The 68,768-nt window shown below is 35.5% G+C and overlaps 2 protein-coding genes across 2 annotated transcripts; both read right to left on the reverse strand.

Annotated features, from left to right (window-relative positions):
- Positions 1-3,340: 3,340 nt before the first annotated feature.
- On the reverse strand, positions 3,341-8,228 carry LOC149780313 (testis-specific serine/threonine-protein kinase 4-like). Its single transcript, XM_089937156.1, has 2 exons — positions 7,449-8,228; positions 3,341-5,857 (listed from the first exon to the last, which is right to left on the reverse strand). Exons 1-2 carry the CDS (start codon positions 8,184-8,186, stop codon positions 5,534-5,536), a joined length of 1,062 nt encoding a protein of 353 aa, XP_089793282.1. The 5' UTR covers positions 8,187-8,228; the 3' UTR covers positions 3,341-5,533.
- An 11,487-nt stretch (positions 8,229-19,715) lies between these two features.
- LOC149780314 (uncharacterized) lies at positions 19,716-35,502 on the reverse strand. Its single transcript, XM_089937155.1, has 2 exons — positions 35,278-35,502; positions 19,716-24,376 (listed from the first exon to the last, which is right to left on the reverse strand). The coding sequence occupies exon 2, from the start codon at positions 23,887-23,889 to the stop codon at positions 22,633-22,635; it is 1,257 nt and encodes a 418-aa protein (XP_089793281.1). The 5' UTR covers positions 23,890-24,376; positions 35,278-35,502; the 3' UTR covers positions 19,716-22,632.
- Positions 35,503-68,768: the final 33,266 nt, after the last annotated feature.

Below are 68,768 nucleotides of genomic sequence, written 5' to 3' on the forward strand. Positions count from 1 at the left end.
GGGATTGCAACTTTTGATGGTGGGACTTCTATTTTTACCAAACTGGGAGCCCTGTACTCCTTGTTTTAAAATCCTAGCGAGATCTCTGCAGAAAGCTTGCAAATGGCTTCCCAATGGTCGATAGTTCTTCCTGGGGTCTTCTCTGGCTCTTCCTCAACCAAACACACTGCCAGCTATGTATAGTCGATCATATTATTTTTATGATGCTGAATCATTTAACAATTATTACGTTTTTTAACATATTCAGATACTTTTTAATTTTGTCTGTCTTATAATCTTTGTCTTCATGCCTTATTTATTTCATTTGCTCCATATCGGTTTCAGAGTGTATGTAAAGAAATGTTTTTATCCTTCAGTAATTTAGCAAGTGTAAGAATTGGTGTTTAAATAAAGTACATGAGTGACCAAATTACCAACATAAATACTTTAAAAAAATACATGTAAGTCATTTTTTGTTCCCAATTCAAATAAGCTGGTAATGTGAGGTATATGGGGGGGGGGGGAGGGCAAATATTTGGCTTGGAAGCAAATTATTTTTCTTGCTCTTCCAACTTTTGACTCAAAAATGAACTCTGGCATAATATAACATTAGATGTAAGAAAGAAACCTTTCATAGTAATTTGGAACATCTCTGTTTTCAATGTATATCTGGAGGTAATCATAGTGAGATTATGAATATCTGGTTGGGGTTTAATTTCAGTTGGTTTTTGAGCTCAACTGGTCATATACCAAAAAAAGCTTATAGGATGGTTTGTTGTCTGTTGTCCCTCAATCTATTTGCATTAAGATTGTTATTTCTACTGTTGCTAAACTACTTGGAACTTTACACATACATTCATCCCATGGTTTAGTTGGTCCTAAATGAAATTGGTGATAACGGACATACAGTATGGCTACTACACTGGCCATATTGAATATATTTTTATAACTACTGCTCCTAAATGGAAGTCATATGAACATGGTGTTTTCACTGGAGGCTTCTTATAATGTACAGTGAGCCCTAACTGAAAATAGTACTGATCTGATGCCCACTATAACATCAATCTTGAGTTTCGGGCTCGGCCAATGTGGATATGTGAGAAAGCTTGCCGGTAGCTTCTCGTGGGTCGGTGGTTCTTTTCGTGGTTTTCTCGAGTTCTACCTCCACCATTAATACTGGCCGCCATGTATAGCCTATCTTGTGCTGACAAATGGCGGTAAACCCTATAACAACAACAACGTATTGCATCAACTCCTTAATGGAAAGTCATAATGACATGGGGTTTTCTATAAACTTCTTCGTATGATATCCTACTTAAATATCGCAGCCACAATCGAATTTGGAGTTATTGCATAGTTCAGTTATTACTACACAGGTGGTATAAATTAATTTTGTATTTTCTCCAGGGTTTTGGATGAATTTATCAGTTGTGGACTTGTTGTTTAAGGCTTGCTATACCTAAATGGCAACCACGCTTTCATTGGGCTAGTGTTAATGTCACACAGGACTTAGCGCACAAATATAATCTTTTCCTACACCCTGTTAGTAACTGGTGTATAGTAACATTTTATTTACACACTGCATTACTATTTTATGTTAATTTTTTATTTTTTGTGTTGTTTGAGGCTTTATAAAGACCAAATGCAAGTTCAAGGCTGGCGAAGATACACCAGGAAAAACCAAGTACTGGTGATGTTTTCATACTGCTGGTACAAGACAGTAAGATGCCTTATGTACAAATGTCCCAACGTCAGAAACAAATCTGACAATAATACACATGTCCCCCCACCACCACAGTTCTAAAAAGTATGTTTACAACTACTTCAAAGCTAGCTAGGAATGTGGTTGCCACTTCCTGTATGCCTGATTTGGCATCATTGTCCATTTTCCGTCTTGCAGAAACATCAGGCAATGACCACACCTGGAAGGCGATGGCCCAAATTGCTAGGGTCATCAGTAGAGCGACGCATCAATCCATGGAACAAATGATGACCGCTTCCACCAATTTGGACTTTATCAGACATGACACATGTAAATGTTCCGCATCCCATAAGTTGCACCATAATCTGGCTTTAAGGACGATGCCATCAGGGTCACCTTTACTCTTTGGAGGAATGATTGAAGAAGTTTGAAGGTATGTAGCTAAGAAACTGCCCCTCCAACTTTATTCCACCCTGGGTTTTTGGAACATCCCAATACCAGAAGACAGCAGTCTAATCAGACTAGAACAAATTACCAAGAAAGCAAGAAACTTTCTTCACCTTCAAGCCTCATAGTGCCAAGCATTGACAATTTAACCCGATATATTTTTATGTATATGTAATTTGTATTCTTTATTGGCTTTTCGTAATGATTATATGTTATACACATATGTATTTAGTACTTGAACAAAATCAAATTCACTGTATACCTGACCAGGGCTAATAATTATCAATGAGTGTGAATTAAATATTCAGATCATTATCAATGGAGGTAAACATGTTAATTTGGGTCTGGGTCTAGGACATCAAATTTACACTAAGAAATTCCTGAACTTGATGAAAACTTGGAATGTTTTAGAGAGGATGCTGATCTACATATGGAATCAATTAACTCATTCGGCCCTGGAGGTTTTTTTCGTTTTCGCCTGAAATGCGAGTAGGAAAGATATTTTGGGGGCTATTTGTGAATACATCGTAATACATAGGCTTTCGACAGATTTTCCATGAGACTAATGCCTAGTTGTATTAGAAACATCGTTTTCCATTGGTTATTTTGCTTGCGCATGAGCAGAAGGGTAAAAGTGTATTCCAAATGCCCACCTTATCCTAGTTTTTGCAAAGGTTCACCTGTCTATATGCAGTTCAGATCGGTCTGCCTTAGATCTGAGGCCAAAAATTCTAAAATCCGGACACAAAATCGCATTCCGACCACGATCGAATTTTGGGTGAAGAAAAAAAACGGGTAAAAAAATGAGGTTTTTCCCTCTGTATTTTGTAGTGCAACTAGAACTTCCAGATTATTTGGTATCATTGTAGAGCTATATGTCTGATTTTTTTTGTAATACCACCCACTTTGGTGTATCTTAAATGACCTTGATGCTGCAGAGCTCGGAAATAGGGTACAGCCTTATCACGCCTACAGGCAGGATTGGGCCGAATTAGTTAATGTGCTTTAGTTTTTTATATATATATAATGGTGTTTACTTGAGAAATTACTCATTCTTGCTGTAACATCGTAAAGCGGAATACGTCTTATTGTTGTGTTTAGTTTTACATTTGGGTGAAATTATTTATTCAAACTATTATTCACTGGAAATACAAAGTGTTCATCAATAATATTCATGGACTGGAACAATAATTGAGAATTATAGCGAATAAGGACATTTTTGGATTTTATTATTGTGATACTTCAAAAGACTATAAGTATGTCATCTCAATTCAAACCATTGACACATTAACACATTTGAGAATAGGCACATAAACACATTCAGTATTGAAATCTAACTGGAATGCTACTGGAATTCAGTATGAACTTAATACATTTAGGACTCTTTGGGATTTAATTCACAATACTATCAGTTCTTTTTAAATTTTCACTTTGTATCATAAGGAAATAAATTATTTGTATTTTATAAAACTTGTTGGTTTTCGCTCTTTTCTGTTACTTAGTTTAAGACAAACGAGACCTTTTGAGATCTATTGTGTTTTCTCTGTTTTTGTATTAGTCCCCATTTGATTGCTTGCTATCTTTTCCATCTGTCTATCTGCAGAATATGTTGCGCAATAAAAAATGTTATATATACTACAGTAAACTTTACGTAGGTATTTCTAATGCGACGACAAAAATCCTTTTGCAATTATATTTTTTTTAAAACTTTTGTTTAATCTGGCAATTATATGATTTACCTGTTTATAATGATTTGTCTTCTAGTGGCTATGTCAAGTGTGGTAACATGTTAATGGTCATTGCAAACTTTGAATTATTTCATTTATGATGCTTAGCCAAAAAATGGCATTCAGAATAAATCCCACAGTACACTTGAAACGTCAAATCCTTTTTTAGATGGTAATGGATAGAGCGGAGGTCGAGAGAAGACAGAAAAAGGCAAAATCAAAGTTGGGCAAGAAATTCACGAAATCAAAAAGAGGAAGAAAATGGAAGTATTACATACATAAATAGAAGCTTCCAAAAAGCAGAATTAAGAAAAGGATGAAGAAAAACAATGAAGAGGATGCAAACTATTTTTAAAGAAAAAGAAAGAAACGGAAAACGCTGAACGAAATTAGTGATATCAAAATGAGAACAGAGATCACACAGAATACTACATTAAAATTTCTTTTCGGTTTCAAAAGGACATAGTGTCGGAGTAATGAAAAGTTATGACACTGCTGTAAAGAAAGCATATAGGAAGATAAATAGATAAATGTCCTGGAATGACAGGCTGAAACTTTGGAGAAACAAAATAAAAATGTCAGCAAAATGTTAGAACTTTACTAAATAAAACAAACAACTTTGCTATTCGTAGGATGGTATCACACGTCAAATGATAACTGAGATAAAACTAACACAAAGTACCATAAGACCGGCTACCGGGCTACGATAAGAAGAGTTAGGTATAGATGCTCCCGACAAGAAACATACGCAAGTTCACAAGCGTTTCCTTTTCTGCGAATGCCATAACATAGGAAATACATAAAAAAAGTATTACACATCGGCAAAAGAACAAACTTGCATCTCAGCTTTTTATTTCAGGGAAGATAATAAAGAAGTACAAAAGTACATATGAGTTTGAAAGGCAGGTGGGGGAACCACCATGATGACCATTTTAAACTCTAGCACTTTCAAAATTTAAATTCATTTGGAATACCACAGGAATTCATTCGAAATATTCTATACTTTGGGACTTGTGATAGAACTTTCAGGACTATTTGGAATTATATCACAATACTGTATTTTCTTTTAAATCTTTTACCTTGCATTCTATGGAAATAAAATATGTGTTGAATTGTTTGAAAAACAAAATATTGTTGGTGTTCGTTCTTTTCTGTTACTTAGTTTACCACCAAAGTTTCGTAAAATAGAAAATCGATAATTTCTAGGAGTAATTATTTACAGGTATTTATTGTGGGAAACTAATTTATAGCTGGTGCTTTCTGCAGTAACCTCCAGAACAGTATTGTTGATTATACTTACATCATATGTACCAAACTTTATGCAAAAAATAGACATCTCGAATAATCCGTATAGTTCTAGATCTCTCTGATTCTCCAATTGTGTCCCTTTGGTGATCGGCATGTAGATGTGTTTTTGTGCGTGCGTGTGTTACATGTGTATACGTGTCGGACATTGTAGTAAGTACAGTCTTAATTGAACTCATTGTATTGATATTATACTAAATTGCTTCATAACTTTATTGTTCTTACAAAATAAGCATTATTATTATTATTATTATTATTATTATTATTATTATTATACACCTAAGATGCTTTTAACGCTAGTATTGTTACAGAAAATATATTATTCAACATATATAAAACAAAATGAAAAGTTTTTTAAAAAATTAACAAAACTCTATAGGTTACTGGATTCAGTTTCAAGCTGTGCATCTTGCATTTGTGTTGACCCCACAAAGGAAGGATCCAAGATCATAGGTTTTGTAGGTGAAGGATATTCTGGTGGTGGACCATTTTCTCTGCGTTGGTACTGTTCCTTAAACCATTCATCTTCTGCTAACTTCTTCAGATGTACTCGGACTTTGTGTTTTGCAAGCATTCTGAGGATAATTTTTTGACACCTATTGCTTACAAAAGGTGTTGAGGGGAATTTTACTGTACTTTGAACTTGCTTAAGCAATGTCTTGTGGTCAGAGTCGTCAAAGGGAAGTAGACCATAAACCTGGAAAGATATTTATGGAATTAAGTTCTTTGCAATTAAAGTGTATGTCAATGTGGTCATTTGTACGCATTTATTCCAACTAATGTAAATATTACTTGTTGTTCTAAAATTGAATAATAAAATAGTTTAACCAACTCCTCATATTCAATCCTGATTGTTGAATGAGATGTACTTTAAATTTCATTTAAAACTTTCCAGTCGAACATTATTGATCGTTATGAACTTTTATAATTGTAGTCAGGTACTAAAATGGGTCAAGAAAACAGGTCGTCGGACTTATCGTAACAGATAACACGGTTGAACAAATTTTTAAACACACACGGCTTTCATTATAATCATTGTAACATCATAGCGCGACATTCCGTCCGATTTGTACTGTATCACACCTTTAGGTTGACCTCGTCCAAAAATGTCTGCATAGTTTAAAATTGATTTGGCCGTATGTTCTTCTCAGGGTTTGTAAATAATGATCTTCAAAGGTAATATGAATGTATGAAGGACCAAACAAAGTTAACAATTGTCATTTAAAGGTGTGTGTAAAAAAAAATGTTCAAATTGACAATCGTTACTGAAATAGTCGGTTTTGGACTCCTACATGACCCGAATGACTTTAACTATTCATTTGTTTTTGGCAGTAAACAACAGGTCTACATTTCAGCGTATCGAGTCATTACCATGTCAGGGAGTCATTTCCATGCTACCAAAGTTTCAGGTTTCCGATTTTGTGACGTTTACCTTGTGTTTCTTGCGAGCCTGTCCTTCCTTCATATAATAATAATAATAATAATAATAATAATAATAATAATAATAAGTAGTAGTAGTAGTAGTAGTAGTAGTAGTGATATCTAAAATTCCAATAAACTGTTTACTTCCAGCTAAAACATAATGTATTGCGTTATTACTGGTTAATAGTAGTAGTAGTAGTACCAATGGGGCAGTTACGCCATATTAACGTGTTACTACCTAGAAAACATCACACAAAGTTTTCACTGGAACTTTTTATTTTTATGGCATTGCATCAGTAATCAATGTGCTATGCATTTGGCACAGCGAATTATTTTAATTTCCGACCAACAGGACCGCCAAAAAGGTGGGTATTTTGAGATGGCCTCCAACAGGAACCGCCTTAAAGAGGGCGTTCTATTATCTCGGAAATCGAGAAATGCAGTGACCGTCAGTCGTACGCAACTTTTTTCTTCTAAAAAATCAGAAAATATTATGTAAAAGCAGAACTTTTAAAATAATATTTTCAACACTAAATTCACAAATTAATAAATATGTGTTTGCATAGATATTGACAGTAGTAGTTCACTTCACTCCCAGTACAAATGCATACAGGAAATTCATTGACAATAGCTGAAAAAGTCATGAAATTTGAACACAATCATATTTTCTTGGCAAATTTAGAACAATGAAAAGTAGGTTACAATGATCAGATTCCTGTACCGATATACTTCTATATTTAGATCATTTTATTTTTGTAATTCTTCCGGTGTATCTTTATGTTTAAGTTTTAGTTAGTGGAAAACCATTTTTCTTTTTCCGAAGAAAAGAAAAAGGAATGAAATGTTTTCGCATAGGAAAGACTGACCATGGTATAAAGGACGACTCCTATGCTCCAGACATCCGACAGAAAAACGTTATAAGCGATTCCCTTCAGCAGTTCTGGTGCCGCATAAGCATAGCTGCCGCAGTAAGTCTCGCTCAAAGCCACGGTACCGGATTTGGCTTTGGGAACTTGTTTTGAAAATCCAAAATCGGAGACTTTAAGAGTATAATGTTGGTCCAAAAGCAGGTTTTCGCATTTGATGTCCCGATGAGCAATGTTTCGCTCATGCAGATATGTGATGCCGTCGTGCAGCTGGGTGAACCATCGGCCAGCAAGAATTTCTTCGATGTATTTTTGCTGTTTAATTAGCTCCAAAAGATCGCCTTTTTCTGTGAATTCCATTATAAAGAAATGGCGAGAAGTTGTTTCTATTAGCTGGTAAACGGAGATTAGATTTGGATGGTTACACATTCTCATTGTGTCCATTTCTCGTGGCAAAAACTTGTTAAGGTATTCGTGGTTTGCCTCTTTCTTTGATATTATTTTCACGGCAACTTTAATCCTCCGATTTACGTCATACGCACATTTTACTACTGCAAAGGAGCCTTTGCCCAGTGTCTTTCCAATGATTATTCCTTGAGTTTCCAAAATATGATCATTCGATGGTCTTTTCGACTTTCGGAGACTAGAGTCTGCACGACTGGTTTCCTCAGTCCGTGATTCCTTTATCAACCTCTTCTTATTTTCATCCTCAGTGTTGTTGTCTTCATCGTCTTTCATTTTATACCTGCAGCATGGTTTTCAACTTCTCGAACAGCGACATTCTTGTCGCCACTTGTACGGTAGCTAGGAAACAAACGTCATTGTCTCTGACGTAATTCTATTTGTTTACGATTTCCTACGCTAGAACATCAAGACAACACGAGGATCCTATATCCTTTTCTGTGCACGTATAATGTTGGTAAAGTCATAAAACATGGTTACAATGATTGCATGTTTATTTTAATATTGTTGTTCAACTTCGTTAATTGTTCAAATTGACTTAAATCGCTTCCATAAAATTTTCCCTAGTTTTACATGACAAGTATGTTAACACCTAACGGAAAAGTGATGGCCACTTGTCTCCAACGTCAGAATAGCACATATAGAAAGAGATTTGATAATAACTACGTATAAGATCACACAAATTAAAAATTTCCAGAATCACTAACAACGGATATCACATAAGTGAAAAGAAAGTATACTTTAATGTCATCTTAATATGAATTATACATTTTCCACGCAGAACAGTTTATGTTTCAAAAATATGTAATCGTACATGAGCATAAATTATCAATTAAGAATCTTATGCATTTATTCAGTTCGATCTTATGTAGAAATCAATTGAGTTTAGCGGTCGACAAAGAATGGATATTACCTAATTAACTTTGTTTAAGCAAAAGGAGAAATTACAAGATCGTATTATTTGTAGTACAGTAGTACATTTCTTGGTGTGGCCGAGTGGTCTAAAGCGTTCGCCGTTACGGATCACTGCCATCTCACCTCTGTCTGCGCCGGTTCGAGTCCCAGATTCAACCAATGTAGATATGTGAGAAAGCATGCCAGTAGCTTCTCGTGGGTCGGTGGTTCTTTCCTGGGTTTTCCCGGGTTCTTCCTCCACCATTAATACTGGCCGCCATATATAGCCTATCGTGTGCTGAAAAATGGCGTTAAACCCCATAACAACAACAACAACAACAACAACAATTCTTGGTACGAATCCTTTGCCTTTTTAAAAAATACGTATTAAAGCTTTTGTAGGTAAGAGTATGGTAATAAGAGACATTTGAGGCGGCCATCATAGCGGTCAAATTGAATGTAATATTAGCACCATTTTCAGTTAGATCCAACTGGATATCAAATACGAATCGTTTGGTTAAAACTTCATGTCGTCTGTCGATATGGCTAAACCATTCAGAACTTGTTGCAATAAAAAGATTTTCAAGATGGTGACCGCACTTTTGATGTCCAGTCTGTACCACTTTTACTTAGAACCAAATAAACACCAGTCTTCGGATGGATTACCACGCCGATATGACATTCCGTTAAGAGTAGCGATATCAAAATTTGTCAAGATGGTCGCTGTGGAGGCCATATTGGATGTCAGATCATCATCATTTTCATTTGGGACCAACTATGGTGTTGCTTTACATTTTCGTCATTTTGCATAGGTTAGAATTTTAAAGAAAAAATGTCCCGGGTTTCCTCGCTGGCTATTTAAAAAAAAGACATTTATGTCGGGTTTTGTTCAAAGAACCGTTAATTCCCTTTATTTTGGTGTATGATTGATAGATGCAATATGGGTTATAGAATATACAGCTTGGTCTTACTTCAGATGTGCACCTCTCTAAGGACTGCTAGCTCCGCTTGGTCATTTTCACTTCCTGGACTTCAGAGGTAAATTGTTGTTTTTTTAAAAAAAGAACCGATACTTTTTTATAAATATTTTAGAATATTTGGTAATTCATTCATTGCACATTCAAAAAAGCTGGTATTGTCTGGTCCAGCAAAATTCGTGTATCCTATTTTAATAACTGCTATATGATATTGTATTTTAGACTAATTCAGGCTCATTATTTTAGCAGAAGGAAGCAGCCATTTTAGATGTCAGTGTGCTTAGTACATGTCTACAAGTATAATATCCAAAGAAATTTCAGCAATAGGAAATGTAAGTAACATAGAGGTATACCAACATTCTCTCCATTTTGCATGTTGCAAATGTAAACAACTTCAGCTTACACACGCCACTCTCTCAGAAGTTCCTAATATACAGAGCGCCCTCTATAGCTTTAATGTGTGTGTGTGTGTGTGTGTGTGTGTGTGTGTGTGTGTGCAAAGTTTCGTTTGCAATTACTCCAAATAGTCTTTGATCTTGATCTAGCGGAAGGATGGCAGACAACGCGCCATCCCATACGCTGTTTGGGTATATGACCAAAAGAGCTAATGATTGGAATAGGAATAACAAAAACACTCGTTCATACTTTACAATAAAATATGCTTAAAGTTCTGTTTAAAAGAAGTTACACTGTGCTAATATACTACATATAGCTTTTTTATGTTTATCAGCAGATCTTGAAGATCTTTAAATCTGAGTAGAAACATCTGTGATCTTATTGAATAAAACAGCAGTTTTCGACGCATTTGAGACTGGGCATCAGAAGAATAGCATGTCCGTGATATAGTTCGCTATACATTACTATTTTAAAACAATCCAACTTCTGTAAACTACAGAACTTTCCGCGCAATCTCTTTTTGCCTGACAAAAGATAGCCGACAATGTTTAATGTTTTAGAGAGATCATTGGGCGAGCTGAAGAGATCGTAGGGTGAGCTAGAGTGATATTTGGATGATCTGGAGAGGGTGAACATTATTGAGCGAGACAGAGAGGAGGAGCTGGAATAATCTACAGTCTGAAATGACTGGTAATTCTATCAGAAAGCTGTAAATTAAAGTGTGAAGAAATGAAAACTACCTTCGCTGAACCCTGCTGAAATTCACTGACTTAATTATTTCATAAAAGTTCATTGAGAAATCTTACAGGGGTGACCCGAAGCGGTGGAAAAAGGAAGCATTACATATATAATCTTAGGAAACAATATTTGATATGGACTTCGAAAATATATTTGTTCGTTTATTTCCTGTTTACTAGACAAAATCTGATGAGAGTAAACCTGTGCGAACATGATATGTAGATATTATATGACTAACCTAAGTATTTGAAGTTACTTTCCTCAAAGAGAGGATAGATATAAGACAAGCCATGTTAGAAACTTACTGATGTTATGAATCTATCACATCGAAATTAAAGAACCATACCTGACCAGGAAGTCATGCTGTTTTTCTGGGTAATATTATCTCCATTGTATTCTCTGGAGGTTGCATAAATAGAGTCAACCCGGAAGATGAAAATTCTAAGTCGGGGCGGGGGCGGCTGGATTTAAAATCGGAATTTTTCTTGTGGGATAGGGGTGGGGGTCGAATTAGTATGGAATATGTGAACATTCCAGATGGCACTAGTGGGTTCTAAGGACATTTTGGGTTATAGTAGTACACATATGGAGAGTTCTAGAGTACCTACCTTCACTTTGATTAATTTATTCAAATATTAAAAGTGGCACAGAGAAAACGTAGTGATCTCAAAATATGTAAAGATTTTTAACAGCTTTGTTGCTTTTCCTGATTTAAAAGGAAAAGTTAATAATAACAGAAAGTGATAACCTATAACCTGCCATCTCTCCAGTGCTAGACATCACTATAAACTGCCACACTGCAGACATCGTAGCGATATGACTGAAAAATTGTTAAAGCTACGTTAGATATTTCAGTCACACACACACTCATTCCACGTAGATTATGTGTGATATATTAAAGTTATCGTACTCTTGCGCAAATGGCTCATATTCTAAATACAAGGGATGGCGCAATGATTTTCAACTAATCCTACCATTCTACAAATTCCCCCATTCCACATATAATGTTTGGTGTAGTGATGTTCAAGTACTCGTATACGAGTTGTCTACGTAATAAAACTGCGTAGCATCTCTACGAGAACGTTGCCTCGCAAAAACTCTTGTACTGAAGGTGCAACCAGAATCTGGTATAAATCTGTCTGGCAGCAAGCCTGAACTAATTAGATAGTCCTTGGTTAACTCAGCATACATACACGTACAGTTAGTTTCATGAACTCCTCTTAAGTAAGTTTCTACGGTGGTCCAATTTTTATATATTTTTTGTTGTTATCACACTACTGCATGCGACGTTGTATCACTTACTTGGTGATTTAAATCGTTAAGTATGCCTTTCATCTGACACGTTTATTACAATAGTTGAACATTTCACAGTACCTCGGAGACGTTGCCATTATAAAATTTGACACAAGAAACTGTTTCTTTTGGTTGCATTGGGTTTACTCGTGGTTCTATTGATTGGTTTCTACTTACTTAGAAGATGTAATGGTAAGGAAGATCCTTAAAATTAGACAGATGTATGTTAGCCATAATATCGATTTAAAATCTTCCAGTATCCTCTCTATAATACCCTTTTATCATTCATCAATTCGTTTTCTGAAAGCTTTGCCTCTGCTAATTAATTATCGTATATCTCATCTAAAAACTATGTAATACATTTTTGTACAATACTGCTATCGTTTCATTCGAGATTACATTGTAAGTTTCCTCTCTCGAAATTGTTCGTCGCCGCATTTGTAGTAGTTATCTCAACAACATTTTAATTTCCCCCTCTTGCACGTTCCAAAGTGTTTTTGCTGTATTAATAATTGACATTTTTCTTCTTCGGCAACATTTGTTTAAGGCTTTTACATATAACTGAATTTCTCTACATTTTCAACGTGCTTGCTTTGTTCAATGTCTTGATGTGTAAGGACAATTTGGACATTGTTTAAGGCATTTGCATAGGACAAAAGAGTCTTATTTCTTACATCCAAGTGCTTATCAATCGGAATTCTTTTTAAATCGTTACAAATGTGTCAATTTGTTATAGCCAAATGATTACAAATATATCACTCTGTTACAGACAAATTCTTTAGAAAATCATTTTAATCCCAACAAACTTGTACTAGGCTGTATCAAATAGTTGCATGACTTTGTTGTGATTTTGTTCATTACAAAAAAGATCTAAAATGCGTGCAAAAACAATTATTTGACGAATTTCCAGTATAATAAATACATCATTTAGGATGAAAGAGGAGGTGCAGCATCAATTTTTGTTTCAAAGAACAATAATTATACCATTTTTTATTTCTCTCCCAAATGTTTTCAGGAAAGTAAAAGTACGGAACAACACGACTATCTTGAATAGACTCAAGCTATTGGTATTCGTCAAGAAAAAATTATGTGAAATTCAAAACAAATTAATTGTAGGAAATGCTACGAGATAAAATATCTTGATGAATGATAAAGTCTGATTTATGCCTGCTTGGATGAAATGCCCAAAATATGTACTTAATAGGCTGTGCAGTTTAGAATACCTTAAACTGGAGAAGAAAAAGAACGACAGGATGCGAATGTGAAGAAAAAAAAACTGTTTTAGTACTTGCTTAAACCCGCAGAATTAATTCACAAAAATCTTCATTGTTAAAAGCTCAAATATGTGACAAAAGAGAAAGAATCAGCAAAACGTAGCAAACAAATGTCAAAATGTTCAGTGTTATAATACAAGAAAAAAGAAATTAAACGTTTCAACAAGCAAATATTTAAATGTTCCTGCTAAAAATAAATAAATCAAATATGTGGGAAAATGTAAACAAAAAAAATAAAGACAAAGAATCAACAACTTTTAAGAGACAGATATATAATTCTAAAAATGAAACGAGGAATGTTTGGGTAGTCAAACTATCAAAGATTTACAAAATATTTGACGACCAGAAAAACTATTTAAAACATTTCAGCAAAGAAATACTATCAATTCATCAACTTTCATTGTTATAAAGTCTAAGTCAGATATGAGAGAGAAGGAGAACAAAAAAATCAACAAATTGTAGCGAACGAATGTCATAATATTTAATACAAAACAATTTTAGTGAATACATATTATTTTTAATCGTTCAAAAGAACAGATATGCGAGAAACAGAAAACAAAGACTCAACAAAATTCAAGCGACTAAAATTCAAATATTTCGAATGAATGTCAAATATCAAATTTACCTAAACGTTAGAATACATGAATCACCAATAAACAAATTTTAGTAAATAGGTCTTTGCAAATTCGTGACATTTTCCAGAAACTTAAAGTAAAATTCAGATTTTTCAATTAAAGGCATGCTCAAAGAAGTAACATAATCAGGATTCAGTATTGTACACTAAAGAGGGCTTTTCAGGCTACACTCAAAACGATTGAAAAGAGAATCGGCTACTGGCTCTTGCAGTTGTTGAGAAGGAAAATATACGGGGGAAAAGAAAATTACCGAGGGTAAGAAATGAAAGACGAAATAGAATAAGGAAACCAAGAACAAGAAGGAACTGAAACAACGAAGAGAATGCCGTAAAGAGAAATAATAAAAGGTTAAAAGAGAGCGCGCAGAGCAGAAGTCTCGTACATAATAGCTGCTTCAAGAAGTACAAGTAATGAAAGTAACTTCCATTTTTTGAAAGGGTAAATTCTTATGAATTTATTGGAAGTCATAACATAGAGCTGTACTTGTTCCTTTATCACCTGCGTGCTGACATTATCAAGACTGTACATATAAAAGTTTAAAAATATTAAATTCTGTAAAGATGTACCTTAAACTGAAGATTAGTAATAGGTTCAATATATGTCATATGTAAATTGAAGACATAAGCAAATTTGAAAATGACTGTGATATATGAGTATATAAATCAATGTTTATCAAAATTTGTCAGTGTTTAACTAGAATTGCTATTTCCGAGACTGCTTGAACGACATACGATGGACAAAGAAAAAAAACTAAACTAGAGTAATAGAAAAGGAAACGAATCAGTACGTTGACATGTTAACCATTGTTGACAAAATAACAAAGTTATCTATGCGGAAACCGAAGCTTCTATCAAGCATGACTGATACGCACACAAGTGGCAAATTCATACACAAGAATTGTCCAATTATGTCCCTACAATAGAAAAATTGAATCAATGCAAAAGTCTATGCTATATTGCAGAAAAGTTAATTGACATAATTCCTGAACAATGTTATCTTGTGAAAGTTAAACCTTCAATAGTCAGTTCAGTGTTACATTGGTGATACTTATGACTCTGAATTGTTTGGCCAAAACGTATAAAATCGGCATTAACTGAAAGTACTGGACTGTCAAAGTATTGCCATACATAAACGTGTTGATGCGTGTTATGCAAATATTTTCAATGAATTTCGAAATGTCTGCGTACAAAATTACAAACTTGACCCAGTGCACTACTAAAATACACGACGAGCAGGGCAAGAATAGAGTTGTTAATTGACTCTGACATATTACTAACGACTGGCTGTGGCATTACTATAATCGCTGAAAGATACGCAAAATGTATTTATTTTGAAGACGGTAAGACGTCAGAGACTGCTAAAGCAATCGAAGATAACAGTGAATATGATCTCAAGAGTGTAAATCATTCCTTACGAACCGATAACCAATGACTTGAATGTCCAGACTACGTTTCAACATTTACTGTCAAAGACTTCAGATGGGGAAAATAAGAAAGAAAGCACGTGAACAAAGTAAAATCCCAAAAGACTCCGGGTTTCTTGCCAGACCGATCGTATCATATTTTTGTTGCACCTTCGGTACAAAAATTGTTGCAAAACAGCATTATCGTTGTAGAAATGTTATGCAGTTTTGTATTATAGACAATTCGTATAGAAGTGATTTAATATCATAATGGTTGCAACAATTTGAATGTCAACAATTAATGTAGAAGTAATTTTTATTAAATCTTGAAGAGTCATGAGAATTCGGTCAGTTGAATTCATGTCTGCGTAGAAGCGGAACCGTTCGGATATCATTCTAACTTGAATTCACTATGTTTTCACTAGGTTACTTTTGAAACTTTAATAAATTAATCAAAATAAAAGGGAGTGGCGTATAATTTATACCTATGCTCTATTAAAGTCCATAATGACATAAAGGTAATCTTAAATTTCTATAGACCACCACAGTGACACTCATAATCTTCAATTTACATATCCCCCATAGATTTCGACCCACCTCCCAGCCCAATAACATTTCTCATGTGACCAACTCAGATTCCCACAATAAATCGACTCCACTTCACCCCTCCCAAAATTATAACTTATATCTTCTGCATTGAATCTAGCCATGCTATCTTCAGAGGTTGCTATGTAGATAGTGTAAACCAAATCTGATTACGTGAAAATCTGACGATGACCGCTTAGGGGTCATGTCCTGGTGATATTTGAATTAGCCAATGGAAATGCAGCTCTGAATCAAATAGTTTGGTACACACTGATGCTCTTAATCCACACTGCTCAGTCTCTAAACACGAAGATGCAATACTTCATCTGATTGGCTGATAAAATTTGCGATTATGTTGATAACATATGTTACCAGAACATGAATCCTAAGTGGTCGCTGTCAAATCTTCGTGTATGACAGTAGAAATGTGATTTTAATCAGATTGGTGTAAACCAAAAAAGTAGCCCAACTTCCTAAGCATACGGTTGTGAACACCACAAAGAGCTCCCCTATACTCATGGAGCTTGGGAAAAACGGGGGGAAAATGCAGAGGGATATATGTGTGTATATATATATATATATATATATATATATATATATATATATATATATATATATATATATATATATATATATATATATATTCCGTTTATAAGATAAATAAATTTCTAAGATATCTTGTTTTCTCTTGTCCTCGTGTTTGTTTTCCTTTTGATGACACGGAGGTTAGTCATTGTATATCTACATACACTGTTCTCATCGGCTGTTTGCCATTCGATTTTGTACCCATTCCGTCTAATAAACATGAAATGTACCATAACTTTGTGACCATAACATTGAAAATAAAGGTTAATTCGCCGGATTAGATTCATGCGATGTTCGTCCGAGAGTTATACGTTGGTACGTTACTGTATTTTGAATGGATATGTGTAGCTTTTGAGTCTTATGGCAATTCTGAAGCGATAAAAGACACGTGACAAAAGTCGAATCGAACGGATGGTTGGGGTCACGCTTGCACCCCTTGTGTTAATTTATAGTACCGATAAGAGATTTTTCAGAGATTTCATTTTACTTTATTGAAAAAACATCAGATTCATGTGTTAACACCAACTAACGCTGGTAAACAACGCATTTCGCGATAAGCGAAAGCGCTGCCGAGTGAGTACTAATTCGGTCACATGTTCGAGTATATTCGTATCCTATCAGAAAGAAACAAGGACGTTCCGAATGTGTAAGCACAAATTCCAAAGAATTGCATTGTCAATTGTGCAAACAATGTCCATTGTGCAAACAATACTCATATGGAATCACCTGCACCACGGTATTCATATCTGCATAATACATACACAACTACAAACAACGTAGACCCAGATCTGACGTTGCATTCTGCTTCTGAAGATCTTAATCTACGCTTTCCTATAGTACAGAATCTGATCTGTGGGCATATTATGCGTGGACTAATTACTGAAAAATCAGTTTTGAATAAAGCAAAGCAGTGTCTCTTCTTAGTTTAATACATTTTACTTGTTCCTAATTCGAACTGACTGACATAAATATGGTTGATAGACGTTTCTGGTAAATAACAATTTTTGTATGTATTCCAAGGTCGTTACCATGGCGATTGACAGCAGTGATTGCTGGTATACGGAATGAGAAGCAGCATCTAAAGAAATATTCACGTGGATCTTTAAATGCCGTTTATGAACAATACTAGATTGATAGTACGAAATAAAAACAGCAACTGTTGACGGACGCAAGCCTATACCATATGCATACTTGGACTTACAACCCAGTAAGAGGTTGAAGAAAACAGCAACTGTTGACGGACGCAGGGCCACACTATACGCATACTTAGCCTTATAGCCTGGTAAGAGGTTGGGGGAAAAAAACAGCAGCTGTTGACAAACTCAAGCCTATACCATATGCATACTTGGCCTTACAGCCTGATAAGTTAAAAAAAAAAAAACAGCAACTGTTGCAGGACGCAGGCCTAGACGATATCATATTTGGCCATAGAGCGGGGTAAGAGCTTGGAAAAAAACTAGTAACCGTTGATGGACACAAGACTATACCATATGCTCACTTGGTCTTACAGCCTTATAAGAGGTTGAGAGAAAAAAACAGCAACTGTTGACGGACGCAAGGCTTTACCATATACATACTTGGCCTCACAGCCTGGTAAGAGGTTGAAAACAAAAACAGCAACTTTTGACGGACGCGAGGCTATACCATATGCCAGGGGTCTCGAACTTAAACCACCCTGCGGGTCGCATGGGGGCATTTTCGGTGGGACAAGGACCGCACCACCTATGTTATCTCTAATGACACCTTGTAGGCCACATGATACGGCCTGGCGGGCCGCTTGTTTGAGACCCTTGCAATATGCTCACTCGGCCTTACAGCCTGGTAAACTAAAAATTCAAAGGACTTAAAAATATGCTACAAATCGAAGCACATTTCAAACATGGTCAAATTGATCCCTCGCTTTCTGAACAAAAATCTTTTATTTTTCAGATAATTATCGCCATTTTAAAAAGAAGTTCTGAGTAATTTCTATAAATGTTGAATTTGAGCATATTCTCAGTCGAAACTGGTTTGGTCATGCAGAAATCTACAAGATGTCGTTTGAAAGCAAGGCTGTTTTTAACTATAGTTTACATATTTCTCCGCAGTTCCGCGTTGTTTGAAGCAAGGAAAAAAAAATCGCTTGAAGGTAAAACTTTGAAGTTAAATTATTAGTGACAAGCAGCCTTCTATCAAAACTTTACGAAACTGGTACAGTTGTTTTTGATAAGATATTTTTGCATGCGATTTTTTGGGGTCATTGCGGCCATTTCTGATAGCTGATCCGCATCACTGATATAAAATCGAAAAGCCTCAACGCGGTTATGCTAATTTACCTGACAAGTTTAGCGTTTCTCGTCAGTGACATGTACATGGAGTAGTACTCGTGGGCTTACAGCTACGTGAGTTGGAATAGTACCTTTCTCAAGCAGACAATGTGGACATATATGGTCAATGAACACTGCATCAGTTTGTGTTTATAAACTATAACTGACTTCAGTGCAGCAAAATCTAGAAACGTGTCCATATGAGAGGTATGCCCCCGCAAATATGATGCAATTGTAGGGCAAAGTTTGAAGTAACAAAACAGATACCGTAACTCGGTAAAGTATTGTTGAAAAAGAGAGATACGCAATCTTGAAAAGCCTTGTATCAAATTTGGTTTGAATCCATTTGGTTTTGTTTAAATTGGTGAAAGTCAAAGTTGTCTAAGAGCTTCATACAAGATTCGGTTTGCATCCCTAAAGTTCTTCAAAAGTTATGGAGCGGAAACAAAATTATAATGCAAATGAAGAGAACAATTCAAAGTCACACGGGGATATAAATGAATTAAATTCTGTTTGAAAATGGTGATGATCGAACCTGTCCTAGATCATCTCAACGTAAAGCATCGTACAAAATTTGTTGGAATAAAAGAAGTCCTTCAAAAGTTACTGAGCGGAAAAGAAATTTGCGGAACGTGATGTGACTTAACAGACGGACATGGGCAACACAGCCTTCCCCCGGCATTGATGTGGTGGGAGTATAAAAAAAAACGTCAAAATGCAAAACGTTAAAAAGATTGATTATAAAATTAAAGTCGCTACATGTGCATAGAAACATTTACATACATCAAGCGGTTTTTGCTTAATCGTGTAAACAAGCTGGATGGAGCGCACAGACGTACTGACATAGGAATAGATGACGTTCTAACATAGAGACAAACGATTAGGAAAAATGCCCCTCTATTTCTATAGTTGGGAACACAAGAATCTACGTATAACTTGATCATCCGTTATACTGTTTGGAATAATCAAAGTCTACATGGACTAGCAGATGGTTCTGAATAAAACGCGACTGCTCTGCACTGCCAGATTTAAAATCCTCGTATAAGACCTTTCCATCCACCTATTTCTTGTATAGATAGATACTTGTAGGGTCACGTTCACATCAACATCCCCACCAAATATATAGAGCAAATGGCATATAATCCATGCCAAAAAAACAGTAATTATCATAAAATATTACGCCTGCAAAAGCAGACTGCTGTAATTTTACCATCACGAGTAAAACAATTGCTCGTTTTCAAGAATATTACTTTATTCTACCTCTCTTTCATCAATTTTTTGTATACATTTGGTGACAATGATTTTCTTATGCTCTACACTCAAAAATTATTCAAGAAGGACTGCAACCCTAACAATAATTACGTTGAAATATCAAAACTTATAAATGTACCATAAAAGTCCTTTTCAAGAATTAAGTTACAAATTTACTTAATAAAATATGACATAACGTCGTGTAAAAGTTGCTTCAGCTGTATGGTCTCTTGCAATTTTTGAAGTCATCTGATGTCCACATGGAATAAATGTTTCTTATCTTTAAATTTTAAATAAAACATTTAGAGATTATACATTACAAGCTATAATTGTTAAAGAACAAATTCCTGGTCGTGAAATGATTGTCTGTTGTTGGGGGTGGGGTGTCTTTTTATCCATATTTGCTCGTGTATTATGCGTATCTTATTATCCCAATTCGCCAAAATCGTAGGCCAAGGTTCTGCGATCGAATTATGCGCCGGGAGATCAGAGTCATAGAGATAATAAAACCGTTGAGTTTGAGTTTGTGTTTAAGCATGATGTTTTGCGTCAACCAGTCACAGATGACTTTATATTCATAAATGACTTTTAAGTGGCTAAGAATGAAAATTCAATCACCAACCCAATCTCAACCAGTTTTGAATGTCCCGGCCATGATACACATTGTTCGATTTCTTTATGACTGCAAGCGAACATCGTAGATCCTATTTAACCTGCGTATTATGCGATCACAGATTTGGCTCTATGTTATTCATACTTCAATGCGCGCTATCCTTGAGAATATACGGTAAAACATATCCCCTGGATATAATAATTAAAAAAATGACAGACATATGACTTTTCAGAAGTTTCTAAGACAGAAAAACAACGAGCTATACATTAGGAGACATTCTGAAGTAGACAATTGGCAATAATACCAGTTTGTCCATGAAGCAATCCCAGGAATACGAAAAACAATGTTGAAAAGACATGGAGTTCAAAATAAAAAGTCCTGAACACAGCTTTACATTTGAGCACCATGTATGATGAAAGACTGGCAGAGTCATTGTATGATATTAGGAACTTAACAAATGAGGAAATGAAAGACTTTACTTTTGCATTTAAGTTGGATTATTTTTCATTTAAAAAAGCAAAATAAAGGTTGTCCGTATATACACATATTCCAAATAAACTTAGGAAAACAAAGATCTGAGATCCCTCACTAGTGTCTCAGCTAGCACTCCATAGTTTAGCTGTTGTTTTTTTTGCGGGGTCGGGTGGGGGTCACAGTTTCTTGTTCAGAACGCACCGTATCACATGTGAACTCACCCATTGTCAGATCAAACATCAAACACCATCAACAAACACGTTCACGCTTGTCAGAGAACGGATAAAATCTGCCTGTAGAAGTACTTGCACAGCGAGCCTGCCGTTCCTAGCATATTTCACCAACAGGCAATAAATATCAACCCATCTCCAATGTGCACGAAAGTCTCTCAGATTCCCAATCGTCAATCCGCAAAAAAAGCAATGTATTGACCTTGAAGAGTTCAAGTAAAACCGATTTACATAGAATCAAATTGAAGAATATAACGCCCGAGATTATTGCTGTTCGTGGTCCGTTTAACTATTGCAACCAGTGTTCAAAATAATCTTTATAATATTTCTACATTTGCTTTTCTTTATGTCACGAGATAATGTATACAAACATTTAAAACATTATTTGAGAAAATACTGTGTTGACTTCTTGTTTCAGTGAACGCCATACAGGGAACCATAGCCAAGGGAGCTAAATACTATCAAGTCTAACCATTTACTTAAATTTGAGTTGCCTTCCTTGACACGAAACGCCAATGACTCTATATTGTCACAAATTTTTTAAGACATTACGTTTGTTACTATTATTTAGTACAATAGACTGGACACATTACTATATTGTATGCATGAAATCCATGTAGGCCAGAAAAAGAAAGAAAAAACGGGGGAAAAACCCAGACTGAACAAGACTGGGAACAGTCTGTTCTAAGGCTCAAACAAAGGTGTCCCAAAAGAATATTTTAATGGAGATAACATATATCACTGGTCCTTTTTCTAAGAAAATTTCTCACATTTAACCTTTCCGAAAACGGGCAGATAAGAATTAATATATTAATATATTATCAAACCAGGCCAGCGTAAAAATGTTTTTGAGCTAAAGTGGTCCTTGTGCACACGATCATTAATCATCAATTCTTGACAACACCATGAATGATAATGGCGATATATGGGGTTGACGAATATACACCTCTATAATCAAACAATTTACCGCTATGTCAATCTGACGAAACTATGGAGTGCTTTCTCAGTACACGGTTGTCCTAGGAAAAAATATTCTTTTGAATAAATACACCAGAAACATGGGGGTCCTTCACAAGTATCTCAGAGCAAAATCGTCCATAGATATAAATTCCTTTATGGATTTAGGTACTGGAAGATTTGGGATCCTGCTGACAATGGATGTGTCGCCAGCTGCAGTGTTCAAAGCACGACGCACAGCTGTTCTGCTCAGCTCGAACAAAGAGAACGGATTATGCGCCCTCTGTCGGAGAAACTCTAAGATTTCCAGGCAGCGAATACTTTTCCCATTCGCCAGTTCTGGAAATGCCAGGCGAAGAAAAGACCTCGAAAATGTTGGAATTCTTTTGGCACATTGTTCCACCTCCTCGGGATGTACCTGATAACCCGCCATAACTAGCATTTTGACCACATAGTCGTCACATCTGGTGAAAGTATCTACAAGGAGACTTCGACCACATCGCTGTTGCTGGTCAATCAAACAACCGTGGTACAGCAGCAGCGCAGCAATTTTCCCGTTGTAAACAGACACGGACGCCAACAAAGGCACCCACTGTCCATCTGATTGACTAAGATGACACCCGTTCTCTATCAGGCATCTCAGAATTGGTTCCAAGGTAGTATAAGTACATTTATGGGAAATTCGGTAGAAGAAAATGGCGGTTAAAAAGGGAGTTGCATTGCATCTTGAGACAGCATTGACGTCGGCTCCATAGCTGAGCAGCTTTCGGACAATGTTTTCATTTCCCGTACGGCTGGCTTCGTGTAATGGCGTCCAGTCGTTTTCCGTTTTATAATTAACGTTGGCACCTATGTCGCATAGCATGCAAGCGATTGTTTCCAAATCTGTATGAATGGCACGATGTAACGGGGTGTAACCATTAATGTCCGCCGTCTTTACGTTACATCCCAGCGCTATTAAACATGCAGCGACATCTTCTTTGTGATGATTGCAAGCTACGTGTAATGGGGTCTGTTTCTTATTATCAGTCAAGTTAATATCCCAATCGTGTTCCACAAGTGAATAGACAATTTTCAAATAACCATACTCAGCCGCCCAGTGTAATGCGGACCGGCCGCAAAAATCTAAAAAGTTTCTATGACAACCAAGAGAAAGATACCTTCGCACTTTAGCCTCTTTTCCTGCCTTAGTGACTTGTATAAGAAGTATATTTATATCGACTTCATCTTCGTTTTGCTCAGCAAATCGATCTTCCTGAAAGTTCATAAGCAGTTTCTTTCTGTTTGCAACTCGATTCAGTCTTGCCTTCGCGAAAAGTATTCTGTCAGAGATGGATAATCGTTTCTTCTCGAGCCCTTGATAATCCATGTTGGTCCTACAAAATGCCGCCTCAGGAGCAAAATGTTATTTGAAGATGTTGTTTGGTGCCTTGTATCCAGCTTTTTAATTTAATACAAAAAAAAAACAACAAACAAAACAACCACAATCCGAAAGGTTACAAAGTAGCGATTATTATATATTCCCATTTATTCTTCCGTCTGGTGCCATACGTCGAAAGTGTCTTAGTTATCTTTTTTTATTTCGTGCACAGTACGAAGCCCCCTGTCTGCATTATAATCTGCTGGTGTACGTTATCATTATTCCTTCTCAATCTGCCCTGTAGTCGGACGGTTAACCTAAAGATTTCGTGAGAATATTCTCACGTGGAGGCTTATCTGTAAGCTTTTCCTGCATGTGTTGAATCAGTCTGTGTATGCTGGGACTTCTTCGGTGTTATCCACTTATAGCATTGCTTCTAGACTTATCTTGTAGGCAACACCACACTCGTTGTCTGGTACTCAGTCGCCGGATTTACCTGTAAGAAAGGGATGGCAAAATTTCAGCATTATAATTAGACTGACGTCAAAAACAATATATCGTGACAACACATGAAAGGGCTGAGATTTGTTCCCGGATACTCACTCTGATTCATTGACCTTTTGAGAGTAATCTTTTTATTTAGCTGTGGATTTTTCCTTAAACATGAAACTCAATTGTACTAATATACTAATTGCAAATCCATACGTAAACACACACACACACACACATACACACACACAACAAACATATGAGTAGTTATGTTGGAATTCGATTTTTATTTCGTTGTACTCAAAAGTTCAAATATAAGAACCTTACACGTTTGTTCGCAAGTGGACTGGGGTAATTCAAACAAATTCTGGTTCTAAAGTAAAGTCCAGTGGATGACCCTATATGAAAACGAAAAAGAACAATTATGTTTGGCCATCCGTTTCCTCGTTTAGAGGCATCATGGTCGATTTACCATCTCTCTCTCTCTCTCTCTCTCTACACACACACACACACACACACACACACACACACACACACACATATATATATATATATATATATATATATATATATATATATATATATATATATATATATATATATATATATATATATATATATATATATATATATATATATATATATATATATTGAATATTTTGCAAATAAAGATAAACTCTCAAACAAGAGCCCCAGATGGGCCTGACATTTATCACCTGGCTGACCTAATAGTCAAGTGCAACATTTGTTAGTCAGGAAATCTGGGTTAGTAAATTTGTTCAAATTCTGTATATTGGGTACGAAAACTGAGGTTTAAGCAAATGTTTTAAAAATCTTTATCCATCATTGGTGCAAAACTGAAAAAACTCTGTGTCAAGACGATTTATGTCAACTTTGGTTCAATTCTTTTGAGCAATTAAACGCGCGCACACACACACACACACACACACACACACACACATAAATGGTAAGTACTTTGCTCACTAACACATACTCATTTGATAAGGCACTGATATTGTAATATAATGAAGAGTTTTGTTTCTGGTATTATCAATATGTGTTTTCTCAACTCATTTAAAAAGGAACATACAGTCAGAAGCATCTTGTATACCAAAGAAAATTAAGCAAAAGAATCTATCATGTGCTAAACATCTAGTATAAGAACTGATACAAAACTAAGAATCAGCTACAAGTAGGATGATCAAATCTAATTAAAATCGGAATCTACAACATAATGAAGATCTAGCTGACACCGATACGAGGCCATTCTCTGTTAATATTTCGCTTTACCAATCAAATGCCTTATCCATCTTCGCTAGCCAAGGTTCCGATGACTCTATCTACATAGTTATCGGAACCCTGGCTAGCGAAGATGCACTTTATCCTACGGGTTACTAAAAGTTGTTGTTATATGGTTTAAAGCCATTTTTCAGCACATGATAGGCTATACGTGGCGGCCAGTATAACTGGTGGAGGAAGAACCCTGGAAAACCCCAGGAAGAACCACCGACCTACGAGAAGCTACTGGCAAGCCTTCTCACGTACCCACGTTAGCCGAGCCTGAGACTCGAACCCACGCAGACAGAGGTGAGATGTTAGTGTTCCGGTACGGTGAACGCTTTAGGCCTCTCGGACACTCGGGGCCCCGTTACCAAAAGAAAGTGGACTACGAATTCCTAACGTCACCAGAACACGGGCCTTTATTAGTCCTACATCTAGAACCTTGACGCTGATATTTATGTTGTGGACGTCAATATCTTACGGCCTAACTAACGGCGATGTGTGGCGTGTTTTTATGTCGACTAACATCGTTACGAAAGTCAAATTTTCAGGAATATTTCATACAACTGACAACTAAGATAACGACGCTTTTCTGCAAAGTAAAGTCGTAATGTTTTAGTCAGACTTTAATTACTCTGATGTCTTTTCTCTAATAAATTCAAATTCTCACAAAAGAAATGGACCTGTTTTCAAGTTTCGTTTGCCTTCATTTCAGTTGGCTGGAAAGCGATGAAAGCTGGGAATGCCGAAATCAGGTTAAGTTGAAATATTATTCTTTAACGAAAAGAATAAAAATATATTATGCCTATTAGAACTGTAAGCAACTATTCGTTTCGTTCAAGAAGCATATGCACAACATGAACCTACTTGAACTTACTTCGGCATACGTCGACTACCGTCGCATTGCAACAAATTCAAATGTATGTTAACGGAGCGTGAAAATGCGTCCATTTGCTAGTATCATATTTTCATTCCACCAGGATAAAGACAGCACAGCAAGTATATTAATTACACAATTGCCAATTGTTTGATATGTTCCTGAAACTTTGATTGGGGGAAATCTGTCAATTCTTGGCAACTGGTTGTGGAAGACGAAGTCTGTAATGCATGTATGTATGTACGTAACTGCCTCGCGTAATTACTGCTTAACCTTCAATTCATCGACCAGAATGTACCTTTTCCTGATGAATGCTCGAACAAGCACAAAATCTTAGTAAATTGCCTGGTACTTACTTTCCAAGGTTTTGTTTAAGAACAGTTTTGGAGTTATAAACAAATCAAACATCAATTTCAGCAATAGTAAAGGGACAATGCGCAATTTTTGATATGATGATTTTAAAAATGCCAATCAAACGATTTTGGTCTCATTATTTGGTTTTGTGTGTAGACATAATCATGCGCAAATTCATAATTGTTTACTTTTTCTCTGAAGACGTTTATTTATAATCTAGAAAATGCGCCATGGATGCAGTGTCAGAGAGTTTAAGGAATCTTCTCCAAGCCTGACACATAATAATGGAACATGAATGCCTCGACAAAATCTACATGGTAAAAATTAATAAAAGTAACTGAAACCTGCAAAATAGGTCACACTGACCTGTAAGTGGAAAGGGGTTGCACTCATCAATAGCGTTCACACAAAATTGTCGTACCTAGCAAGCAATTGTGCACGAAAAACTGACTCAAACGAAAAACTAAACTGCAGCGGACGAACAAACAGAAAGAGAATAGTCCAACTGGTGCAACTGGTGCAAATCATCAGGGTACAACGTAGTTTATTTTTAAAAACTGTGTAAACACTGATTTCATTTACAAACGACAGTTAACAGTACAGCTGAAATGAGAAACGAAGACTGATAAGCATGAAGAATAATGCATTTAACAGAAGATGCAGTTAAAGAATACACATCATAACTGGAAATGCATGTTTAAAATAAAACTTTTTTCATGTAAACGAAAATGTTTCTAACACTTTGTGAAGTTTTCCAACAGAATATTTTGTTTAAAAAAATAGCATTATTTCTTTACTAATATATAAGAGCAGAGGATGGCCGAAAGGTCTTAGGTGCTCGCCTTTACAGATCACTGACATCGCTCGTCTGTCAGCGTGGTTTCGAGTCTCTTTTAGGTTAGAATGCTTTCCATTAGCTTCCCGTGGGCTGGTGGTTCTTCCCCGAGGTTTTGCCAGATTCTTCACGACAGCCTATCATCTGCCGCAGAATGGTGTTAAACCCATAAAACCATATCCACAATCAAACAGATAACAATAGTAACGTGTGCAACCTATATTATATGAGCCTGTTCATGCTTTAAGTTGTACACGTGGCAAATGAATTCTGGCACGCGCCGAGAATATTGGCTTGCACTTAAGTGTTGGATCTGCGTACTTTCTTGTACCAAGCACCGTGCCGCTTTTGAGAGGCCAAAATCTGTGCCGAACTACATGAAGAGAAGCTCTATTTATTTATGTTCAAATGAGTCAGTATTTGAGTGTACATTTGCTAGCACCAGCAGCGGCTGATAGACCCTACACAATTTTCAGTGTAATTATGGAGGAGGATTAATGCCATAATTCTTGTATTTATTTTCTATTATTATTCGTGGTATATTCTATGCTGGATTATTCTATTTGCATTTTCCATTAGTTTTATGTTGTATTTTCAATTTTGCATTGTTCTATTTTGCATTTCCTATGTGTGTATGATGCATATTCTAGACAGCTTTTATTACTGGGTTTGTTAGGTATGCTATTACAAAAGTTATTTTGTGTTATATGTGCATTTTTCATATAACATTAAGATTCTTAATTGTGTCTTTCCAGCTTTACATTTTCTCTTTTTGCAATTTACAGATTTCACAACACACTGTGAAGTATTACACAAGTAAAACGTTCATGTACTGACAGTTACAATGTAGCGCAATTGGTAAGTTCTGTTAACATGACGCAGGATGCAATAGATTAACGGGTTCATTCTGACGACAGGGCGCCCTGATAACCGAATGAAAATAATGACGAGTATAATGCACATCCAAACCATGGCGAACTGAACAACATATCCGACATCAACATAGTATTAGTTGGACAATAAGACAAATTAAATGACTCCTCCTTTAAGAGTATTTCTTTTATTTTGTTATATTTTATTTTAATGAATGCTTCATCTACAGGTAAACAACTGAGAAGAAAGCACTTTTCAGCTTCACCATACTTTAGCGGTTCCAGCCAATTGTCTAGTTTTAAAAGTTCAATGTTGTCCATGGCTTCCCCCCCCCCCACCTCTCTCTCTCTCTCTCTCTCTCTCTCACCGGTAAGTAACCGGTGTTTGTTTTTTTTTGAGGAATAGGGGCTTCGTGGCTATGTCTTCCATGCTTAGAATTAGCAATATACTGCGCCCAGGACAATTCTGTCTCTTCTGCAATTAACAGCTCCATCTGTTGTCATAATGGATTATCACAGTAATGTCCCATTATGACAACAGGTGGCGTTGATCATAATGTTCCAGTCTGGGTTATGTTAACATCTTTGTTGTAATTTTGGCTGTGCTACGTTGTAGCTTTTACGATGTTATTTTTTATTTTTTATTTATTTAATTTTACCGTTATGGAGATTAACACTGTAATCAAATAAACCGAGAGAATGCAACCAGGAGTCTTAGAAATGGAGTAATGTAATGTAGAACGTTGACCAATGTAATATCGAAAATATGTGCAGTATTGTAATATCTCGTATATCAAATTTAAAAAGAACTATCGGCATATGAAACGATGAAATCTTCAGGATACCTCTTACACACATAGAAAATGCAAAATATAATAACGTGAAATAGAATACACAGCATATGCTAATAGAAAATACATACTTAGAATTATGGTGTTAATCCCACTCCATACCCTATACACCTGCGGAGTTTATTTAGGAGTCGACTATTGTTTAGATTGCATGTCAGTAATAAAATGTTAATATAAATTACATCTAACTTTATTTTACTGTATATTGTCACATCAGGATATATTTTCTACATATACTGAAGATTTTTTGTATGTAGTAAAGCACAACAAAGGTACTGATAAACGCACCAGCTGGGAAAACATTGAGATGAATAGTTGTACGGAATAATAAGATGGGGGAGCATCATGATGATGATAATGACGATGATATAATGGCTAGGATAACAATGACAATGATAATACAAAAATACGGATAAATACTGAGGACAGACACTGCAAACACAAGAACAGTGATGAAAATGACGAAGACGTTTGTGATTATGATGATGACATTTTGAGTAGCCTCGAAGATATGATGCACTACTCTTCGAAAGGAATTTCCAACAATTCATGAATTCATGATAAGAGACCGATCATTTAATATTCCGGGTGGGTAGGGAATTAAATTAGGAGCATTGGGAATTTCGTCTGATATATATATATATATATATATATATATATATATATATATATATCATATGGCGAATAAGAATCCTTTCAAGGGTCTGGCAAGGTATCACGTGTGTAAGTGATTTATTAAGATAAATGCAATAAACTCCAGTCACTACTCCGGTCCTAGATGTCCTTAACCAACCGTGTAATCGGCTAGGACTCAGATCTCTTGCTAAATAAGGTATAAATAACATTCAATCTCTAAAAACATTAATAAATAAATAACTTAAAGAGGCAATATCTAAAAACTTATAAATAACATAACTTAGGAAGCACACCCTAAACACGTCGACTAGTAATACCATAATAACCTTGAAAAGCTCTCTTCATACATGATTTCTACTAGCAACCTCTATAAACAGTATAGACATCCCCCCCACCTTTTTAGAACATTTTGAAGAAGAAGAAAAAAAATTTAAACAAAAATAATATTAAAAAAATCGCAAGAAACACCAGGCAAATGCAACAAGAAACCAGCGATGTAAAGCAACCAGGAGCGTTCCCGAGCTCTCCTTCCCACTAATGACAGCCAACCATTCAACTGTAAGGGACCTTTATGGACCCACAGATTGAGGCCAAACTATCAGAGTTCCTTGAATCCATAAAAGCCTTGGGGAGGTGGCACCATTCCCTTCCCCAGGAACAATTAACAGGCTGCGGTGCAGTCAGAAAAAAGTGGCACATGCACAATTGTGCGCACGCAAAAATAATTAAACTCAACAACAACAACACCCTTGTCAGTCTGGCCCCTGTGGCGATAAAAGATGCAAAACCTGTCAACATATGATAGAGACCAGGACATTTTCTAGCACAGTGACTAGAGAAAAACTATATATATACATGTTCCAAACAAAACGTGCAAAACAGAATGTCATTTATCTCATCACATATAAGATCTGTAGCCTTCAGTATGTCGGAGAAACTGAAAAGCTACACAAAAGGATCAACCTTCATAGATCTGACTGGATGACAAATAAGTTGTACAGAAACCCGGTCGCAGAACACTTCTCTTCCCCTGTCCACACTTTCAGCGATATAGCACTTATTACAAATGCTCACAACCCCAGCTGGATTTACCAAACCAGGAAAGAAAAGGAATCTTACTGGATACGCCGCCTTAGAACATTGAAACCAAGCGGTTTAAACTAAGAACACTAGAGAAAGACAACCATGCATAAATAAAACTATCCTTTGCAGCCGACACATTTTCTTCTAAATAATTCTCTAAATTTGCTTAATAGCCCATAATGACTACTATAACAATAAAATATCCGGGATACAATTTGCGCTACATAAATTTACATAAAATAACAGATGTCGTTATGCTCATCCATTTCTATGTTAATACAAATATTTTTCAGTATTAGCAAGAAGTTAAAATAAACTAGTTGAAACATAATACATTTAAAGGCTTAATTCCTGTAGAAACCGCCGAGCAAAGTTTTGCAAACATAACCGTTTTTCTGTTTTATTTGTTTGTCTTGTCTATGTGTTGTATTTGCCTTTTAAAACGACCCATTAAAAAGTCAAGAGCGCTCATGCCAGCGAGCCTGGAATTTTTATTTAAATTTCATGCACTCCTTCACCCCAAAAGGTTAAATGCACGGTTCCTAAAGATTATTTCTTCTTAACTGCTGAGTGTTGAAACCATCTCTATATTCTTGAGCAATAAGATTTTCAAATTAGCCACTGTGACCGCCGCATTAGATATAAGTTCGGCACCATTTTAGTTTACAACAAACTTGATATTATAAGTATTTTGCTAAAAACCTTTGTCGATATGACCATCAATTCTGCTGGAGTAGTGATAACAATTTTGTCAAGATAACCGTCATGACGACCATATTAGATGTCAGATCGGCTTCGTTTACCTTCAGGCTCAACTAGACACAGTAAGAATTCTTTTGGTGCAAACTCCATGTCAATATAGCATTCCATTTAAAAGGAATAGCGAAAAAATATATTTTCTTAAAGATGGCTGCCATTACGGCCACATTTAAGATGAGATCGGAACCATTTCATTCAAGAAGAAATTCGATAGCATAATTAGTCTTCTGGAGGAAAAGCCATGTCAATATGACTTTCCTTTAAGAAGAAGTATCAATAACAAGATTTTGAAGATGGCTGACATGGTAGCCATACTGGATTTTATATGGGCACCATTTTTCATTTAGAACCAACCATACACCATAAGAAGTCTTCTTGTGAAAACACAATGTCGATATAACTTCACATCTGTGAGCAGCCGCTATAAGATTTTCAAGATAGTAAATGTGGCAGCCATACTGGATATCAGATCGGCACAAATTGATTTAAGACAACTAAACATCATAAAAAGTCTTCTGGTGAAAACCCCATGCTGATATGACGTTCTAGTAAGATTTAGTAGCAATAACAAGATTTTCAAGATGGCTGCTGTGGTGACTTCTGGATATCAGATCGGCACCTTTTTCATTTAGGACTAACTAGATACATAAAAAGTCTTTCACTGAAAACTCCATGTTGATATGACCATTCGTGTGAAGTGGCGATAACAAGATTTTCAAAATGGTTGCCGTGCCGGCAATATTGAACGTCAGATCTGAACTATTTTCATCTAGGATCAAGTAGAAGTAACAAGAAGAGTTTTAGTGAAAACATATGTTGATATGGCCGTCATTTCAGGAGGAGTATCGATGGCAAGATGGCGGCTATATTGGATATCCGAGTGGAAGCTTTTTCATTTAGGACCAACTAAAAATCATAAAAGGCCATAGTGAAAATACTATGTCGATATTACGTTCCGTCCAGGAGAAGTAGCGAAAACAATATTTTCAAGATAGCTACCGTGGTGGCAAATATCGGATGTTAGGTACCATTTTCAGAACCAACCGGACCTTGAGTTGAATTTGTGTGAAAAGTTTCATGGCAAACCTCAAATAACAGACCATTCCATAAGCTTTTCTGGTTTATAATCAGTAGAGTTATAAAACAAAAATCAAGAAAACCACCTGCGGGTGTAGAGTATTTTTAATGGCCCTCTCATCTTGTTTAACGGACAGACCAACGTGATAAAAACCTGATCTCCGCAGACCCCACTGTATTTGTAGGACTGCGGGTATCTAATTTTAATCAGACTGGCAGACAGGAACATACCATCAGCACCTAAAGGTACCTACGTCCCTGAGAATTTTCAGAAGCATTAAATGAAATATGTATGGCTTCTGGATGTCAGTAGGATACAACCCTGCCACCATCATACATACACCATGTGCCAGGAAGGTCAGAAAGTGGGGATTGTTGGAACTGACCTGTCTCTAGCTAGTCGGGTCTTTTGGAACGGGCCAAGCTCTGAAACTGGAACATTATGGACTGAAAGGGCAAAACGTTAGACTCCCACGCCCATTCTATTTTCTTAATGTCCATATTACAAAACAAGACTGGAGGAACTGAAGAAATTGGTTTAGGTCGCTTTAAACGAAATAGCAGAAACTTTTAAAAAAGGTTTAAATACTAGTATGCAAAAACATACACCGATGTTTGAATCGTATTAGAGATATCATGTTAGGCTTGCGGCACTGGCTCCAAATCTTTGTGCGCGAGTCTTAGTTTTTGACGTTTTGCTTTAGTCTTAAATTCGCATTTCAGAGATGGAAGTTAAATCGTACATTTATACTGAGAAATATTTGCGTTCGTTTTTAATTTGCGCTCAACAAATATAGTCGCAATAAATGGTGAACTTAGTTGTTATTGGTTGGTCTTTAACAGAACTTTCGACACATTACGGGCTATTTCATACGAAGGAGATGGGGGTTCAGGGCCCTTCACAAGGATGCACAAATGCACTCTGTTCGAGCTGGCATGGGCGAGAATTGAACCCGCGACCCTATGATTACGACTCAGACGCTCCACCCACAGTCGACAAAAGTTTTCCGGTATACGGTAAATGGATACAGAGTAAATGGTTATTGTGATTGTACAGTTGTGGAGGCAGCGGCCACAGCCGTTAAAATAGTAGTAGCAGCAGCCGGTAAAGTAGTAGTGGTAGTAGCAGCCGCGGAAGTAGTAGTAGTGGTAGTAGTAGAAGCAGCAGATGAAGCATTAAGTGTAATCAGTAGCAGTTATGGTGGTAATGATAACATCAATGATGAAGATTTTGCTTGTGTTGTAGATGGCGATGTTAAAATGTATGAAAACTGCTACAGATACTACAACTAATACAACCACTGACACTAATTCTGCTACTGCAAGTACGGCTACTTGCTTGCGGCATAACAAACCTCCCTAATCACGACAGTTCATCAAAAGAAATATCGCTAATAATTAAGATGAAACCCTTTTCATGTTTTTTTTTAACCACGGTCACTTCAAGTATGATCTAATCATCCAGAAAAATGAATGGAGATCCTGACATAAATATACTTCATCGAACATTTACGCATCAAGTTTTGTACACACACACACACACACACACACACAGTTGAAATGACGTCCCTGCCCTCCATCCTCGCGTTTCAAACCAAACGGAAGTTTTCAATGCAAACAACGAGCATGCTCATGACGAATTTTCCGGTTCCTGAAAAGTCTATTTTCAGTGAAGGGATGGGACGTTTGGACTACGCATACATGAAAGGTAAACACTGCATCGTCTGCATCCAATTTGTTTCTTTGTTTATTTGTTTGTTTATTGTTTAATTTCAAGTTCTAACATTTTCCAAAACTTTACAAAAAATTTAAAAGGAAAATATGCCATTAAATTTGAAATCTTTCACAGTAAGCAGTTTCAAGAATTGTTATTTTATTGCGTAAAATTCATCAACATAGACTTCACCATGCAAATATGGACGCCATGTTGGTATAGAAACTCCAATTCGGTTTGAAACACAAAAAGGTGGCAGTGCTGGGGTCCATCAGCAACAGTTAATTAGAAATCAGAAATAAATGATTGAAATGACTAAGTTTTGTCCATTTGCTGTATCCTTCTGACCTTTCGTTTTTAAAAATGAAAGAGGTGAACAAACTGCCATAGAGGCTGGCGAATAGTATAGTTCTGCATAGCTTCGAAGCAAGAAGAACCACGAAAACATGACTCTTAAAATTCTGAATCCAGATGTAAAGCAAAAAACTGAAGACAATGCTCGCTTAATCAAATTTAGAGAGAAAACATTAGCAAAGTAATATATTTAGAAACAATATATATATACCTACCTGTACAGTTTGTAAACAAAAGCTCGTGATCTGGCGACTTCGTGTAGATATATCCAAACTACGTCTTTATAAAAATGGAGTGATTTCAAGATGCAATGCAACTGCCAGCTAAAATTAGAAGAGAAGCTACACTTTCGGCCGTCGTGACTTGGCCAAGCTACATGATAGGAACTGCGCACGTTTTGGGCTCATCGCTTATAAATACCAAGCTCACCATCTAACTGCTACTGCAGCTGCTTCAACTAACGGTGGAAATAGCTTTGTATATTTGTTTTGATCCGTGAGATAGATGTACAGTTACCTGTAGGGTGCGGTTAACTATCAATTACAAGAATGTTAACCGCATTTTGTTGCTTTTTGCGTATGTTATATGTGAATCGCACGTATGTATGTATGTATGTATGTATGTATGTATGTATGTACGACTGACTGACTGACTGACTTTATTTCGTCTTCAACAGAGATTACATCAGGTTGATCAAATTCAGGATAATACAAGATCATGTATGTATGTATATATGTATGTATGTATGTATGGATGGATGGATGGATGGATGGATGTATTGTATGCTGATTTGGAGGTTAAATACATTCCATTTTCTTGACGGATATTTGGGTAGTCGTTGTTTAATCAGGACATTTTAAAGTCAAATATTTACTTATCAGACGTTAACTATATATATCCTGAAGACCCCAATGGCAATAAGTAATACAATTTTAGAAACTGTTATGGTTTATGCTTGGTGGACTACATGTATTTATATGTCATCACAACTGTTTTATGTAAGAACCGAGTCAATTTTATATGACTTAGGTTTGTTATATGTATTATTTAGATCTGTTATATGTATTACTTTCTTATTTTGGTTCTTCCCTGGGTTTTCCAGGGTTCTTCCTCCACCAGTTATACTGGCCGCCATGTATAGCCTATCTTGTGCTGAAAAATGGCGTTAAACCATAGAACAACAACAACAACAACTTTCTTATTTATCGATCAAGCTTAAATAAAAATATTATTATTATTATTATTATTATTATTATTATTGTTGTTGTTGTTGTTGTTGTTGTAGCAATTGTTTTATCTTTCTTTCAATTACAGAAAATAGGAAATAGTTCTTCATGATGTCTGGATTTGTTCCTAACTGAGTTGCTTTTATACAGTTATCATTTCCTACATAGGCGAACAAGCGACCCGTCCAAAATTGTCTGCTTTAATTCCCGCTGTTTTTCTGTTATAATAAGATGTATTTATTGTTTGGTGGTTTAAAAGTCAACGTACTAAAATAATATATTAATACTAACAAAAGTAGTATCGATTCATAAAAGTTAAAAAGAGTGTGTTCAAATATATTACAAAACATAATTTCACAACGGTTTATATTTGAGCATTTCTAAATAGCAGATAAACCGAGATTGTTTTGTCTCCGAGCAGTTTTCTTTTTGTTTCTGTTGGTTGTTTTTTTTTTGTTGTTGTTTTTTGGGGGGATGGGTGATGGTATTTTTTGTTTTAGTTTTTTTGTGTTTCGTTTTTTTTTGTTGTTGTTTTATTTTGTTTTTGGATTTTTTGTTTCTTTTGTTTGCTTTTTATTTATTTGTTTTTCGGGTGGGGTGGGGTTACTGCTAGGACAGCAATAGCCAATTGTAAACTTATTGCTAAAGGGAGTAAACTTTTTCTAAATAACAAAAAGGTTTATAATCAGTCATACAGCTTCGTACAATCTTATAAATTATATTTCAATTTATATGTTTGCATGTAGCAATAACAACTCTTTAACTTTGCTTATTTTTAAAAGCCATTCTCCTCTCACAAAGGGGAGATCTCTCTTCCTTCGGTCACTTATTGCAACGCCAGAATCTACACAAAATACAACCGATTTACTTCGCCAGGTTTACAAACAAATGGAAGCCTCATTGGCACAATTGCTAAGTTCTTTTACTAATTTGAAATATACAAATTCAAATGTTCACTTACCTTGGCAAGACAAGCATCCGGACATTGGTTGAAGTCAATAATGAATGTGGATATCTGAAATGTTCAATGGAGTACGTTTGTTTTAAATACCATCATGGACTGAGCATTATAGAGAAATAGTGCTATAAAACTGTCGTAAAATTACCTGACCCTGTTAATTATTGTGACGATCAGCAAGTCCAGTCTTTGTCAAGGCAATGGCATCTTTTTAAGTATAGACAACTGTCAGAGCACCACTAACGTATACGTTTGAATTACCTGCAACGTGTATGTTAACGTGGATAGTAAAAACCTTAGTTTACCTCGACTGAGTACCAAAATCTAATACTTTACTTAATGCGCTTTCGATTGTTCATGTGTTGGCAATACTTTCCCCTTCGGGTGGAGGAAACCTGTTGCATTTGACAATTTCAAATATGAACTATTATAATCACTAAGTATATACCAAACAACTCATAAAATATGGTTGAAAATTAAAGTCCATTTGAATTTGATTGTCATAAATCTCAGTCAGCTTAACACCTTTCCAAATAATAATACTGGTAAATAACAATATTGATAAGTGACCCATGGGTATCTGCATGCTTTTGACTTTGACATTCGATAACAGCTCAGGTTAAGCAATAATATCAAACAAGTCTTAAAGTCGACATAAATACGCATCTCGAATGAAATACGCTACATTTCAAACGGAAGGACATACGACCGCACAGTATGCACCCATATGCATACAGGTCAAATAATGTAGATGTTCATGCCAGGACGCTTTCTGTAAATTTTGGCAAATTTTTGTTCATTAGTATTTGAGAACTCTGTAAAAAAAAAAAAAAAAAAAAAAAAAAAAAAATTCAATTTGTGGAAGTGTGGGATTATGGTGGCCACGTCTGATAGCACATGCACATAATTTGTACCAAACTGGAAAGCCCTTCATTCCAGAATGCTTTCGGTCAATTTTGGTCCAACTCAGAAGAATCCATTAAAGATGGCTTCTATTGTTACGAACAGTGGCCATTTTAATTAGCAGAAAAGCACCATCTGTAAAATTTAAAAGGTCTTCATGCTAGGATAACTCTTGTTAAAACTGTAAAGGCCTTCATGCTAGGGTAACTCTTGTTAAAACCGGTCTGATTTTGTTCAGCGTGTTTGTTATTTTTTTCTTCTTTATTTCTTTTTTATAATTTTTTTTGTGTGTTAATGTTGGGTGTGTTTCTTTTTAAGAAGCAATTTAATGTTTTTTTTTCTGCTTTTAATAAAGGCGAACCAGCATCATTTGTAAAGATTTAAAAGCGCTTCATGCCACGATTGTTTCTGTCAAGTTTGGATAAATCCGTTAGGGGTTTGAGAAGAGGTCTTTGATGGGCTTTTATATAATGAGTAACTGACAGCATGTCTGGTTGCAGTTCGGCATCATTTGTATAGATATGAGAGCACTTAAAGCGAGAATACTTTCTGTCAACATTGGCAAAACTGAAATGAGGTCATTAAAAGTGTTTTTTTTTTCTTCTTCTCTTCTTTCTAGTAAAGTTATTCAGCATCATTTAGATATAAATGAACAGCTCCATGTACTTATGGTTTCTGTCAAATCTGGTAAATTATTTTAAGCGTTTTTTTCCAAAAAGTCTTTAAAACGTTTATCTGTTTTTGGTAACAGCCGATGAATTATATGTACAAACTTTATAAGCTTTGATGCCCATATATTCCGTGCAAATTTGACTGAATTGTATTAATTGGTATGCTGAGAAGAGTTTTCACATTACAAATTTTGAAATGTTACTGACAATGGACGACACACGCCGGACACAAGGTCATATCATAAATACACACACACACACACACACACACACACACACGGACAACAATAGAAGCTAGTAACAACATCGACAGCTAGATAATATCGAATATTGTGATCATTCACACTTAACTAAGACAGCGCAAACATTTGCTGGAACAATTAGTTCAGAGTTCTAAGGTAAAGACAGAGGCTTCCAATTTATTCTGATGATGTTTGTTTTTTTGGGGGGGTACTCTTTCCTGGTTGATCTTTTCAGATCATTTAGAAAAACCCTCCTGCCATACTATTATAGTTGTCAGGTGATATTTGAGTTATTGGTTTTGATTTTGTATGTATTTTAAATCACTGATTTTGTATATCAGTATATTTTTATTTATGCAAATATTATATTTTTATATATTTTTTTTTAAATTATTTTTTAAAATTATTATTATTCTATGCATTTGTCATAATCTAATAAATATATTTCCATCATTCTTTCTTCCTCTTCTCTTTTTTGTCTCCTTTTGGCCCTCCGTCTGGTTCTGTCCTTTTCTAGTTCCTTATCTTGATCTTCTGCCAGGGTTATTTGTAATGGTTCCGTTGTTTTTGTCCCTGTTGATGTTGTTGTTGTAGTTTTTGATGTGTTTTGCTTCGGTTTTTTTGTGTTCCTCTGTTTATCTTTTGATTCATCTTGTTGGCCCTGTCATTTTTCTAGCTGTTTTTTTCCTGTTGCTTGTTTTCTAGCTTGGTGTTCATTTGTGTTTATTTCTTCTTAGTTTCTTCCTTTGTTGTTTCTTCCATTCTTTATTGCTCTTTTTGTTTCCCTATCTGTTGTTTCTGTTTTTCTTGTTGTTGCTGGAGTTGCTTTTGTCCTATTTGTTGTTGTTGTTCTCTTTCTTGTTTTGGGCTTTGTTTTTCTTCTTGTTGCTGTTTTTGTTTTTCTATCTCATGTTTCTGTTTTCCTTGTTGCTATTGGAGTTGCCTTTTGTCTTAATTGTTGTTGTTCTTTTTGTTGTTGTTTTGTGCTTTGTTTTTCTTCTTGTTGTTGCTTTTTTCCAGTTGTTGTTTTTGTTGCAGTTGTTGTTTTGTTTATTCTTCCACGTGCTTTTTGTTTGGTGAGATTTCTAACGTAGCAGTGTAGGTTTGTTCGTTTTTTTAAAAAGTCACTTCGCTGATCTCTACTTGGGTCTCCTCTTGGTTTTTAGGACATTTGTGTGGAGTATGCCCTGTTTCTCCACATCTGTTGCATTTTATGTGGTGTATGCATCCTATGTACCACGATTTAGTCATGAATCCATGTAGGTAGAAGGCTCTTTTCATTTATCTAAGTTTGGTCTTTTCTATTTCAAGTATTCTTATTCCGTTATGTATTGTGGATAATGGAATGGTTGTTAGTCTTGATGTTATTACCTTTATGTCGATTTTTTTTTTTGTCAAAACTTTCAACCGTTGCTTGTAGTGGTATTTCCATTGGGATGTCAGATAGGTATAGCTCCCCCATTTGCTTTTTGATTTTCCTTAAGATTGCTCCAGGCTCTTTTACTATGACTGTCTCTACTGAAATGTTTATTTCGCCGTAAGGTATAATTGGCAGGCTTCCTCTGGGTCGTAGTATGTATCCTTTACACCCGTTTTTGTTTATGGAGTAAGTTTGTCGTTTGTAATCTGCGTTTATATTTTTTAGAGCTATCATTACCGTTGATGTTATGGTATCCTTTCTCGTGATGTTTTGACATATTCAGTTCTTGGGTACCTTCTTTGTATGAACATTCAAGGAACGATCCTTCACTTGTTTCTATTCTTTTGTCTTGAAGAATTTTTCCAGCTTTTTTATTTCCTTGTGGGCAGCCACAACGTTTTCTTTCTTTCTTGCTTGGATCTCTTCAATAGAGTTCACTCTCTGTATTTTCCTTATGGTTTCTATTTCTGTATTATTTTATTATGTAGTTTTTCTCATTTTAGTGTAGTAGTCCTTTGGTTCCTATCTTTAAAATCCTTTTGGACTTAAGCGCAATTTGTTTATTTCTTGCCATGACATAACTTACTTCTCAAGAATGAGTGTCAAAATCTGAGTGTTTCGGCAGATGGTTTTCGGCAGAAGTTAGAATTTAGTAAACCGTGTATGGTCGTGTTTATTATATCATCAATGACAACGTTAATAATTTATAGTTATCTATAAGGAATTTCATATTAAAACGAATGTACTCCGTCATTATGAGCACGTGCCATTCCGATGTTTGAGTGTTGAAGAAGTAATAAACCGCATGTCACACCACCTGAAACTGGCTCATCATACGAAATCGAAGAATTGCTTTAATAAGACAATTTAACTTTGAATATAGAGAACACCATGAAATGCAATAATATGTTATGGTAACAAAAATGCGAGGGGAGGGACAAATAACCAAACGGATAATTGGCGCGTGTCGTCTCAGCGCAAGGCTATAATTACATTATCCTATTGCAGGTGTAACATTCATGCCAGATGGACAAACAGGTGTCGGCGTGTATATAATTGCACATTACAAGTAAAGGATATGCCCCTCCAGTAGTCTGGGACTTTGTACGGGTTTACGTTCACAAAGAGGTACAAAGTCACATAAAACGAAATAAGTCACTTAGCATTCACTTCGTTTCGTCTTTCAGAGTACATGATTTATATTGTGTCAGTCCGGGAAATACAGAGATTTTGTTTCATAAGTTTTTTCTTTCTTCATTTCTTTCCTCTTTACTCATTTTCTTTATTTGTTTCTTTACTACAGTCACTGAATTTCAGAACGAATAATAAGAAAAATAAATTATAAATCACTATATATATATATATATATATATATATATATATATATATATATATATATATATATATATATATATATCTTTTTCAGGAAGTCGAATCTATGTTTTTCCACTCCAATATTTAACGCATGCGCAATCAACCTAGGGCAACTTTTAAGCGATCTTCATGAACATGATGTATGTTCGTGAAGAAAGTTTCAAACAAATTTTTAAAGGTTTGACATCTGTATACCCTTCACAGAAATAGTTTGTTTAAAAATCATTAGTAAATAGTTCAGTAACCTGCCTTAAAAAAAAAAGTAGATATGAGCATAAAAAAACAACAGAGAGGACCAGGCCAGCGGACAGGATTTGTGGGCCCTAGGAAAAATTATCCAATAGGCCCCAGTGAATCACAAATTGAAACAACGTTGGACCCCCTGACCGTTGTGGTCCCCAGGAATTTGTCCTACTCTGTCCGCGGTCCTGGATAGGACTTACAAAGTTGTATGATCCATTTCTGAAAGGAAAGGGGTGGGTGGACGAACTTCGTATTTGACCAGAATGACAATTTGTACAAATCTACGTGTATTTAGATGACTCTTCAAGACTATATATTCGCGAAATCACGAGGACTTACAAATCTCTTTGTTGCATATAACTAATTTCATAGTGGATGGATGCATACAGGTAAACACAGCATTGTCAATGTCAACGTAATCAGATCCCAAGCCCAATCAGAGAAGCCACACGAGTTACACATAGCTGATAGTACTGTAGCAACTGGCCATTGCAAATGTATCGCAGGATGAGTGAACTCATCATTATTATCCATTTTTTTTCATGGAGTTAGCAAACTAAGGAGAGAGAGAGAGAGAGAATAAATTTCTTAGCCAATCCAATGTATCATAAGCAGTTTTGGGATTCACATTCATTCCCATTTAATTTATTAACTAAATGTCAAATCTTTGAGGAATCTGCTTAATATGTGATGTGCCGCCTTTTGTGTTCATCGTTTGCTGCTAATCAGACAAGTTAACTTGTTTATTTTCGGACTATTCATTACCATGCAGTCATAAGAGGGGGGGGGGGAAGGCGGAGTTTAGATGAAAACGTACATTTTAGCTCTTATACTTGTGTGTTGGCATATTATTGTTTACTACTATCTACTAGTTGCCCTACGTTAAATGTGCATGACCGTACCGGATGCGGCTATTGATACGGGGTCGTTCCGTTGTGCAATAGCGGCAGAGATGGAGTGCTACGGCCTTACATAGAATAAGTTGGAGCAAACGTATCTGATTATATCCCTGTTTAGTCGGGGTTCTTTTTTGGTACATCATGCTATATATAAAAGTACACACATCCCACTGAACAAAAACCTTTGTGTCTATCAGTCGAAAAAGTAACAGTTTACGCGGTAAAATTCTCAAGTGTCAGCCTCGCATCCTTCTCGTGCCTTTTGCTAACAAATTACTCATTGAAGATGGTGTCAAGAGAACGTGACAGGATCAGAATGAGGGATGAAAGGAAGCACCCTTAATGAATATATTTTATTTTTAACGCAGATAGGAAAATCGATCATGTGTTTATTAAAGGATAACGCGTGATTCATAACACACTTTAGCCAAATTGGACAGATCGGGAAAGAATGATAACTGAATAGACACGATTTTACAAATATAGTGAACGCCACGTTTTTAAAAATTAATAAGAATTTTTTTATAGATATTCTTCAGACAAGTTACAATGATCAGGCGATTCTGACCATTTAGCTCTGCTTTTACATTATATCATTTAGTTACATGTAAACCATCTGCGTTTCGTTAGGAAATACATCACAAAATAAGAATACTTGAAATGTAATTAAAATATGATTAGAGTAAAAGAAGTTTTATTAATGACTGATGTTGTCTAATTGTAAGCATTGTGTAATAATTTGAATTTTCATTTAGAAATTGTAAAATGATGTATATGAACTACAGTCATGACACCCACGCACCCCAAAAACCCAAAATACATCTACATGTAAATTATATAAATCTAACTCTTAGCAAAAGGGTTTGCAAAAAAGGTCACATTTCTCTAACTCTTAGCAAAAGGGTTTGCAAAAAGGTCACATTTCCTTCAAATTTGTGACGTATAATCTTTAATTATTTAATTTACATTTTATTTCATTTAACAATAACGACCAATCCAATGTTTGTAAAAAATATTTTCAATAAGCAGGTAATGCTGAAAAGAAAAATAAGAAATAGAATAAATTTAAATGAATGAATTTTAGCGAATCGGATAATAATTAATATTACATAATTATACTTTAAGTATCTGATTAATAACACCATGTAGCCATTGAGTTTGTGATTAACGTGGTGACCCACGATAAAATAGAGGGGGCGGATCTAGAGGTATTCGCGGTGTTCAACCGAACTCATTTGCAAGTAAAAGTGTTACACTTTTTAATATAAAAAACCCCAGAGAGAAATGTTACCACCTACTTATCCAGTATTATTTTTCGAGGTCATTCACTTACTTACTACTACTTTTACTACTAATAACACCACCACCACCATTACATCAACCACACAACAACTACTACTAATAATAAAAATAATAATGCTAATAATTTGCTCATTCATAATCATATTACCTTGAATATAACCAATATGCATATCAAGACAATGGCCAGCATTAATATCTTTTCTAAAACCCGTTCTTTATTGGTTTTGAAACGTCAAACGAGAGAGAGAGAGAGAGAGAGAGAGAGAGAGATTCATTATACTTGACATAACCACACATGGGATGAATGTATTTCTTCGGGAATCATAAACAACATATAAATTACTCAAAACAGTGATAAACCAAGTCCGTGCCAATACAAAAAACTGGAAATCCCATCCATCCCCATTGTATAATAATGCACATTTCCCGTTAAAGAAATAATTAAACTGATATTCGAGTTAACTTCGCAGTGCATAATATTTGCAGAAATTTATTTCAGCTTTAACTTTCATCAGCATGATGTTTATTTTCATTCAATAATCAAACGAGTTTTAAAAAATACAAAACATTTAAAATAAAATCGTGTTTCAAGATGCTGCTGAGCTCAAAATTAAATAATATTACCTAATGCACTTTAGAAAACACTGCTCTTTTACAGACGAACTAACCAAAATATGTCAAGCAGCTGGCTCGTTATCTTCTTGAAACGGGGTTGTAGTGTGTGTGTGTGTGTGTGTGTGTGTGTGTGAGCGGGTGGGAGAAGTAAAGTAACAAGAATTGTAACAATTACAGATTCCATGATGGTGGTGCATATATATATATATATATATATATATATATATATATATATATATATATATATATATATATATATATACATACATACATACAACAAGGATTCATCGTTGTTTGTTTTTACGATTTGTGCCTCATGTGCAGACTCAGTTTGCATATTATAATCAACATGAATAGTTATCATGACTATTTTTTATATGTGTGTGTGTGTGTGTGATTTGGATTTTTAACGAAGTTTTAACAATTTGTCAGTCATATCGCTACAGTGCCTGCAGTGTTGCAATTTATAGTGATGTCTGGCACTGGGGCATCATGCCACAGAAATGTGTCATCATGCCCCACCCAGTCACATTATCCTGATACCAGACTGACCAGTCCTAACACTAACCTCTTAATGCTGAGCGCCAAGCGAGACAGCTGTTTAATATTTTTGATAAATTTTATTCAGATGATATTATTTTCCCATTTTTGCGGTGTATTACATAGATAATAATTGCACCACCAGCATGGAATCTGTAATTATCACAATTCTTCTTACTTTACTCCCCTCACCCGCTCAGACACAGACACACGCACACACACACACACTACAACCTAACTGTCCCCGACTATTTTTCAAAGCGATTCGCTTACTACCACTACTATTACTACTACTACTACTACTAATAATAATAATAATAATCATAATAATAATAATAATAATAACAATAATAATAATAACATCAACAACAAAGGATTTGGTAATTTAAAATCATGCTAATATAAGCAATATGTATATCAAGAGATTGGTTAGCATTAATAACTTATTCTCGAGGCCTTTATTTTTGTTTTAATTGTTAAATGAGAGAGAGAGAGAGAGAGAGAGAGAGAGATATTCATTCTAAAGCTAAAGGAAATACATACACCGCCTTCGTTGAAATTTGTTGGTATAACTAAAATTATCATCTGGAAATTAATTACATAGGCAAAATTATATTTGAGTAACAATGACCTTGACATCGAAACGTCAGTAGACGTTCGAATAAATAAATAAACGTCAAGTCACATACTGTAATATACTGGTGCTATATAAAGGATAAACTGATCTCATTCATCTATTTTTAAACATGCAATCAGGCAATATGGATGCCGTACGCGTATCGAATATAGACTAAGTTATACATGTATTATTCTTTTTCATGTATCTTAAAACACGATTTTACCTACTGAAAGGGTCCATATCTTTTAAAACTCATACACTTATTCGTTAAAACTGTACAAACACCATGGTAAGGGAAGTTGAGGCTGAAATGAAATTCTGAAAATATTAGACTCTATGAAATTAATTCGAATATCAGCTTAATTATATTTTTTAAAGAAATGTCTATTTGTCATGCAATGTTTGGGTGGATTTCATTAGTCTCTCTTTTCAGACTGGTTTTGTTATTTATTTTTTTTTCCTGATCATACAGTAAATTCAACCTATGTACAGTCATTTCAAAACATATAGGTTAAAATTATTCTTAGTGTGTTGATATTTTAAGTTAGAAAATGTTCACTTGTCAGTAAAATTATTTTAACCGAACAGCTATCATATAGTCTTTGATTAGTTTCTTAAATGGTAATGTTTTCTATATTTTCGCACATTTCTGACGACTAGGTTTCTTCAAAATGAGGTATATACAATTTTACACATGCATAAATCAAACTGAATACAAAACTTTGACATAAATTTTAAATTTAGTAGTTAATATGAGAGGTAACTATATTCATGTGTTGAGATTACTGCAGTATATGCATTATTGTCGTTGTTGCTTAGAATCAAAATACATATTTATGGAATATCTCCGATTTAACTATATAATTTCAGACACTTTAAAAAAAATATATTTGTGTGTCCCCTTTCTGACGGCAAATGTTCAAATACAGTAATTGTTGGGAAGCGACTATAAATCGAATGAAAAGCATAACAGATGTATCCAAAAGTATAGTACATCTTCCTCTCCAGAAATGTAAGATAAAGATGCCTCCATCTTGATGGTAACTATCATATGTCCACGTTTCGTCGGTCTAAGAAGTATGTGTGTGTGTGTGTGTGTGTGTGAAGTCATCGACATAGCAAACGACCTTGTCTTTGAGAGGCGTCTGGTTTCCAATGAGTGTGAAAGAAACATAATCGGAATACAAATCAACTGCAAACATATGATATAATGACAAAAAACAAAGCGAAAAAGTCTTCATTAAATTTAGACCTAAAGCAAGTTCTTCCTCCAGAGACAATTAATATTATACATCCAGACACGCACATATTAAGAGTGACACACGCAGAACAGTAAATATTGACGTGTTTGGCACAGAGCAGAAAATTATTAAAAATAATCAAACGGTGTAAAGAAACGAAAATGAGGAGAAGAAAAAAAAACAGAAGAAATAACTATATGAAGGACTTAACATTTATGAATAAAGCGAAAAAAATGTGGATGCAAGCTAGCATCACTATAGCGACATAATGCTTAACTTGACCAATGTATCCACGTCATTGCGAGATCGGTCAACATATGAATTCATCTAAAACCAGTGCATAATTTTTAAGTTCAAGCATTACATCCCGGATATAATTTCGACAACGTCAAAGAAAGATATGAATGTATTTATATTACAAGGGACTGTGTGGAAGACGTGATAATAACTAGAGGCCCCATGTGTGCCTGATATTGCACATGGGGCTTATATAACTTAACAGTTAGCCAAAGTACTAAGCAGGCTATGGTAGTATTATAAGAACATCGCCTGATTTGATGCATCGCGATTAAAATTCTTTCTATAGATAAGTGCATACATATATGCATAGTTGCTTTCTATTGGCGGAAGTAATCCAAGACATTGATGATATAAACCCATTTACCAATTTTAATAAAAATAGATCAGAAATATATTCTCGAGATCTGGAGATAACAACCTCAACCAATCAGAAGCAAACCATTTCATTAATATGAACATATCTAATTTATTAAATTGCGACAATGAAATTATTTGTTTCTTTACCAGATAGAGCAATATCTGATAGGAATTCAGTCTCCAGAGCGGTCAAAAACTTAGCCAATCGGATACAAGATTACCTCATTAAAATGTGCAGATCTTGCTCGTTTTCAAACTCATCCAAGAAGGCAAGGCAAAGCCATTAAGAAAAGCAAGTGTCGGTGATGATAGAGTTGAACGTAAAAGTGTGACAAAATATGAAATATATGTGCCAGAGAGAGAGAGAGAGAGACGGGGTGGATGGGGGTCACAAATACAACGCTACTTTAAAAAGATTAATGAGACCGTTTGGATTGAATTTCAATTTCATGTACACTTTTTCCAAACTCACAACTTTACTATTAAGTTACACGTGACAGACAACTAATATAATATTACTATTTGATTTCGCTTGCCTATTGGATGAGGTGATCAATCCTGTTTTCATTCTTTTTATGTCTTTTGACTTTGATGATGAATCGAGTCCATTTAGACAGCACATTTTTTAAAGATGTATTGCAGATGGTACGTCAACATTTATTCCAAAACTATTCCAGGATTACTCTTGAGCACTCCCATGATTACAGAATTGGAGAAATTTTGAAATGGTGTACAATAAAACCTACGAGAACCGAATACTGTCCTCCACCGGAAACAGGGATCTGGTTACGGTTACAACTTTGATTTTGATTTTAAATGTAAGCGGGGTTGTAGTGCAATCTATTGTCTATTTTCTCTCCACGTCGATGCCTGCCTGATATAAATACGACAAACTGCAATAGCGAAGTAGGTGTGGTGTGAAATAATCGAAGTGCTAAAATCGGCGTGCAAATTTCACAATTCATTGCTAATTTAGCATTTAGCTTCACCGCTAACAGACAATAGCATTAATGTTAAGTTGATTAAAGATCAACGAAATTAATAATGATTTGGCTAGAAAGAACGAACATTACAAAGGATTTATATAAAAGCACAAAACAGTATTACATTTTTTCTCTCAAAAAAACTGGATAAAGGTTAGCATGACGACTGCTGATAGAAACAATGTGCATCGCAGCCGCTGGCTTAGGAGTCGTAGAAAAAGATGCAGGATTTATTATCCAAAATGACTTTTAGCCTACCTGATGCAACATTATTAGGGCCTGTAGCAAAGCGTTCCAAAAAAAAAGTTATATACAAGAAAGTATTACAACCCTGTGAGATGGCAACCTCTGATGCAAGTTCTACAGCACAGATGATATGGCGAGTAAGGCAATCATAAAATAAGTCATGAGGACTTTAATATGATAGCTGTCGTGTACAGTAAATACAAGGCGATAAAAATGCAACCAGGACGACAGTTGGTAAACAAAACGCCAAGATACTGAAGAACTAAAACAGACCTTGTAAAAGAGGGAAATAAAATAAAGGAGAAAGACATGTTTAGGAAAGCTTACAAAACGTACAAGAATTCTGTTATCGATACAACGAAGAAATTTACAAATAATATATGTAGGTAACAATAATAGCAAAAGGATACAATGAGAATAAAAAAAGTTTAAGCTCGAGGATATATAGATTTTTCTCATAAAAATGAAGAAATAGATCAATGTATCTACATCAATAGAAGGACAACCTGAGAAAGAAATACATTTTAAACATCCAACTGATGAAAGAAAAGAGGCAGTATGGATTTAAAAAAACAGGATACTAAATATCGTAATGGCATTAAACAGCACCAGAAAATGAATAACACATATCGTACTTGGTAAATTTGAAATGTAGGTTTCGTGTTTACTTTCACGTTTACGGAAACTGTTGCCTGAAAGTTTAATGCTATTACATGATGAACAAGATTTTGATTGAACCAAAAAGAACATAGATCTAAAACAATTCAACATAATTTACAGTAACTTTAATATTCCAATAAATAATGCCTGGTGATACATCAGTGGAAAAATAAAATGAATACTAGAATGATAATGGACCTGAAGAACAAAAAACTGTACAATGTCATCCAGTCTTTTTTAAGAAAATAAAACTGTACACTATCATCCAGGTTTTTAAAAGAAAATAAAGCTGTACAATGTCATCCGGGATTTTTGAAGAACATTAAATTGTACAATGTCATCCGTTTTATTTTGAAGGGGAAAAAAAACGGTACATTGTCATCCTTTCTTTTAAAGAAAAATAAAACTGTACAATGTCGTCAGTTTTTTTTTTGAAGAACAAAAATCTACAATGTCATCCTGGTTTTGAAGAAGAAAAAAAACTGTACGATGTCATCCAGGTTTTTTGAAGAATATAAAACAGTACAATGTCATCCAGGTTTTGAAGAAGGCAATCCCCCAGATGAGTAAAGTGTTTATTAACGTTTATATAATTCCGATTCTCGCACAGTTCAATACAGGACAAAACTGTTTGTCAATGAAATGAACTGATAATACGGGATGATAAAATAGAATCTACTTAATTATTTTTGCAAGACAACGGACAAACAGAACAAGGAATTATGAGTCCAAATCAAGTTTGTATTTTGCAACTACATCGGTTTTCTTAGTGATTTCATCTCGCAGTTATTGTTCCTCTTCAGTTATTTTCTTGCGTCGGTAATTTTGAGGGTCCATCACAGTTCTTCTCTTAATGATGTGATAATGAAATGTAATTGCTCAACAGGCTGTCCTTATCAAGTTGCAAGACGCACACGCACTTCTTACGAATTACCCCTTTCTACTGATACAACTGCCATACAATCATAGAAAATATCTTCCTTGGGAATGCCGTCTCCGGCGATTGTGCATTCCAGCAAACGGGAGTTTTCACGTGTATGTGCGAAAATTCCAACTGGCCTCGAGTTGGTATTGAAACATTAAGGTGGTCCTAAATGTTGATTTCTATCCGACCTTTGGCAAGATTATACGTGAATGTATACGAGGGCCTATTGACGCAGTTTTGGCGCAGATATTGGTCGACGAGTGGAATCATCGATGTTAGCAACTCCTTCCAACTGATCAAATACACCGTATTTCCTAGTTAAATCATGGCTAGGGACAAATTCTACAAGCATCTCGTCCCGCATATATGCACTAATGGTCTTCAAATACAAATACTAAAAACGGTTAATATCGCGTCGTCCTCAACATTTATCCCTTCTATCTGTTTTCTTTCAATCTCGTTGTTCTTGAGCGAGACTGCAACTGAAAAAAGTATTTGACGACTTGTCATCGCGATTGGCCTAAACAGAGACTGGCTAAAGTGTAATCTGTTAGCTTCTTCATCAGTATATTCCAATGATTGTCTGTGTTATAGTACTACTGTAACCCACCCCATCCCACCCTGCCACCGTTTAGTACACGAGTATACAATCAATAAATAATATCTGGTTATTTCAGCAACAAGTTTAAATCTGACCAAGGGATAAACCCCATCAATAATTACATTTGATACAATACATAACCCGGAGTCCATTTCTTTAATGCATTTGAAGACCAGCAGGATGATATTATACAATTTTCTGTCCTTTGGCTTTGTCAGTCCTCGACCTTAACATCAGATTGCTCGTTGATTTTCATATTCACATATTGTTTTGCTGCAGCATCAGCATCGTCGATGGGTTCTTGCATTCGTCTGATTTGATTTGAATTCATGATAAGATCTCTATTCATTTCATCAGCAGCCTTATCGACTTTCGATTTCGTATTTGTGTCATGGTAATCTTTGATGAAGGCCGGATTTCTTCGCGATTGTGCCTCGTGCATCAAAACAACGTCGTTTATGTCCACGTCGGATGTTCGCCGTTTTCCAGTTTTTGTCTTGAAAAATATAAACTCACCAGGGTTGATGCCAACAACAACTGGTTGCTCAATTCTTTAAAATCTGCTTTGGCACAGGTATTGTATACTATCAAGAGTAGTTTGTAAGTTACCTAGTCTTGGACAACATAAAATCAAGAAACCCTTTGTGGGCATGTGAACGCCCAAGAGCATGCTATACTAAAACTGTGAGATGCCCACATACTGGACCGCCTGCGTGGCTTTAGGACATTAACTTTGAGTAAAACAGTGGAATATGAATTTGCCGTTGAGTAGCTAAGCCACCATGTAAATAATCAACGGCTTTAGGTGGCGATGCAAGACCGTACGAGTCAAAATATAAAAGAAGCCGAGCCGTTACCACGTACGCGACTCAACGAGTTACAGGTCCAGTTGATTAATCAGGTTGATGATGCCTGTTTCCCATGCGCTGAAGATCATGGCTCCAAGTTCAACCCCCATGACGACGCATCGAAAGCACCTAAGTTTGTCATCGCTATTATATAAAAATTTGTGAACGGACGTACAAGAAGCTCTGCTTCCGTGGTCATCAGCAGCGACGTCATAACTGAAGACCTCTTCCCTTCCTTCGTCCCGGGTAATCGAAGACCTTTAATCTTACAGAACCTTCAATCGCCTTTTTCATACCCAACCCGCATGTTGTTTTGACGACCCCAACGCGTAATCCTCAGCTGCCAACAGCGCTGGAATAAACGTGATAAATGAAAATACTCCACCGCTCTTTTGCATTTCCGTCACCTAAGACATCGAAAAATTTAACATTACCGATGTGTTATTTTGTTTGGCCACCAAAATAACACAGTCTCATGAAGATAAGGCATGCCTTTCATTTATACTTAGTCCGAAAAACTGAACAACAGTCTAGAAAACAAATAGATTTGCAATCCGAATAATCGTCAACAAACAATTCTATAAACTTATGTAACATTTTCCTCAAGCCAGTGTCGGCCAAAATGAACTTATATGATCCATCACCTACCCGCATATTTCCGTTCGCAGAGTCAAATCCAATGATTCTAAATGTTTTGGAGTACCGGTATAACTCAGCCATTTTTTTTTTTTTTTTTTTTTGCTCCTGCGGACATGGAAATGGATTAATAAAATTGGTTAGTGAGTGTGGATGTCATTGATATATGATATTACCAAGGCATTTCTCTAATTGATTTACCCTTGGAGATACTCACTTGCTATTTTAATGTCATCACTGTAGCAACAAAGTTTTCTTTTACAATATCATAGTGACTTTTTCACGCTGCTTATTATAATTTTCAACGAGTTTCCGTCGTGCACGTTCTAACGCAATTCCTAACTGACTAATTTATCAAGAAGCTCTGACTACGTATTTGAAAAGTCAAACACCTTTACGGCCTCTTTGAATGGCTTAAAAATGGTTATACCTTTTCTGCTACTGCACAAAAACACCACCGCACAGGCAATTCTCGCGTCAGCCACTGGGTCATATTCTTTCACAATACTGTATACATCAGAAATCTAATCCGTGACGCGAGTAATGACACCCACTGCATACTTATTCACCTGATCACTAGGCAATGGGCTCGTCGCGAATAGAATGAAACAAGATCGAATGATATGGGTCGAGTTTCACAGGAGCCAACTTGCTAGGCAAAGGGAAATTAAGACCCTAAGACCCACATCAATAAACAAACATACTGGATTTCAATTTAGAAATAAAATGAATTTACGTGACATTATATTTTATAAACTGGGACCAACATACCAAACAGAGGAAAACGTTAATCTCTGGATCCCAAATTGTAACAAACATAGGGTGGAGTATAACGTACTCAGTTGTTCTGTACTCCGGAGTCCTGCAAATCAAAGTACTTGTACCCCGAACTCATGCTCTTATTCTAGAGTTCAAGTATTCGTTCTCGTGTTGTTGTTTTTTGTTGTCTTTTTTTATTTGCTTTAAAAAAATACTCCAGATTTTTGCTTAAAGTATAACATAAAATTAGTCAACGGATTTGGTAGTCTTTCCTCAGCCGTTTAACATTAAAATTTACGGCCCAAAGTGTTGACAATCTGTTAACGAAGATGAAGAAAGAAATAAGCAAAAATATAAAAATATAAAAATTGCTGTAATAATCTGAGAATCTAATCATGTCATCTATTAACCCAATAAATGGGCCCCACATCTGTAATAATATTGACTGGAGATTTAGAGGCTGACATCGCCTATTCATTAAAACCTGCAAAAATCTGCAAACTTATCTGCACACATCAGTGTCCATTTTATACACTTTACGGCATTTATGGCGACTGTTGAGCTACCATCGGATGAAGGTTTCTTTTGGCGATTTGCATATACTATTTCTGGACCAAATCCTATGTTTAGCGCCTTGTAAATCCACGTGAAATAGCACAAACCTATGTCTTGTGGCCATTTTTAATTTCACACTAGATATGGCTATTACAAAATATCGGTACGTGTTTAAGCTGTACACATGTATCTAAACACTTTCTTCAGTATTAATGTATTTTTTATTCGTTAAGTTAAAGAAGCATACTTCTGCTAAAACTTTTTATAGTTGTTGGAGGTTTAACGCCATTTTGCAGCACACGATAGGCTATACATGGCGGCCAGTATTAATGATGGAGGCAGAACCCAGGAAAACCCCCGGAAAGAACCACCGACCCACGAGAAGCTACTGGCAAGCTTTCTCACATACCCACATTAGCCGAATCCGAGACTCCAACCCACACAAACAGAGGTGAGATGGCAATGATCCGTAACGAAGAGCCACTCGGGGTCCCTCTAAAACATTTGTAGGAAAGCGTCGTTATAGGCGGTCAAGTGTATGAGATATTCCTGTAGGACTACGCGTATGATGATCACTTTTTTAACAACCCAAAGCATGCGATTCATTGTGGATAAGTTTTACTTTGCACTTAAATCAACAAGATATGGGGGGGGGGGGGAAGAAAAAAGAGTTATTCATGGTGGACAGGTTTGACTTTGAGTACTTATATCCAGTACAATTTAAACAAACGGGGGGGGGGGGGGGAAACAGAGATTGACAGCACTACAGGCAAAAGTCGGTCACGCCATGATTGCAATGAACTCCTCATCTTCGCATTCCAGCAAGACAGCCCTCAAGAAGGTCGCTTCATTTAAAAACACTAGCCAAGCACTGAACAGGATGAACTATTTAAAATAATGTTTCATAAAACCAGTCGGAGCATTCGTTAGATCTACAAATTTAAGAGACATTCTAGTCAGGGTCAAGTTAAAGCTACTCTCAGATCTAGCAACAGTTGGGACATCAAAGCCTTCCTGAGGCAAAAGATGCAAGACGTGCCAGCAGATGAAAGAAAGAAACACATTTTCGAACACACACATACACACACAGGTGCAAGATAAAACATTAAGATCAGGACTAATCCACATCACAGACAATGTGCTGTACCTCATTACCTGCAACTTATGCCGCATCCAATAGCGATATACTTCATTACATACAGCTTATGCAGCATCCAATAGCGATATACTTCATTACATACAACTTATGCAGCATCCAATAGCGATATACTTCATTACATACAGCTTATGCAGCATCCAATAGCGATATACTTCATTACATACAACTTATGCAGCATCCAATAGCGATATACTTCATTACATACAAGGTGTACATGAACTTATCAGAATATATTCGCAAAATTGGGGACACAGAATACACATGCATGCTCCCTCTCTCTCTCTCTCTCTCTCTCACACACACACACACACACACACACACACACACACACATATTGATCGCCTCCTTTCCAGGCGCATAAAATTCTATGTACAGATAAATAGTCAACCGTGACGATTACAAACTTGCATAAAGTCTTCTCTCGACCTTTTATCAAACGTCAAATGAGATTAAAGGACCGACTAAGTCGTTTGTGACGGCACGTGCATATTATTAACATAGTAAATGTCCTTAATCCGACCGATTTCACCCCTACATATGCGACCTGTAAACCGTAAACTTGATATTTACTGAGGCAGAATTCTATCACCGCTAATAACAAGACGAAAGTACTAACCAAAGAGGACATAATTCGATCGCAATCAAAGAGAGCCCGAGTCCTGATTCAGATTTGATAATCCGTTTACAAAAATCTCTAGATACGCGGATTTAAAACAATACTGATTTACAATAAGGAACAGACCATTCAACTGGGACGGGTGCGGTAGTGGTGGTTGTGGGGATTTTGTTGTTGTGGGGGGGGGGGGGAGCTACGCTGGTTCTTTTGCTTCAATATACTTTACATTTTTTAAACTAATTTAATGCATTTACTAGGTTCTTTTTTATTAAATATAAATCAGAGGAAGAATATTTTAGAAGCCAATTGAGAGCCGGATTTTTAATTACCTCTCAAAAATTTAATAGTAGATCGCTAAAAGCATTTTTTATTGAACCCAAAATGACGGACCTGCTGTAATAGGTCAGGTTAAAATATAATGGCGAAGTCCTTGTGACACTGCGGAAAAGGTAATTTCAATATCAATACGAACTTTCCGTTTCATTATTCCTTTCATGAAGAGACGGTGACAAACTTGTACCTATACGCCCTTAATGAACTCGCAATGGGAGTCCTTAATATTGACATAATCGAAACTTCAAACACTTGTGACATAAAACCTAGAGATTTAATTTCCTGGCCTGAGTGCCTGCTACAAACTGGACAAACTATTAATAAAAATATTAACCAAAATTCTGCACATCTGTAAATTAATCTTTTCTTTCTTTCTTTTTTCAAACCTATGCAACTTACAACGGTACTAAGATAAACCCAACTTTAAGTTCTCGTGAATTGCCCGAAATAATTTAATTTTAATAAGAGAACCTAAGCTTTTATAAACGATGGAAAATAAAAATAAAAATGTAAGCGCGCACAGAATCACCCAAATTGATAAATCCTGAAATTTTATTATAACTCGACACTAACATGCAGCCGAATGAATGAAATTCAAGATTTACCTCAATCCCTCCAGAAATTCCGATGCAGGGGGTGTATTTATTCTTGTTTATTTTTATTTTTATTTTTTGTATCCCATCGGAGAAATCCCTCTGCATTTGAACCAGTTAACATTTGAACTAATTTCAGTGTTGGTATGAACTATATCACAAAACCGAAAGTTATTGTCGGGGGGTATATTTTTCTCATGATTTATTATTATAATTAGTAGTAGTGGTAGTACTAGTAGTAGTAGTAGCAGCAGCAAGAGATAGAGGAGGAATAGCAGTTATATCTCAAACTGAAACGTCACCTAAATGATATCTTCATCAACCGCAGGCATTTTGAATACAAGTAAGACTGGCGATAACTCGTCATGGTTCTATGTTGACCTTAAGCCCGGATGAAGAAGGATGGTTGGTTGTGATACCATATCTGATATGGTCCCTCTCCTGTTTTGGTGCTTTAGTTATCGTTATCTAGGAAGATGATCGATCACGGTGTTATTGCTCGGATCGAGTAATTAATAATATAAAATATGAAATAAATGGATGGAATAACAGAGATCTAAGCAAAGAGATAAAATAGAACAACACAAACACGTATGTAAACTATACAAAAATTAATCAATTACATAGACAAACTTAAACTAAACATGACATTTTAATGATATACTTTCTTTTAGAAACAGAATTAGAAAATATATGCGAAATGCAATTAGCCGTTCTGTTACACCGATAAAACAAATTTCATTATAGAATCGAATGAATTATCGAACTCAATATGCCGGCATGTCAGCATAGCATCATTGCTTCTGGTCCTTTCCAAATTCCTCTTGGTGACAGGTATGCGTCAGCGTTGCCTGCCTCTCTCTCTCTCTCTCTCTCTCTCTCTTCAGCCTCTTCGGGTCCTCAACCGAAACTTGGCTGTCTACTATCTTCTTTTCTCACTATTTGGTGCACATATGGAGCTATTTTTTCTTCAAATAAATAAAACGCAATATAAATATTTGTCAGGATTTCCTGTTCTGTCGAACAATATTCACACTCTTATTATGTCAGATATCGTCCTTTCATAACTCAACAGACTAAGGCTATGGTCAGTTCTCAATCTGATCCTGATATATAATCTTATTCAAATAAATGAATGTCTTTTGTAGTGGCTACTCGCAGCCCTAATTGGAACCATGAGATACCTGGATCTATTAGATAAACTATTATATCTCACTGTGGGCTGTCAATCCCTAGCTGAACGAATACAGCCGAAACACGCCGATTTTCTCGCAAAGATAATGCACAATTTCATTACACTGACGAATTAATGAATTTCACGTCTTCTCTTGAATATATAATTTGCAAACGAGCGATTCACTGACATAGACATAGCAAAATCAGTTCTTAGCATACATGCTACATGTCAATAATGACAGATAAATTAAGTCTCACAATCGTATCTGAGTAATGCATGAAATTCCTAAAATACTTGAGTCCTATTACAACTGAACAAAGGTAAACGAACAAACTAATATCAATTCAAAATATTCATATAATAAATGAGTTATATAACATTCGAGACAAATACATGCAAACCCTTAGCTTCCGAAGTCAAAGAAAAGTGATATATGAATTTAAAACAAATAAACTTACATCAACGAACATATTATATATTACTGAGACAATATCTTTGTCCCTTTCATAGACTCTCTCTTTTTATGCAGCCTCTGGTTCCGGGTCTCTCAAATTATTCCTGATCCACGTCCTTTGAACGGATTATTTAACAGAAAAACTACTTATTAATTTCTTCGGAGTCGCTCATACTTCTTCCCTTTCAGCAGAAAAACTTGGACTGACTAATTTTTTCATTACTTTTTACATGATATTACTTAAAAACATGGATTTCGTCTGGGAACACAACCCACTTCATTTAGATTAGATAATCAGGATCAACTTTCTCTAATTGCCAAAATGTTATCACTCCCTCGAAGTCAGAATAATTCTCTCTAGCCGGCCATTATTAATAACTATCCCGAAAAATAGTTGAGAGACGAACAACTTGGTTATCAACGGAACACTCTTTTTGCACGCACGGATATTTCCAAATCTGACCTGGAGATCACTAGATGTGAGGGCACTCTGTCACATTGACCACATCATCATCAATGGCAAACCCTCTGCAAAATGCGAAAATGACGAGACACGCTGGTGTTGATAGCAACCACAGTCTGTTGGTGGCAAAGGTAGCACATATACAGAGGAAAACTAGGATTGGAGATGTTCCAAAAGAACGTCTTGATCTCTCCAAACTCTGAAACCTCAAGATCAAGTCGGAATTCAATATAGTCATCAAAAGCAGATCCAGGTTTCTCCAAATTGAGACAGATCTTACAGAATGCATCGTTAACAGGGCAATGGAGGATGCAGGGAAAATTATGTCTAGCTACAGAAAAGACAAGAAGTAAGACAGGAGGAAAAATCTTCAAGAATTTGTGCTTGATACTCCAAAAGACTTGGAACAGTGAATATATACCACATGAATGGAACAATGCATACTAGTGAAGCTTCCAAAGAAAGGTGACATAGAAAACTTGAACACTTGCAGAGGGATCCTCTTACTCTCTCACCAGTATAGTCTTCAGCCGATTCATCTTAAAAAAGAATCACATAAGCCGTCGAAGAACATGCACACACCAAGAGGAAGCCGGATTCCGCAAAGACAGGTCATGCATAGATCTGATATTTTAACTCAGACAGTTTCTTAAATAATTCAATGAACGGAATATGTTTCTGTCTGTTGGGTTTTCCGAGTTTGAAAAAACATCCCTGTGGAAGATTTTAAGGCATTATAGCACACACACACACACACACACACACCAAAAAAAAGGTCAACATCATCAGGGAACAAAATGAGGAATTACACAACAATCACCTAACAGAAAATTTCAAGGTGGAGACTGGAGTGAAACAAGGTTGTATTCTATCACCATTCTTCTTTGCCTTTGCAACAGACTGGCTGATGAAAGAAACGAGAAAAATAGAAAAAGTGGCATATCGGAGACGTTGACTTTGATGCTAAAAGACCTGGATTGAGCAGATGACATTAGTCTCCTTTCCAGCCAGCACCACGACAATAAACAGAAGACAGAGGTTCTAGCAGAAAATGCAAGCAGCATCGGTCTCAACATCAGCATACACAAGACAAAATGTGAAGATCAGCTAAACAGTCAATCAATGAACAACAACCCACTGCAAGAGATGGAATGATTCACCTATCAGGCAGCAAGGTGTCAACAGATGGCGACTGGGGGTGGGGGTGAACACACGAATCAGAAAAGCAAGCCAGGCCTTTGCCATGATTCAAACTATCTGAAAGTCAACAAACCTAAGCATGGAAACCAAGCTAAGAATCTTTAAAGGCAGCATCCTCGATGTGTTGTTGTGTGGTTATAAGTCATGGAAAACAACAACTATCGAAAATAGGCTGTAAATATTCGAAGCCATAATTCTCCGCAAAATCAGAAGAATTTTATGGCACAACATTATCTCAAATAAAGAATTCCGAAGAACAGCTGAGTGGAAATGATCGCACGGAAGAATAAGATCTAGAGGATGGAGATGGTTGGGGCACGTGCGCAGAATGCCATCCAGTGCACTACACAGAGTAACCGTTTCGTGGACACCACTGAGAATAAGAAAGAGGCATGCCAAATTGAACATGGTGACAATGGAGAAAGATCTCCAAAGCAGTGGCCCGACATGGGAAAAACAGTACCAAGGACAGCGGCTGGCTCGTAGCAGTGGCGTTCTCTCATTGTCGCCTCAAACATCGTCATGCGCGGTAGAATGAATGAATGAATGAACGAATGAATGAATGAATGAATGAATGAATGAATGAATGAATGAATGAATGAATGAATGAATGAAGATTGGACATGCGGTAGCAAGATCATGTCACAGCTGGGTATAGTCCATTTGAACCTTTGAACTGATTTGCATAATTATATTGGAGGCTGCTTTTGAAATTTTAGTTCTGATTTTAGATATATATTAACATGTAATATTCCGTTGGCAGTAAAAATAAAAATTGAGAGTTTCCAGCAGTCTGAACAACAGCACTCATTACCATAACAATGTCAGGCAGACGATTTAGTTCTTCATGATCAAGTGGCTGTCTTGTCTCTGTACAAAATATCAGCAGCACAATGATTTTGGCATAACAGAGTTGTTTCAATTTGGGAATTATGTGCAAAGAAAGTAAGAAACACTTTGAGAACTGAAAGAATCTGTGAGCAAAATGTGTCATCCAATAAATAACTTCGGTTTTATAATTCTGACTTTAATACTAATGTTGAAACTACTTAACTGCAAGCAGATTCAAATACATACATTTCTCACAAATACCATGGTCTCTAACAAGTGCAGAGGGATACTGACGAGGGAACATGAAAAAAAATCCAGGATAAAACATAACCTAGAGTAGAAATAGCAGGGAGTACAACGTTTGTCGGTTATTGGATTTAAAACATAGATTTTATTTACTTATGTGCATATTTAAGTGCTACTGTTGAACAGACACTGATGCTATAATTTGCCGAGTTTGAAAAAGCACCCCGAAACCGGCAGTTTGTAGCTTCCTACCGATTTTAAAAATGAAAAATATAACGGGTTTACAAAAAAGAACAAAAATTAGTCATGTAATCCATCAATTTATATGTTCTAACCTGATTACCGCTATGGGTATCTAAGACTGTCATCTTTTTTACGTTTCAATCCAATCAATTTTAGTTTTATTTATTTTTGTGTGTGTTTTGTTTGGGGATGTTGTTGTTGTTTTTGTTTTACACAACAAGAGTGCCGTAATTCATCTTCTTCGATACACTCTGAATGTATCAGTGACTCTGGGCCTTATATCCCTTGAATCCATTAACGTAAGAGTTACACGTTTGCCTTCTTTATTTTGTCAAATGTTTGTGAGAAATATTACCACTAGGCATGGAAACTACTGAATGAAGATTACACAGTTCTCACTTCTATGTATGTGTAGTCCAAATTACCCCATCCCTACACCCAAAAGGAACTTTGCCAGGAACAGGACAAAGACAGGAGAGCTTTCTGGACGCCTAGGAGAGATGCATGTTAGAAATTATAAATGAATGAAGGAATTGACTCCATATTGCGAAAAATATTTAATATCCCTGTTGCTTTTCGTTTTTAAAATCGCAAGGGGGTGGGCTACAAACTGGAATGGGAAGGGAATACTATAACTAGAGTAAATTTGCTGGGAAAGAGGATACATTTCTCACCCATTGTATGTGCCTACTTCAACACGTACAAACTCCATGTAGCAATAAATGCACGCAATAGATTAAACTTTCACATCATGGTCGTTTGTTCAAACTTTAGCATCGAGCCTCCACGGTCTCTAGTGATAACTTGGAAGGACATACACAACGGCCTGTACGGCATTCATGCCCAGTAAGCGGAAATGTTAAGTGGAGAAGTTGTAGCTGTCTTTCGGTGAGATGCAGGAAGCAAAATGAATTAAAATCAAATGAAATTCACACACACATCCACACACACATGTATAAAAACAAGAATAAGATTGGTACATTAGAAAAGAAACAAGAGAGGACGCAAGAGTAATGGATGTAACAAAGTTGTAACTGAAGTTATTATGCATGAAATGCGTGAAAAGGAAGGAATTTTGTTTGCTTGTTGTATATAATTTTTGCTGCAAGATTTGTTGGGGGTGGGGGTGGGGGTGCATTTTTCAGATTTTCATTACTTTAAATTTGAAGTGTTTGGTATTGGACAGAAAAGAATTATATTTGGTAGTTTGTACGAGAATGATTTCAATCGCATAAAGAAGAGTATGCAGAAGTAAAAGTAAAAATGTAATTACAGAAAGGGGTATATAACTCTAACCTACCATTCTTTGTAAGTGTATACATATTCTATAAGGAACATAGTGATCACATAAAATTGAATGGAAAATCTTAATATATGTAATATAAGCATTACTAATAAATGGAGGCAAATATGAAATATAAGTATGCCTATTAAGTATGAAAAATATAACTGGAGTGTACGGCAGGTTAGTTCTGACATCAGATTTCACATTTTTATCATATTTCAGTATTAAATGAGTTAAGGTTGTGTCGTAAACTAAAAAAAAGGTAAAGAGCGAAAACCAGCAAGTTCTGTAAAATTCATCAAATAATTTATTTCCCTGAAATACAAAGTGAAAATTTAGAAAGAATTCACGGTATTGTGAATTAAACCCAAAATAGTTCTAAAAGTTCTACCACAAGTCCAAAAGTATAGAATATTCAGAATGAATTCCAGTGGTGTTCCGAATGAATTCCAATATTGAATGTGCTGATTTGTCTGGAATATCGAATGCACTAATGTGCTAACCGTCTTATACAATACAAATTAGATATAGATAACAGTTGTTAAATGTATAAAAATCATTGCTCATAAACTAAATACAATAGACTCAGATGATTGCACTTGGTACTTTGTTATTGAAAATACTTATTTCAGTAGTATTAACATCAAAGAAACATCTAAGATCCGTTATGATGCTAACTGTCCAACATCTGATGTTATTTATTACATAATAGGTAAAAAGAAATATGTTGGACAAGCCCGTAGCAGGCATGATTTTTTTAAAACCCAAATAACTTTATCGATCCAAATTTTTAATCTCGTGTCTCGATGCACTTTAATGATGGCTTCCGTTATTAACAAGATTTTTTATTTATTTAAGGGATTTGATATTGTACATTAAAAAAATGGAACGTGTGTTAAAAGAAATATGTTGGATTCATTGGCCTGGACGCTATGTATCCTATTGGTTTAAATTCTAAGATTACTTATGAACTGGATTGATATATTTTTTCTTGTAATTGGTCACTTCTAATCTTGTTGGCGTGTGTGAGAAACACATTCTCCGTAACTGGCTTAGTTGGGCTGAACCAGCTTAAAAGTGCTTTGCCTACAATGTTTTGGGATATTAATAGTTTTGAAAAGTAGCCTATACAACGCAGCTGGGTTGATCAATATGATTTTATTGTCATATTAGCATGATAAAAGATATGAAATTATATCCGCGATTTTATATATATTTCTCTCGGATGGTCCTTCCTTTTAAACAATTTATTTAAAAATGTTAACAAAATAATTTATTGATATTATTCTAATGTTAAAATCTGATACTATGCAATTTGAACAATCATCAAAGCTTTTGTACAATAATTGTACAACGGGTGCATATTCAACAATAATTTTGAAATCGAACGTATATTAAAGGAAACGTTTGATTCACCGTTTGGATACTGTCAGGCATATCAGAAAAATTCTAATTATGAGATTATTTGTAATTTTCATTGATAAATTCATAATATTTAATCAATTATACATATTTAAAGGGAACAACATTGTTTGCCCCTATTTTTTTTTATATATGTTTTACCATTAATAACGAATTACCTACATCGCCTCCACAACCAGTTTTATTTGTAGTGTCAATCCAAACGAAACACCTCAGCTCACGAGCTGCAGTCCTGCACATGCTCAACCTTGCATTCATCGATGACAGCTGAAGGGAATTGGTTATTTTACACTTTGGGAAATGAGATATTCTATCTCTGTTATATCAACTATTCTACTGAATGTACATGGGGTGTGACACTGGTACAGTATTCAGTTGTCATACCTTATAGATTGTTTTTTTAAGCACGAGAAAGACAGTGCAACAAAGGAAATACTCTTTTAGTTAAGAAAGAAAATAGCCCCCAAATACTCGAATTTAACAAAATAAAAAAACAAAAACCAAATATAATAAACAGGACTCTCAGCAAAAGGCAGCTGTTTACGAAACACGATTTTTAAAAATAAAAACAATTATATTGGGCTAAATGTTTTGTTGAAAAGCTTTACTTACGCCTCTATTAAGATGACAAAACGAATGGAAAATTACACTTCAGACATGTCTTTGAATAAATTTAACATAGATTATGCTATGCCGTTTTAAATTTCTGGGCATTACACCTGCCCGTTTCAATCGATAAGTATTATCTGTCATAAGCTTAAATTTTGTGCATGTAAAAGTCGAGGTTAGTTTTTAAATAGCGTTTGCAATAAATATGTGCTATGCAAAGTCGGGTTGAAACACCTGTGTACACATCCGCTACATGCTGAAACAGACGACAAATTAAAGTGAATATGTTAAAAATGAATGCTCATTAAAGTTTCTCTAACGCAAGATCACATCTTTTGAGTACTACTATTATGACAGTGTCTTTAAGGATTACGTACAATGTTAGTGTTCGTTGGATTAGCTTTAACACGGCGTAACTATTAATATATGACCTGTACATTTTTCGCCAATTCGTGGTACGTTTTGTCTCGCCTGCAAAGAAAGTTCATACGAGTGAGACACAGCACTCACAATTAATGTTCGTTTGGCGTCAATTTTAAAGTACTTTTAAAATAAAGGCATGTATATCTAGCTTGCATTAGTGTCAGATCATCAGATTCTGCCCACAAATGTATCGTCGTGGTGGTGGTGTATGTCTGTGTGTGGAAGAATATCCATGGAGATTTAAGAGCGTTGAATCTAGCAAAAATAATTACTATTGCCATGTATGAATTGATATTAAGTACTGTGAAGGTATTATAAAATAGTGCTACTCGTGTGGAGGTTAAAAGTTCGAGGTCAGTATACAGTGGTCGGTTCAATAATTTTTGATAACTTAAAAATAAAACAACAAGAAAAACTGATATAATGTGTCTGTGGATTGGTATTAAACTTCGAACCAGATTTGCCAGTGTACAGGACGTATTTTTCATCACATAATTTTAAAACGATTTGTTCCATGGACAAGTCACTATTTAAAAGCACTTGATATGTTCCAAATCAAGTTAATAACTGTATTTAGTTTCCAAGATGTTAACTGAAAGGAATTAAAATTAAAATAAATTATGCTTAATTTGTTTAACCAGTTGCGAAGCTTGTGCTTTACATACATAGATCGGAACATATGTGGCTCAATGGTTATTGTACTGGACTCGCGACCAAAAAGGTGTGAATCCGAGTCCTACCATTGGATAAGCCCGGGTCGGCTACCTTAGTATGTTCCTGGGCAAATAATTTTATTCCATTTTCCTTGACAATAAATAACTTTCATGTGTTGCTTTGCCATAAAATACAAAACTAACCATAAATGAATCTTTTAGCCCATAAGCTGGTATTTTGAAAAACCACTTGTTCATGGGGCGCCCCGGGTGGCCGAGTGGTCTAAAGCGCTCGCCTTTAATGATCACTACCATCCCCTCTGTCCGCTTGAGCTAAAGTCTCGGGTTCGTCCAATGTGGGTGTGTGAGAAAGCTTGCCATTAGCTTCCCGTGGGTCGTGGTTTGTTCCGGTTACTTCTTCCACCAGTTATACTGGCCGCCATTTATCATGTATCATGCGCTGAAATACGGCGTTAAACCCATAACAACAACAACTTATCCATGGGACGAGCAATTTGGAAAACCTGCAGATCTTCTGACAAAATAACTGGCAGTGAACAAGCACAGAAATTTAACCAAGTCGTTAGATTTGATTTATGCAAACCTCAGGGTGCTTGAAAGATCTATTTCTCACCTATATACAAAATAAGGGCATTACTAGAAGTGTCGTTAAATTCTTGCCATTTCCGTATGCAAAAAGATAAAGATGCAGTCATCCAGTAGAGTCTAAACACTGAAAGTAATTTAAATTTCTTTACAGCAATGAGTGGTGTATATAAATAACACTATAAGCGAGCACATGAGGTTCTGTTGAAATTTTAAAAAATTCTTCATTTTAATATTAGATTTTAAGAGTATCATATATAAATACTGATAAGCACAAATGTTCGTTTGTAATCATCCAATCAAGTTTTTAATATATAAAGACACCATTTTGAGCATCATAACGATACAACAAAAACAGTATCATAATATTCAGGTAGGTTGACAAACAATTAAAAAACTTAAACAACGTCACTAATAAATGAGAAAACTTGATTGTAAAATTGTCATTAGTATAAACTATTGTGCGAATGTGAGAAAAGGAATGACGATTATTTACGTCGTAAGTAGTGCTCAAGAGATGTAAACTAAAAAATAACTATTATATCATAACTCTAACATGGAAAACAGAACTCGAAGAATAAGTGCGAGTCCTGGAGAGAAGTAAATTCTTCATAAATTTCAACGTGATCAATGTTTAATATTCATGACCAAAAACAAACAATCAGGAAATTTTAAAAAAAATATTAAATGGCTGGGCTCATTGACGTCGGCATCAACAAACTACATCATGCATGGCCTAGTAAGGCAACTAAAATAATTAGCGATTAAAAAAACTGTGAAATGAAAATAATGTATCTCGTGCATTTAAAAAGGTAAGTATTTCCAAACGAATATATTATAATATTATGAATCAACTAAATTTTTCATTTCCGTTTAAATATTACATAACTATGAGGAGACAACAATCACAAAAACAAGAAAACAAAAATCAGACAGATACATCAAATCATACTCAGCAGTCCACATCCCTTAAGAAAATGTCATGCAAATAAAAAATGATGTTAAGAATGAGATTAAAAAAGGGAATGAGAAACCAACCATAATCGGAGAAGGAAGAAAACTGACAGAATCTAATACGGGGCTAATTCTAATATTAGAGACAGTATAACATAACCCAAATTAGGAAATATGTCTGATTCCTAGGTGTAAAACATTACAAACGAGGACATCTTCTTGCTATGATTATAATTCAATACATCAATTTAACCTTCAAAGACATATTTTGTATAAACAAAAGTCATTATACAATTCTGATTTAAATATTCCTCTATCCTCGTCAAAGATCCATCTTCATTCCTCAAATATCTTTCTTCCTGTCTCAACTATCCCGCTTCCTGCGGCAATTATCTCTTTTTCTGATTAAACTTACCTCTACCTGTCTCAAATATCCCTTCTTTCCCCTTCAAATATCCCTCTTCCTACCTGAAGTATCCCTCTTCCTATCCAAAATATCCCTCTACGACTTCTATTCTGAGCTAGGATTTAATAAGTCAAAATTGATCAGGTATACATATACATATTTCATCTGGAATGATTGCAGATAATTAATCAACAGGCTCAGACAATCAAGTAACGCTAATATATATATATATATATATATATATATATATATATATATATATATATATATATATATATATATATATATATATATATATAGTGATACAGAAGAGATTATGAGATATGTAGGAAGTGAAAAGGAACATACAGAAGACATGAATTACAATTTAGAAGATTTAGAAGTGTTGCGAGGCAATGCAAGTTTTAAAAAGTGCGTTATATATCTTATACATAAAGCTAGTATATTGTTCCAGCGATGTATATTCTTTTTATATTATTAAAGTAGAAAACGTTCAGCTACAAATCAATATATCAACCAGAAAATAACAACCACGAACAAAAATAACTGTTTCGTAACTTAGAATTGACATTCAAAACATATCTTCATAGACTTAAAATAACAGGCAGAGTTTTAGAGAAGCCTTGCATACAGATAGATAAGCTATAGTTTGACAATGAAACGCTAATTAATCAAATTTAAAAGCTGTATATGATTAATGGGAAATTTGCTGAAAAGAAGAATCAAGAGAGATCACATAATGTATTGAGAGAGAAATAATGAACTAACATGTAACTATGACAAAAATGTGAAGAAATTGAGAATAACATAAAACGAGGATTTTACAAACTCGTAATAAGATTCCATGGAAATCGTAATGAAACTATTTGAAAATACTGAGAGATAATGAAACGATGGCATCTTCAATGAG

This window comes from Sinohyriopsis cumingii, chromosome 16 (assembly GCF_028554795.1).
Source record: "Sinohyriopsis cumingii isolate HCF-2022 chromosome 16, ASM2855479v2, whole genome shotgun sequence".
Taxonomy (NCBI): Eukaryota; Metazoa; Mollusca; class Bivalvia; order Unionida; family Unionidae; genus Sinohyriopsis; species Sinohyriopsis cumingii.

Bases quoted from the DNA above. Each gene is read 5' to 3' on its own strand.
- LOC149780313 (XM_089937156.1), bottom strand. From the start codon at position 8,186: ATGAAAGACGATGAAGACAACAACACTGAGGATGAAAATAAGAAGAGG. The intron at 5,858-7,448 runs GTCAGTCTTTCC...ATATCTTTCCAG, and splicing joins GAGTCGTCCTTTATACCATG to GTTTATGGTCTACTTCCCTT.
- LOC149780314 (XM_089937155.1), bottom strand. From the start codon at position 23,889: ATGGATTATCAAGGGCTCGAGAAGAAACGATTATCCATCTCTGACAGA.